Source organism: Anopheles cruzii, chromosome 2 (genome assembly GCF_943734635.1).
Source record: "Anopheles cruzii chromosome 2, idAnoCruzAS_RS32_06, whole genome shotgun sequence".
Lineage (NCBI taxonomy): Eukaryota > Metazoa > Arthropoda > Insecta > Diptera > Culicidae > Anopheles > Anopheles cruzii.
Genome location: NC_069144.1, coordinates 8,235,964 through 8,306,220, shown reverse-complemented (window position 1 = coordinate 8,306,220; position 70,257 = coordinate 8,235,964). Strand labels below are relative to the sequence as shown.

General features: G+C 49.6%; 5 protein-coding genes across 5 annotated transcripts; 2 read left to right on the top strand and 3 right to left on the bottom strand.

Moving 5' to 3' along the window:
• Positions 1 to 31,758: 31,758 nt before the first annotated feature.
• Positions 31,759 to 35,076, bottom strand: LOC128268317 (inosine-5'-monophosphate dehydrogenase). The gene is made up of 4 exons (XM_053005373.1): positions 34,677 to 35,076; positions 34,346 to 34,496; positions 32,916 to 34,114; positions 31,759 to 32,846 (listed from the first exon to the last, which is right to left on the bottom strand). Exons 1-4 carry the CDS (start codon positions 34,766 to 34,768, stop codon positions 32,741 to 32,743), a joined length of 1,548 nt encoding a protein of 515 aa, XP_052861333.1. The 5' UTR covers positions 34,769 to 35,076; the 3' UTR covers positions 31,759 to 32,740.
• A 327-nt stretch (positions 35,077 to 35,403) lies between these two features.
• LOC128268318 (DNA replication complex GINS protein PSF3) lies at positions 35,404 to 36,154 on the top strand. Its single transcript, XM_053005374.1, has 3 exons — positions 35,404 to 35,521; positions 35,590 to 35,695; positions 35,752 to 36,154. Exons 1-3 carry the CDS (start codon positions 35,419 to 35,421, stop codon positions 36,152 to 36,154), a joined length of 612 nt encoding a protein of 203 aa, XP_052861334.1. The 5' UTR covers positions 35,404 to 35,418.
• A 59-nt stretch (positions 36,155 to 36,213) lies between these two features.
• LOC128268319 (ATP synthase subunit d, mitochondrial) lies at positions 36,214 to 37,118 on the bottom strand. Its single transcript, XM_053005375.1, has 3 exons — positions 36,911 to 37,118; positions 36,487 to 36,790; positions 36,214 to 36,415 (listed from the first exon to the last, which is right to left on the bottom strand). Exons 1-3 carry the CDS (start codon positions 37,030 to 37,032, stop codon positions 36,323 to 36,325), a joined length of 519 nt encoding a protein of 172 aa, XP_052861335.1. The 5' UTR covers positions 37,033 to 37,118; the 3' UTR covers positions 36,214 to 36,322.
• Positions 37,119 to 37,437: 319 nt separating this feature from the next.
• Positions 37,438 to 39,722, top strand: LOC128268826 (nuclear speckle splicing regulatory protein 1). Its single transcript, XM_053006080.1, has 2 exons — positions 37,438 to 37,467; positions 37,529 to 39,722. Exons 1-2 carry the CDS (start codon positions 37,457 to 37,459, stop codon positions 38,607 to 38,609), a joined length of 1,092 nt encoding a protein of 363 aa, XP_052862040.1. The 5' UTR covers positions 37,438 to 37,456; the 3' UTR covers positions 38,610 to 39,722.
• LOC128268825 (NADH dehydrogenase [ubiquinone] 1 alpha subcomplex subunit 10, mitochondrial) lies at positions 38,658 to 40,348 on the bottom strand. Its single transcript, XM_053006079.1, has 3 exons — positions 40,231 to 40,348; positions 39,783 to 40,043; positions 38,658 to 39,723 (listed from the first exon to the last, which is right to left on the bottom strand). The coding sequence occupies exons 2-3, from the start codon at positions 40,014 to 40,016 to the stop codon at positions 38,758 to 38,760; spliced, it is 1,200 nt and encodes a 399-aa protein (XP_052862039.1). The 5' UTR covers positions 40,017 to 40,043; positions 40,231 to 40,348; the 3' UTR covers positions 38,658 to 38,757.
• Positions 40,349 to 70,257: the final 29,909 nt, after the last annotated feature.

Sequence of the window (70,257 nt, the reverse complement as noted above, 5' to 3'; positions counted from 1 at the left end):
AATCCGTTCCGATCGACACTTTCCCTGGGCGGCGAGAGATGTTGTTTACAGAGGTGTTAAAGGACACGGCCAGTAGCCGTTCGGCGCGCCGTGAAGGGCCCCGCCGGGTTTGGGCCGGGCCGGGAGCGGCCGGGAAAAGTCAATTCCTGTGGGATGTGATCGGTAATCATAATTGCTAATACTCTTATAACCAAACCCATGCCGTTTATGGGACTGTCACCCGCCGGGGGTGGGGTTGGGAGGAAGAGTGACATGTTTTGTTCATATTGCCCAAGGGGGCACCGGCTAACCGTCGGTGGGAGACACCCCACCGTCGTCGTGCGTCCTTTCGACAGGGTCCTGCTGCGACGTTCGCGCTCCCATCGCACGCGCACGCCACTCGAGCAAGGACACTCCGCGAGCGAGCCCCGGGAAAACAGGACCGCGTCGCTACCGTTTGTGCGCTACCGGAGGGACCGTCCGTCCGTCCGTAAACTGCCCGATGAATAATCGTAAAGTAATGACAGTATAAAATCGAATGTCCTACGCCGGAGGATGGCACCGGGACTCAGTGGCACACCGGGGATCATCGTTCTTGGTCACAGTGAGTGTCCGTTTTTGCAAGGATGTGAGCAAGGATGCGAAGAAAGGTGCGATAAAAGGTGCGAGGACCATCGTGCTGTAAGATGATCATTTAGAGTTCCTATGAATAAACTCTTTCCGTTTTATGGCAATTATTATGGATCATGAAAGAGGTCCTTGAATTTTAATATTATTTGACCATTTTTACTGCATACTTTTGGAAGTATTTTACTTCATATAAGTGTTTTTAATTCGTGCATTCTGCGTGCAAGATATTCAAAAAGATATTTCATATGTTCACCTATTACAATTGCCGTATTTATTCTTTAAAGTTTTTATCACTATATTTTTAATGTTCTTTTCCATCAATTGTATTTCAAAGGTGAGAAAAGTTCTTTTTAGACACAATTTTCCCGTTCAAAATTGCGCCAGCAAGGACCTTCCTGCGTTGCTCACTGTCCGCTCAAATGGCGCCGAAATAGGGGTATATCTGGCACTGTAACCGTATCCCAACAATAGCACACCGGGACAAGTGGCTGCCAAGCTGCCGGGGGGTGGGTACGCCGGACATATGTAGGCCCCGGTGCCGGCCCGGGCCGCGGTGCGAAAGTATGTCGGCGAGAACATTGCCGGCGATGTTTGTCGAATCCGTTTACAACCCGCTTTTCCTTTCCCTTTCGTGCGCCCATGCCAGCAGGACCACAGCGGGAGGTTCGAAGACCGGCAGACCAGAGCAAGCACACCGCAGGGCGGCACTCGAGGATCAACCCTGCGAAAAGGGGTTTTTGCACCACGGGGTTAGGGGCCTAGGGCCCTCGGCACAACAGACACACGGGGCATCGGGAGGGCAAAGAAAGAGATTAACGGACAATGGAGAGCAAACTTGTAACAGTTTTATAATTTCCCTCGGTTATCGAGAGGCCCACCCGCGGGAACGGTGCTCGCGTGGGACCACCACGAGCCCCGTGCACCAACACGACGACGACGACGACGACGACGGTGACGACAGATGGTGTGCAAATTAAGAGGGAAAATTTCCGGCCCTCTCCAGCGTCGGCCAAATGGTGTGGCCCCTGACGTGGCCGCGTTTCGGGGGTGGACGCCCTCGAGGCGTCACGCTTGCCGTTCTTGTTGTTGCTGCAGCGGTGCGCCGCAGGAGCCCCTGGACGAAAATTGGGACATTCTGGGCCATCTTTTTTCCGTCCCCGCCGAGCAATCCTTCACAGGACCAGCCGATGGCAGAATCTTGAAGAAGTGTGCGACAATTTGATTTTTGCTAGTTCGTATGAATATGGAAACAGCCCATGTGGCCGCTGGTGGGTTGGAAAAACAGTGGTGGAAAACAATGATATTTATGATAATGTTATCATCGTTCGCCGATGCGGTGAGTGACTTTTTGACAGAGCCGGGCGAAGGAAATATGACACTTTGCGATTGGCGTGATTTAAAATCCAACCGGTTTCGGTGGCGCAAGAGGGTCCCGGAACACTGAACTGCCTGCGGCGATGTTTGCTTCAACGACCACAACAATGGCCCGGAGGCTGAAGGCGAAAGTGGTGTTGAATTTTGATGACGGCACAGGCACAGGATCGAACTGTTTTGATGGAAGTCACAATAATGTAAAACTAATTTTGAGAAGATATCGACAACAGATGAACTGTTCGTATTTGGTTCGTGGTGCTTTTCGATATTTATCCACTGAAATTATTTATTTATTTTAGAAACAGGGTCTATGGGCAACTGATAGACTGATAGAATAGACTGATTACCAACGTACAGGACTAACTTAAAGCATATATATAGTTGACCAGTGTAGGAACCGATACATGAATAAAACAGTTACCTTTATAATGGTATTATAAAGGCATGGTAGCAAAAAGATTATGAGATTGATTAAGAGAAATATTAAAGTCGATGAAGGACAAAAAAATGTATACCTCCAACCAAGATTAATTAACAGGCCATTATGTCTTCTCTAACATCGGGAAGGAGCTAAAAAGTTAAAATAAACAAGGACTGTCGGTGAGAAAATACGGGAAGCGAAGAATTTTTAAAGCCTTGTAAAGAGCTTCGATCGAGTAAACAAGTCCGAAAAAGGATACAGGGTCCGTGCTATTTTTATAAAATTCACAATATTCTTCGAAAGTGGCAACCCTTAAATGACGTGCTATTTCGTTACACGGAAAAGAAAGACCAAATTGGCGTTGTGTCACTCTTGAAGGAGGTTGTCTCGATAAACAAGGCGGTTCAAAACGAGGTATTTAAGCAAAACGTTCCTTGGGGAAAATTCAGGAAGCACATTACACCACATTATTGTCCACCAATTTCGGCAAAACTAAGCATAAGCGGCATCTTTTGAAGCGGCGCCTCCCTCGAACGCTTCCGCGGCTAATGATTCGATAACTCAATTTATCCCACCACCACCACCGAGCGGCGGAACTCCTCGGTACACCGGGTCTAATGTGTTAAACCATCGCCAATTGGGTGACGTTGGGCAACCCGAAGGAAGAAAAAACGCACCAAACAGGAACCGGAATCGGCGGCCCATCGGCAAGTGTCCTCTATTCATTAGAACCACTATCTCTCTTCCCTTTTCGACGGCCGCGCCGACCTAACAAGGACGGCCAGCCTGCAAGGATACCGGGTGGTGGTGGCTGGTAAGTGGAACATGATATGATAACAATGGGAAACACGCAGTCACGTGCAGCGCTCAAACTCAGACCCGGTGGCCGGAGGTCGGGGGAACGCGCGGCCCGAGTGTGTCGCGCGGGTCGCGTGTCAGCGTGGCCACGTGCAGGAATTATCAAACACAAACGCCCCGAGATTGGGCGCATAAATATAGTGATTTGCACGGGCCAATCGGGCCGGCAGCCAATGACACGGCAACACGGCAGCAGTCACTCAGAACCAGAAGCCCGGAATATTATCTTCAGCCGGCCAGCCGTGGGCCGTCGGATTTCTTCGCGCCGGAAGTCTGGCTTGGCGACCGGAAGATCAAAGTGCTGGCGACACAGGAGATCGAGCGAGTCATTCGTTTCGGTTGGGCTTCATTTTTGCTGGCTCAGACGACATGAATGTGGTTCGGAAGCATTTGTGGCTTCAGTTCAATCTTCGACCTTCATTTGGGGTCGTTCCCAAAAGACTGACTATGCTCGAAAATTCATCAAGCATTGTCTTTAAATTCTGTATCAGGTTAATGGTAAAGATTTGGACCAAAAATGTGTCAACGAGCTGAGCGTCAGTGAGTTTTATAAATGAAGCAGCGCAGCTTTTGACAATGCAAAGATACACATAGACCTTCAGATTGGGCTGAAGGCAGTTGCCAAGGGTGCGGCGTAGAGGATTAGGCCTCTTCACCTAAGCAAATTACAAATACTGCCACTACTAGTTGCCGGAATGTCGTATTCGACGCCCTTACGACGACGCAATCGGTGCTGAAAAGCGAACTCAAAACAATCGGACGCCGGACGCGAAACCGGCGAAAATTAATTCCATTGCCCGGCGATGATTTACGATGGCCGAGCTTTCCGACACATCCGACATCGAAACGTTCTTCAGGCATTTAAAACAATATCTTGCTTTTCGCTAATAAATCATGATGGAATGCAGATTTGGGCCGGGCTCGATGCCGGCTCATTTCCACGCTGCTCGACCTCGTCCTTGATCGTGCTTTTGGGGGGATTTTGATTAACTTTCGCCCCGCCGGTCACCGGGATTGTGCATCGACCGTCGTCGTCCTCGAATGGCCACGCTATCTCCTGCTGGGCCCGTCGGTCGTCCGCCACGCCACGTCGGCGTACCGGAGCCATTTTCCTAATGAATGAAAACGGAACGGGCATGAATGGCCACCGCCGTGGTTCGAAGTCACGAGTTGGCAGCCGGGTAGAAGGAGCAACCTTGTACGTTTCAGTTGCCTCGGTGCCGAAAGTAAGACAGTTTCATTGGTGGAAGCATAAATGGGAACGCAGTGCAAGCATAATGCAACCGCGAAACGAACGATGCGATGCGATGGGAGCCAAGTGTGGCAGCTCCAAATCGAAAATTAGTCCAGCGCAAACGGGCGCTGAATGGAGGAAAAAAAAATCCGATTTTATCGTTGCCCAACCCACTTCCGTCTATTGCAGTGCAGTTCGGTGCCGTCCGCGCTTCGGAGTTGCCGCTCGGTTGCCTTGTAAGACGAGAAGGCCCACGGAAGACAAATCGTTGAAAAATGGAAAATGGAAGTAAATCAAAAACCGGGCAAGAGATTTAAAGGGAAAAGGGAGAGAACGAGAAAGAGAGAGAGAGAGCGAACCAATCTTTCACACGGCAGAGTGATACGGAGCAGAAGAAAACTTAAAGAGGTAAAAAGAGTCGGTAAGTTCACGACGACGAAACAGGGATCTGCAGCAGCCCCCCGATTTGGGGCGTCCACGGCATAGGTCACGGAGTGCGAAGCGGGGCACCCTTTGCCCCCTTCGCAGACAGGCCGTGTGAGATAATCTTCATAAATTCGAGACCCCAGTCTGCCCGGGCAGGATGCGCGAAGGAGGTCCTCTGCTCGTTTTATTTTCCCCTTTTTTGCCGCAGTCGCCGCTGCTTCACATTCGTGATTTCTGAGCTGTCATTCTTTATCCGTGATCATGTCACGTTAAAGGATTTAGATAGTTCCGCTCCGCTCGGTGTTTGGCGGGATGGCGGAACCCGGTTCGCGGTGCGACGCAGCGCAGGGCGTACTAATCCTTCGACGGAGAGCGAGAAGAAAATCTGATTTACGGCACCAACGGTCGGCCAAAAAAAAAAAACGACGGAAACCGGGGGAGTCACGTGTCGGCGGGTGTGTGCGCGCTGTCGACCGGAAGAGGGAAGGTGCGATAAGGACCCATCCGGCGGGCATCGGGCGGGCGTAAGGAGACGTTCCGGTGGTTCCGGTAAAAATACGGCCACGGCCGACCGGATTTTGGCTGGGCGAAATGATAGGGTCAGACGTTCGGGTAAGGGACCGGGCAAGATATTCCGAGGATAGTGTCAACCGGGAGAGTGTCGGCCTAGGAGACGGTGCGAGATATGAGTGATTACCGGCTGCAGCGTGCTGCATGTAAAAATTATGATCGAGTATGGCGTACTTTTGGCTCACGTTTCATTGGCCTTGGTTCAGGTTGGATGTTTGTTATTTGTTATTATTTGTTATTTATTAGAATCATCCTACGGGCCAGCAGGCTTAATAGGAGAATATATAAAATAAGATACAAATTTCGCTTAAAGCTAAACATACTTGGACGTCACAGATTGTAGAATCACAAATCAGACGCAAACGCAACCGAACGAATATGCTGACGAAACACGCTTACAGATTGGTCAAAGTCGTAACAATGGTACACCTGATTGAACCTGGTTGACATGAAGTTTAAAGGGCTAAACTGCCCGAATCTGGTCGCCTGCGTTGGCACAGTCAGAAACGAGTAATTCCTTAGAACTCTCGACGGCGCAGAAATGTTGAGTAATGAGAGAAGCACCGGAGAGTCAATGTTGTGACTGATGAGGCTAGCCACAAAACAACATTGAGCGATGGCCCGCCTATCATCGAGCCTCTCAAGGCCAAGGAGGAGGCAACGCGTACGATATGGTGGGAGTTGCCCTGACGCGCACCAATTAACTTTCCTTAAGGCAAATCTGGTAAACTTTTTCTGAATACGCTCGATTCGCTCACTCCAGCAGGCAGAGAACGGACACCAGACAACACTTGAATATTCGACAGTAGACCTAACTATACTGCAGTACAGTGCCTTAATACATTGGATATCGTGGAAATCGTTAGCGATTTTGAATAGCAGTCCTAGCTGCCTATTGGCCTGCGCAATGACGTGCTCGTAGTGTTCTATGAAGCTAAGTTTGTCGTCGAGTAGGATTCCCAGATCCCGAACACAGCTAGTGCGCTCAATTAATGCCCCACGGATGCTGTATGCGTGCAGTAGAGGTTGGCGGGAGCGACTGAAGCTGATCGCATTGCACTTGGCGATGTTCAACTCCAGATGATTTAGTGCGCACCAGCTGGTGAACGAATCGAGATCAGCCTGGAGATCAGTGCAATCAGCGGGGTTTCTGATAATGGCGTAGAGTTTCACGTCGTCAGCGTACATAATAAATCTTGACTCGTGCAGCACGTATTGTAGGTCGTTGACAAACACAATGAATAGAAGAGGTCCAAGGTTACTCCCTTGCGGTACGCCGGAAGTGCCAGGAAAACATTTAGAGAAGCAGGATGATACCTTGACTTTGTATGTACGACCGGTTAGGAAGGAGCGTATCCACTGACTTAGAGCCGGGGAAAGTCCCAGTTTTGTAAGCTTCGCGATTAGGATGTCATGTGAGACACGATCAAAGGCCGCTTTCAAATCAGTATATACCGCGTCAATTTGCAGTCCCACGTCCATTGCGGTCTTGCATTTCGTCACAAATTCGGTGAGAGCGGATGTGGTGGATCTCTTGGGAAGAAACCCATGTTGGTTAGGACTTAAGACCGATCGCAGCCTCAGAAGCATTTCCTCATGCACTAGCATTTCAAATATTTTGGAGCAGGCGCAGAGTGACGTAATACCGCGATAGTTTGCCGCGTTCTGTTTGTTGCCCTTCTTAAAAATTGGTACCATGTGGGCTAATTTCCATGCAGCCGGGAAGGCATGAGATCGTATAGATGCATTGAAAATCGCCGACAAGACTGGAGCGACGGATTCGCGGCATTGTTTCAAGATGATGGGAGGGATGCCATCTGGTCCTGGGGAATACGACGGCTTCAGTCTGTCTAATGCCTTAACCACAGAGGGGACGCTAAAGGCGTGGATGGTGTCGAATTGTAGTTGTCCATGAGGAACATTTTTGACTGAACGGGCAATTGCAGCCGGATCGGTTACCGTTGGCCCGAATGCACTACAGAAACGAGTCGCAAATAGATCAGCCACCTCTTGGTGACCGTGTACAGTGACGTCGTTGAAGGACATCGTCGTTGGCGTTGGGGAGGATTTCCTCAAGTTGTTCACGTGTCTCCAGAATGTCTTTGGCTTCCTTCTCAAGTTGTACTGCACACCCCGGAGGTGCTTGTGGTACAGAAAGCGGTTGTACGATTGATACAAACCGCTAATATAGCGTAGCAATTGGTGATTCGTTGTGGAACGTTGTTGCTTGAAGTGTCGTAGCGCGAGTCTCTTTAGTCGCTTCAGGAGCTTCAGATGCGTGTTTGACCACGGAGGGGTGCTCGGTGGCCGTGCCAAAGGGGTGCAGGTTCTAATGGCTGATGTCAGGTGGTCGGTAAAACAGCGGACTGCATCGTCGAGTGAGATGTTTCCCACTAATAAAGTGGTAATGTCAAAGTTGTTGATCATGGTTCGCAGTTGCTCGAAATCGGTACGTTTGAAGTTGAGTCCAAGAGTAGAGTTAAGCCGACCAGTCCTGTTTGGCACACGGGTTGAAGCCAGCGATGGGACCTGCGCTGGGCTGTTCAGGTTCGGGTGGATGTTGACTAGCAGTGCCGGGTGATGAACGTCGCATGGGAGAAGCGCTGTTGGGGACTCATCAACCTGCGTTTCGTTATCAAGTTCTTCGTTGACCAGGACCAAATCCAGCATGCGTGAGCGAGCATTCAGTGTCGTGTTTTTCTGCACCAGTCCATGTAGACTCAGAAGGTCGCGAAATTGGTGGTTGCAGAAGCCCTGCGGACCTACCGGCTGATTGAAATCGCCAACTAGTAGCAGACGATCACCCAGCTTCGACTGCTCCAGAAAGTCGCCAATAGTCGCACTCAAAGCATCTAGCACCGTGGGCGATGTGCAAAATACAGGTGGTAGATAGACAGCTCCAAAGATGCATTTCATACCGGCGTGCTGAATCTGGAGCCAGAGCTGTTCCAGTGACGTTGCGCGGGAGCGTAATTCACGAGCGATGATCGATGAGGCGACGGCAACAAGAACGCCGCCGCCACGACGCTTATCACTGGTCAGGGAATTGCGATCGCAACGGAAAACAGTATAGTCAGTAGAGGCGAAGAGAGACGAAGGGATTGCCGGATCCAGCCAGGTCTCAGTGAGGGCAATAATGTCGTACTCGTTCTCCGTGATCGATAACCGGAGAGCGTCGAGCTTGGTACGCACACCACGGACATTTTGATAATATATATTAAGTTGCGGGCGCTCACGAGAGTCATCACAAGTCTGGCGGCGTGGTGCATTGCATTCGCTGGTCAGTCAGACATTTATATCGTCGTTACTATTCGAGGCGCTGTCCGGACGGGGCCTTTTGCACCGATTGGTGGGCGAGCCGAACGATCGGTTGCCAAAACGTAGTGCCATTGCAGAGAAACGGGGCGGCGTCAGCGATTTTGCCATGGAACTCAGGTTGGTGAAACACATCTGATCCGGGACGGGAGATGACGTCAACCCGGACGCAGGTATGTTTGTTTGCTCTTTCATTTTGTCAGGGGTTTTGGGGCGTGAAACGAATTTGATATTCCTGGCAGCCAAGCGAAACATATTGGGAATTTGTAGGCTTTGGTTCCTTGCCTCCTAGCTTGAGGACCACTCCATTCATCTGGGACATACAGTTTTATGCAAATTCCTACTGGCAATGCTCAACCATTACAAAAAACCCAGGGACACCACAAAATGGGAAACAGAAGACGTTTACTAAAGCGAACTACCAAGCTTAGCCTCATGGCTTCTTACACTGTTGCCGATTAGTACTAATATGTAGAAGTACCAGACAAATACATAACAGTTTTCGTTGTGTAACAATCAACAAAATTTTGTATAACAATCGTTTAAGTGAGTTGATGTCAGTGTTTTGGGAAAATAGACAAAATTGAGTACAGGTCTGTCATTCAATATTTGTTTTTGAGAGGCAATGAGCCTACGCAATTAAAAAATGAGAAAGGTTCTGTGTATGGGGACTCTGTACCATCATTTACTACTGTGAAATTGTGAGCAGCTAAATTTAAACGTGTCCGTAAGACTTTGGGAAACGATGGACGAAGAACGGGATGTCCAAAAACTACAACAAGTTCAAAAAATGGTGCTAGAAAACTACAGAATTAACGGTGGAAGATACCACAGGTTATAAATATGTAAAAAAACGTGTTTGTTACAACTTAAATCATGATTTAGACATGGGACAGCTGTCCGGGGGTTGGTTGCCACTTTTGACGGTTGAACTGCTTGACCATCAACCTTACTCACTAGATCTAGCCTCGTCTATTGTAGAACAGGGTTCCCTGGGATTCACCCTTAGGGATTGTAGCTGAGGAAAAAGATGGCCCCGAGCATTGCTGGGAGCATTGCTGAAAGAAGCGCTTAGAATTACATGATTGAAGTTACATGTTGAAAAATATAAAAAATCAGAAAAAATGCCATTTCAGACTATACTTCAAAGCCTTACTCGCTCTTCTTCGGACTAGTTTGAGTCTTAAAACTGTTCGCCATCGAGCAGCATCTCCAGCTTGTTCGAAGAGCTGCATTTCTTGGGCCCGCACTAACTAATCCCCTCAAGGACGCTGCTGTCCCATCCCGAACTAATATCCGTCGGTTCGGCGCGCTCGGCGGCTGGCGGCCTCCGCAGTGAAGGCACTCAGGCTTTTTCAATATCCAAACATCATTAATTAAAGAAAGTTGTGGCAACCGAGGAAGCGCCTCGGCGGATCGGTTCGGTCGAGCGGAAAAACTAATCGAATCTTCGTTCGCGTTCGCGCAGGTGAAACTTTGATGTGTGGCCGCCGCGCCATCGCGCCACGGTGGCGTAACGAAGGGCCCCCCGGCCACACCCAACCACCGACCGTCTGTCCGTTCCGTTGTGTTACACCTCCTCGAGAGGCCGTTTGTTTTTCGTGTTTTCATCGCGTCATCGTGCACTCATTTGCTCGCCCAACCCACCCCGGTCACCCTTTCGCGGGGCCGGTGGAAAACTCAAGAAGCAGACCGCCGGACGCGAACGGGGCCACCGAAAGGGTGACTCGCGTGTGGAAGATGCACCAGCAAAAACAATGGGGCCCCTTAGTGACCCATCGAAGGGCCCAACCGACGGAAGGCCACAAAAAAATACGGAAAATTAATAATTAATCTTCCTCGCTCCGACAAAGGCTGCGGTCCGGAGTTCCCATCGGGAAGCGGCCCGTTGGCCCGTCGCCCGGGCGACTTTATTTTCCTCGCCCAAAAGAAAACCCCGCAGTTGGTTACCGGCGGCCGATCGACGCCATCATCGATCGGATATCGGACGCCGCGGAACCCGCGAGGCCCGCCGACGGTGCCCGTGTAGTTCCAGTTCGTCTCGCCCGGGGACTTTGAACGACTTTCGACTTTTGCCGCCGCACGGCCCGACTTTTGGCCCTCTCCGTTCGCGGGTCGGCCATGGCGTGCGATGTTGCACCGTCATCTAGTCATAATTTACAACGTAATTTCAGCGGCAGCGCTCTCGGGCTCGGCTTGGCCCCTTTACTCCTAGGCGACCTAATAGAGACCAGCCGACCGACTGGCCGCGGGCCCACCCCCGTGTGCCGGTGTTTGTTGTGGGCCCCGCAACAAACACCGACCGGGGGCTGCCCGCGGCCATTTTGTTGTTTGTTGGCCGCCGAACTCACCGATTTTCGCCACGTCACCATCGAACGGAGAAGCTGAAAAATGGCCTCAATAGAAGGCGCGGACTTGAAGTCGACCGACCAGCAGAACCAGCAGAAGAAGCAGACGAGAAGAAGAAGAAGGCAAAAAACGGCCAAATCAGGTCGGCAAATACAAGGGGCCTTTTCGGTGGCTTTTTCGGTGTTGTAACCTCTCTCCTGCTGTTGCTGCCGCTGCTGCTGACATGCCAGAAAAAGGCTCCCGAAGTCCGACAACAGTCCGCCAGCTCCCCGTGGAGCGGCAGTGACAGGACGAATTTCGGATTTCACAGTGTAAGGCCCAACCCGGGCTAGGCGAGGCTGAGAAGCGAAGCCGATTTCTAGCAGCCCCGACAACCCGCAAGGAACCACCGAAACACGGGGACGCTCTCCTTCGAGATTCGATTCGATTCGAGATTCGGCTGTCGAGTTCGATTTCGTCGTCGGGCGGTGAACGATTTATTCCGACTCCGGGACTGACCTGACCTCTGATGCATCGGCATCGGCTGGTGCTGACAGGGACGTGGAAGATAGAAATAGGGCCCAAACCCGTGGAACATGGTATCGCTTTGAAGAAGGACCACAAATTGAGACAAAAGTGCCGAACCCGAGGCTTGTTGTGGTTAGTGCACAGTTCTATTGTGTTCCCGTGCGCCATGGTGTCAACACACAGAGTTTGACGATCATTGTGTTGCATTTGGTCGGGTGTCACTATGGACGGATCAGCGGCCTTCCCGAACTGAGCTAATCCTTGAGCTCAGTGATCGATTATTTTTGAAGTTCATAAATATGCCCTGGAAAAGTGACCATCAACATCTCCAATAGAAATCAAGATACAAAAAATGCTTCTCAAATCCTTAAAACTTCAACAAATAAGCTTTAAGACTAAAACATAAATAAATAATAAGAACTATGTCTCATCGCTGTCCAAACGGCTGTCCATCATCTGTCATCCTGCCCATCCTGGTCCAGTGGACAATCTGTTGCAACTGCAGACCGATTCTTGCCGATGCTCCAGCAACCATCTGGTATCATCTCAGGTCCCTGGACTGCGCCCGTGTTCCCATTCCGGACGACTCTATTCCTTCGGCCACTAATCGGCGCTTCGTTCGGGATCGTTCGATCGAACGGCGCCCGCTTTCCGGAAGGATCGATCGAAATGATGACCGGTGGTACCCGCAGGAATGGATCGATTGATGGATGGATGGATGGATGATCGGCCGGCGATCGAGCGTGGAGCATCGAACCCGCCGATTAGCGCCAATTTCGTTTCCGCGTATAATCATTACCGCGGCGACGGCGACGGCCCCGATTATGTTGGAGTGAAATAATAATAATCGTTTCAGGAAAATAAACATAATATCCTGTGGCCGTCACGGCCGTCCGCCATCCGCATGGTCAGACTTTCCGTTGCGTTCCGGGGCCACGGTTTCGGGGGCTTCCGTCGGTGGTTTTCGGTGGTTTCTCGGAATGGGACCGCACCGCGAAGAACCGAACAGTCTCGTCGGACATCAGCAATCTAAATTTTATTTCTCTTCTTTTCCGGCGGGACCGGTGTGCCTTGCAAAACGTGTCCCCGGCGATCCGGGTGCGGTGTAATAACCTTGCCCAAACAATGTGCGGGGTCCAACTTTTTTTCTGAGAACATAAAAACAGGAAATAAAAAAGAAAAGTTACCAACAGAAACTTCACAAGGTTCTAGTTCAAAGCCTTAAATGAATGTGACAAAAAAGAAATCAAACAATAGTAAATGGAGACATGTAAAAAGATAAAAGGAAATGTATAAACGCCAAAAGATTGGTTAACGTACCATTGATGGCTTATTTATCAGAATTTAGTCAAAACACAAGCAAAACATGTAAATAATTAATAAAAGGTAATCACAATAAATCACGAATACTTGGTGTAAAGGTGTAAAGTGATGGAAAAAACCAAGTTTACGACTACAAACCAACTACGACCCAAATCGCACATGAATCCCAATTCCCAACCCTCCCATTAGGAACAGGGCCTCCCTTTTTGCAATTTGCAACTGCACTTGGAGCGCAATCATCTTTGGCCTTTTTGGCGTGCATCGGAGATTAAAGCCGGAGATCCGAAGGCCCCCCTGCACCCGAGGCAGAGTTCGGAAATCCGAGTTTCCCGATCGACAAACCCGGTGCGGCTGGCCGGATGCACGGTGAAACGCGTACGTGCCACCGGATCCCGGACACAGGCCACCAGGCCTTGTGGGGCCGTGGAGGTGATTAGAGACACGACACGGCGGTGCTGATCGCTGGTCCAACCGACCCGTAATACTGCGCGGTCGCGAAGGGTCCCCATTACGAGATAATTAGCTTTTTACGGTTCATGTTCCAATCATAAGTGACCGAACGGGCGGGCGGGCGGTCGATCGAATCCCCCGGTCCTCGTGTGGTGGATTTTCTCCGATCGATCCGTTACTGATCCCACACCCAGCGCTCCGTGAGGCTAGTTAGGGCGGCCCGGCCCGATGTGTGTGTGCTCAGCCGAGCTGTCTCTTTTCGATAATTCACGAAATTATTTGTAATTATGGTCATTATAAGCATAATATCCGTTTTTCTGCCCTCAAATTGTAATCCCTCTATCCGTGCGCGCGGTCTTCGCCCTTCCGCGCCGTGCCGGCGCGGTGCAGAAGCGCTGCAGGTTTCCCGCGATCCATGGGTGCTGTTGTTGTTACAATTCTCTAAACGAAACGGGGCGCGCTTAGCGTGAGCCCGCGGTGTCGGGCGGACGGTGATCGGGCTACGGGCGCGTTTAGGAGTGATCATAAAAATTATATGGTAGAGGACGAAACGCCGTGCCCAGCCCACGACCCACGGGGAGCGCGACGGGTTTTCCGACGCCGTGGAAAAAGGGCAGCGCCACGGCAGAGCGGAAGCCGTGCGAAGATGGATCGAGCTCGGAGCTGGCCCTCGGTGGTCTCGGTTGGAGACGAGTCGCGCAAACGTCGCGCAAAGTGCCACGGAAAGCTTATTACCCTGACGGGTTGGGGAGCCTGCCTTGTAATTACGATGTGACGTTGATTTGGAGGAGTTGTTCCGTGGTTCCCCGGCGTACACCGGCGCTCGAGATTGTGGCCGTTTTTGAGGCTGAAGTGGATGCTTTGCGGAAACAATGGAAATGGGGCATAATATTTTCACTGTCATCTTCTCAGATGAGGACTGACCAAATTCCCCAACATTCCCCAAAAGAGAACTTACTCCACAAGGCAGAAGAAATGTAAATCGAAACATGTTGAAATTGGTCCCGACACCAGAGTTCATGCGGAAATCGAAGTCTTCATAAAAATCCATCAGCATATCAAGAAGAAGAGCGGTTCGCCCGTCGGCACCTTTTCTGACGAGGGATGTGACGGCCTCAAGACGGACCCGACGACAAGATGTGTCGAATAACTCAGGTTCCTCCGGCAGTGATCGACAACACGTCTGCGCCGGCTGCCGGCAAACGCGGCCAGAACCGCGGCGCATCGAAACGGACCGAAACCATATCGGAAGTATCAAAACTATCCCAATTTTACGATTTTGCTTTCGTTGGCAAGTTCTGTGTGCTGTTCTGTTCTTTTTTGTCTTCTCCTTGGGTGTGCTTCTTTTCGGTCCGGACCCGGCGGGAGGCATCCGTCGTCGTGGACGGTGAGGCCTGTAATTTTGCGTCACGGTCGTGTCTTGGCCACGACCACGAGAATTTCCTCCGCCAAGGCGAAGGCGCGTAACTGCTCCATTCATTCGGCTGATCGGCGCACCGGAGAAAATCGGGGCCGCCGCGATCCGGGCCCGACCGGCTGCTGCTGCTGCTGCTCCCGGATCCCGGAGTGCGGTGGCCGGATGTTGGAACGGTTTTTTAACGGCTGTTAAGAATGGAGAACCTGAACGCCCATGGAAGAAGGTGCCCCATCGGGAAGAAGGTGGGAAGACGGATCCGACATCACCGCCATCCACGGCGGGCACTCGCGCGGATCGTTCGATCCGCGATCGACTATGGGAAGGCCAAGCGAAATTATGTTCTCAGCTGCACCGGGCGGGAATAAAAGTGCATTTCGGGATCGGTGGGGGGCGTGTTTTGCGGATCGAAAGATTGATCTTGCAACCGGCGTTCCCGGCGCATATGACGTGCGCGCGCAATGGAAAGCTAAACGGGGCCCACTACGAAATTGCTCGTAAAATATTAAAAGTTGGAAAATGCCGCCCGTAACTACCGCGTCGGTTGGGTTCTCTCGGGCTCTTTTATACGATCTCGATCACTCGCTGGGCCGGTAATAAACCCTTCCCCCACAAAGGCTCTGTCGTGGAGCGCGGAGTCAATATTGGGGCCGCGGTTACGGGAGTTCTACGGGTGGATTTGATAAAACCCGACGCCTGACCGATGAATGAATGGTCTTTTTGGAGGAACATAAAATGTATTTCGATGGCAATAAAGAGAGGATCTTCCTTTGGCAGTGGAGTGTTGCTTGTTGATACTCTCTTTTTTGGATAAGTTTGACCTGTTGCGCTTACTTCAGAGTGCTGCCATAAATCAGTAAAAGGTAAAAGGCTCTTGGAAGAGTGTTCGTTTCAACTTTAACAGTATTAGCGTCGTCAATGAGGCATGTCACTTTTTTGTGCGTAAAACCAAAATAATTTATTCACAAGCGTTCTCGAAAGTCAATATTATGTTTCCCGAAGAGCAAGGCTGAAGCAGCAATCATTCCAACCCAATCTAAAGATACAATTTCATTGCATTGTTCTTGGTTTGTTTTAAATTAGATAAACAGTATAACCTTCTGTTTTGTTAAATTGAACTTAAGCTAAAGTTAAAGTAACGATCTAATATTCACAAACAAAGACGTCATTGTTAACACACATTATTTTCTAAATCTTCTCTTCTAAAAATCAAATTCTTTTTCTGTGATCTAATGGGTTAACATTAATATAATCTAATGGGCACATATCAACTGATTGACAAAAAATAACGAAATAAATGCTATCAATTGCATCATTCAAGACGGAATACCCGAAGAATGTATGACTTTCAATCGATGCTGTGGTAAATTAAGACGTAGCAGTAGATGATCCAACAGAACTTATTAACTAAGATCAAAACAGATTTAACACTCAAAACGACATTTAACGGATCATTCAAAACGAAGCACAATCTTCCTGTGTGGATCAACAGCTGCGGAGCAATACGACTGTCACTCGATACGGAAAAAGCGCGCTCACCAGACTTGTTTACGTTTACGTTCGACTAAGTGCTAAAGTACCGACCGATCCGATAATTCGTGGGATAATCATGGAACATCCGACGATTAATGACCTACCAAACGAAGTGAGTAATTCTTATTTGTGGTTTGTAGGGTAAAGTTGCTCAAAACGTATTTGTTTTTTGTAGGTGTTGGAGATGATATTCGACCACCTTGACGTGGACAACTTGAAGCAGGTATCCTTGGTCTGCAAACGATGGTCGGATGTGGCCTTTTCGGGGCAGCGAATAGATCGTGTGACGCTAGCGTTAACGAATCCGTGGACGAAGAATTCATTGACGAAGAGTTACCGAAAATATCGCCGCATTGAACTCCATCACGACACTGTAGAGAACTTTGCGTATGCGACGGAATTATTCCAAACTAGCAATATTTCGTCATTAGATATAATGGACGTTTGTTTATCACACTCTTTGTTACGGTTGATCTTGCTGGAGGTACCTAATCTTCAGCAACTGTCGATTGTTCGCGAACCCGATCAAATGAACGAAATGATTGAGCCACTCCCGGTTATGCGAAAGTTGGCACGTTTGGAGATCCTGTATAGTAATCCGGAAAGTGCAATCCACTGGCATACGATCGCCCCTTCTTTGCAAGGTCTGAAAATGTTTTGTATTTCTGAGCACCAATTGGAGCAGTGGAGACTTTTCAGTGGCCAGTTAAAGCAAGTTTATGTTATTTGCGACGAAGGCAATTTAATGAATCATTTGTGCGAATTGACATTTCCTCTTCTAGAGGAGTTGTCAATAAACATGATACCTGGTTTTTCTTCGTATGTAGCACAAGACAATTTCTTTCAACGCCACGAGTTTCTTCGAAGACCCGCTTCTTTGCGGCGCCTTCGCCTCGATGGCTTCTTTCTTTCTGAAAGGTTACTTAAAGACATCACAAACCACAATAAAAAGTGAATGTGTTTAGCAATCAGAGGGAGTCGTAAAATACTGAGACGTAACCAAGAATCGCTGGAATCCTTGTCGCAACTGACTGAACTAAAAGTAAGCAAGTAATGTATAACCCTCTGTTCCAACGTAACCATATTCAATGTGGTGTTTTTTTGCAGCATCTAAGATTGGAAAATCTCGACACATACATTTTTCACGGATGTAAAGTGCTCACCTCGCTCCAATCTGTGAATATTAATGATATAACCTTTGGTCGCAAAGGAATGCCCGGTTTCCTCGAGAATCTTTTCAAGAATGCTCCGCAATTGAGATGTTTGCAATTAGGGTCCGTCGAGATGACAGAAAGCATCGTTCAGTACATTTAGTAGTTTACAAGTTTACAAAACTCACTCGTCTGCAGCTGACATATTCGGAAGTAAGGTAACTCATCGATTGCCATGCCAGTGGCATGTAATCTCGGTTTGATTTTCTTTCTCAGGCAACGCGTGATGGTCTCTCAGAAATCGACCGGTTACCGCATCTTTGGCATTTGGAATTAAACTTAACTGTTGCAAACAGATTCTTTGCCAGCATCATTCCTCAAAACAAAGCTCGCTACCTTACTCTGCACCTCCCTAATAAAGTAAGTAAATGTTGCATCGGACGCATGATGCGGTCATTATGAATTAGACATTCAATTATGATCTTCTTATTAAATTATTTTTCCCTGACTTTTACAGTACGATGAAGAATAAAAAAAGACCTTCTTCGGCTGCCGGAAATTTTTCCTCAGATAGAACGATTGAACTTGATCACCTGAGAGCAGGGTCTTCGTCAATCTATTGTCGATAGGTTACGTCAATTACTTCCGACGTGCGCATTAAAAACATGTGGAAAATTTATCACCAACGCAGGTATTATGGAGTATGTTTGGAACTTGACCAGTAATGAAATGATCCCGGTGTTCGAGCAAGAATGGATATTTAAACATTGCATTTAGAGAGACGATACAGCTCAGAAAAGCAACAACATATTCTCAGAAAAACCACATCGGAAAAATGTTTAGATAGTACACAAGTCTAATACAGTAAACTGTAACAGAAATGCAGAAACTCCGAATTAAATTATGGGGCTTTCAAACGACCGACAGAATTTGGAAACTCGCTTGATCTACCTTTATTGGTTGGAACTTATATTTTTGAAAAATGTCAATCCGCCGATACTTTGTAATAATACTCGGTTCTGATACGTTTTAACGAATCTCTCAAAACGAAAATAAAATTTAAAATACCTTGAATAGTAACGGGTGTTAAGGACTGCTTCTAGGCACCAAACCAACCGTACATCTAGCATTTGAATAAAATCAACTGCCACGGTTTACACGGTCAGCTGTGGTAATGTGTGATGGTAACTGTGGCATTTTAGTTGGTTAGCTGTGGTAAGTAGGCGCGGGACTTGGGCTGTCAAACAGCCAAACAATGACACTCGATTTCCGGATTTCACTTTCCGTCCGTTCCGTTTCGATTCTTAGAAAGTGCACACACTCGACAAATTGCCCACGAAACTAAAACGGTGCCGTGAACTGGTCGCCATTGCGACCCAGTCGAAGCAGTGACAAGTGATAAGTTTTATCGCGGAGTAAAAGTTAAAAGCACGACGCTACCGATAATTTCTGCGATAACCATGGAGTACTTACCGATCAATGACCTACCAAACGAAGTGAGTGATTCTAATTTGCGGCTTGTAGGGTAAAGTTGCTCGAAACGTATTTGTTTTTTTGTAGCTGTTGGAGATGATATTTGACCACCTCAACGAGGAGGAACTGAAGGACGCGTCCCTGGTGTGCCGACGATGGTCGGATTTAACATTTTTGGGACGTCGAATGGATCGTGTGATGCTAGTGCCGGATTTTCCGTGGGATAACGATTTGTTCCAAAGTAAACGAAAATATCGGCACCTTCAACTCGGAAATACTGAAAAGTGCTCTGCGCATGTGAAGGAATTATTCCAAGCGTTCAATTTTTCCTCATTGCGTATCGAAGACAAGTATAAGTGTACATCACACTCATCGTTACGGTCGATTTTGCTTGAAGTACCTAATCTTAAGCAACTGTCGATTGTTCGCGAACCCGACCAAAAAAACGAAATGATTGAACCACTCCCGGTTATGAGAAAGTTAGAACGCTTGGAGATCAAGTATAATCCTCCGCAAAGGGCACTCCCTTGGCATACGATCGCCCCTTCTTTGCAAGGTCTGAAAATGAGTTGTAATACTTCTGAGCAGTTGAAGCAGTGGGAGCTTTTCAGTGGTCAGTTAAAGCAAGTTTACGTTACTTGCAACCAAGTCCATTTTGAACATGTATATACTTACTTTTGCGAAATGACATTCCCTCTTCTAGAGGAGTTGTCAATAATATCTTTCAATGATAGGGGTAGATATGAACATGAAGCATTCATTCAACCACACTTTTTGCTTATGCGCCACAAGTTTTTTCGAAGAAACGCCTCATTACGGCGTCTTTGTCTCGCCAACATTTACCTATCTAAAACGTTAGTTCAGGACATCACCAATCACAACAAAACGTTGACGTCTTTCGAAATCATAGGTATTAACCGTGTTGATATTCACGGTAACGGTGAACAAGGATCGTTGGAATCTCTGGCGCAACTGACCGAACTAAAGGTAAGCATGCAATGTATGACACTCTCTTCGAACGTAATAATATTCAATTTGGTTTTTTCTTGCAGCATCTAAGACTAACAAATTTGAACACATATATTTTTCGCGGAAGTGAAGCGCTTACTTCGCTCCAATCTTTGTATATTGATAAAACAAAATTTGGTAACGAAGGACCGCTCGGTTTCCTCGAGGATCTTTTGAAGATTGCGCCACAATTGATGTGTTTGGAATTAGGGTCTGTCGTGATGCCAGCAAGGGCCGTTCATTTAATTTGCAACAAGTTCATCAAACTTACTCGTTTGCAGATGACATATTCAGAAGTGGTAAGAAAACTAACCGATGCCAGTGCCATGTAATATTGGTTCGATTTCCTTTCTCAGGTATCGCGTGAGGGTCTTTCCGGAATCGACAGGTTACTGCATCTTTGTTACTTAGAATTGAACTTAATTGATACTAAGCATATTTTTATCAGAATGATCCCTAAAAACAAAGTTCGTTACCTTACACTGCATCTTGATTATAAAGTAAGTGAACAACGCATCTGACGTATGTTGCGCTCATTGTCACCTATTGAATTACATTATCACCAATTAAATTATGGTTATTTTTCCCTGACTTTCATAGTACGAAGAAGATGACCTTCTTCGGCTGCCGGAAATTTTTCCTCAACTCGACCGATTGAACTTGATCAACCGGGAAGAGTGTTTTCGTGAGTCTACTGTCGTTAGGTTACGCCAATTACTTCCGACGTGCGCAATCAAAATATATGGCCAGCTTATCACCAACGCAGGGATGAAAAGATTTGTTCGTAAGTGGACCGGAAGTGAAATGATGCCGGTGTGGGAGAAAGAATGGGTATGGTAAAATTCGGACATTTAGACGGACCACACAGCCCAGAAAAGCGGAAACATATTCTCAGAAAAGTCGCATCGAAAAAACGATCAACGCACGTCCAAAACTGTTATTTCCAGGAATGCAAAAACTCCGAATAAAATTATGGGACTTTCAAACGACTGACAGAATTTGGTAACTCGCTTATTTTATCAGGACTGTGTTCACATATTTTAAAGTTGAAGGTTGGAGCTTTTGAAAGACCTTGAATAATAATGGGAGCTCGGGGCGGGTACAACTACCGAGTTCAGGAGTTCATTAGAATAAGCATTGGCTAAGTCCGGACGGGCGGTGCGGAAAGAAGAGTAATATACGATAGGCCGGACGGCCGGGTTCGTTTCAAGGATGCAGCTCGCAGGTGGCAAGACCCGAGTGTGACTCTTCACAGCCCCTCGGCTTGGCTTTATCATTGTAGTGCAATTATACTGCAAAGGCGCAACAAAGAAACGGCACAATCGCCGAGTGTGGCGCGAAAGGGCAAAGTTCGCGTCGCGGCCAGATCAGTTTTCCGTCGTCGCAGGGAATGGAGTGTCCTGCACACCGCTGACCAACAGTGCATCAATGTATCGGCGGACAGTGCCGGCGGACTAAAACAGTAAGCACGCCCCATCAACAGGCGCCGCTGCCAAGGCCAATGTTTTGATTGCCTTCTCCGTTGTTCCCTCCGGGTCCCCGGACGAATGGCACAAAATCAATCTTCTGCATTGGGTGCCTATCTCGGGCAACGCCGACCCCAGTCCACCGGCATGATCATGATTTACACAGCGAAAGACCAACGGCATTACCAACAACAAAACAAAATGTCCCGCAAATGTCCGGGTGTCCGCGCAACCAAACATGGCAGAAGCTGCTGCTGTCGTTGCTGGAAATTGGCCGCCTGATGGATGGAAAGGCTCGGACCGCTAACCGAAGACGACTAATGAGAGACGAGCCCGCTCGGCCAAGGGAAAACTCGTCGGCGTCGTCGTCGTCGCGGGTTGAGACTCAATCCTTCTCCGGCAGCGGCCGCGCCAGCGAGACCCAACCAAATGGCTCGGCCGCCGACCACGGACGGGGTGGTAAGGTGAAGCGCAAACGGGACTGAAAAAGAGCGGCAATGGAAACAACAAGAGGAAATCGTGCCTGCAATTGCACCGGGCGACGGTGATTACTGGGCGACGGTAGCTTACGATTCCGAATCGAAAAATGCTGCCCTTTTTCTTGCCCGGCCCTTGTGTCAAGCCCCACGGTGTGCGGGGTGGTAATGAGCGTGGTCAAAGGGGGGCGAAGAAGAAGATGGGAGCCACACCGCACCTCGTGTGATGCTCCAAGAAGAAGCGAAGAAGATGGAAGCCAAGTCAGGAAATAAGTCATCCGGCGGAGTACCGGAGGGCGTTACCACGCCTTCCACCGCCACCGAATGCATGGGAAGATAAATGTGGCCCGCGAGGTGTTCCGGGGGCTTCGGGTGGGAAAATCATATCACCGTGGAGGGGGCCGAGGTGGAACCGAGCGGCGGGGCGAAACGGATTATTATCTGGGAGTCCGCGCCCGAGTCCGCTGCATCGGCGACGACTCCGCCGACGACGACGACGGTTGGGGATTTAATTCGGGCTTTGTGCATTGTTTCATCGTTTCATTGGTGAAATTGGAGCTTTATTGTGCAGCACAGCGCAGCGAGGAGATCCCGCAGTTTCTGCAGTTTCTGCTGCACTCGCTTCGACTGTCACAATAGTTGGACACACCAAGGCCGGGCAAGGGGTGCTGGCTGCCGTGAAATTGAGTTCTGAAACATACCACCCCGGGACGGCCGGCCTTTTGATGAAAGTTTGGTCCGGACCGGACTCGAGTTTCGAAGTTTTCTTCAGCGCGACCAAAATGGAGGCCGGGTTCGTTTCATCGCAGGCGGCCCGCAGATTTTATGCTGTGAGGAGGGTTTCTTTAAAGAAAAACAAATAAAAAAAAGGATTTACTATGTCCGTTACAACCTGGCGAAAAGAGCGACAAGGTGTTGGTGTTGATGGAGAATTCAGAGAGGCTGGCAGAACGTAACTAGTTTCGGAAATGAAATACTTTTATACATTTTATTCTTCAATATGACCGATGTTAAGCAATTTTTATCAATCGGTCAGGAAGCTAAGCTTCCATGCTTTGGGCAAAATCAATTTCAATGTCCAATCGTTGGAAAAAAACACTTGCTTTAGTAAATAATTCTCGCTGTACAGTTGTTACTATCGGATCATAGCGTAAAGCTTTCAATTTCGGACCCAGACTCCACCAAAATCAATGCGGTACACTGGCTTCAAGGATGATTGTTTCAGGTTCAGACTTTAGGGGATGCCGTCGAGTTTGTGGACTTCGCTGAAAATTTCAATTTCAACTCTTCTAAGATCAGTGTCACAAGCCATCAGGATGTTCATTAACTAAAGCCAAAACTAAAGTTAGTGAGCAGATGTGTGTATTTGAAATAATCCCAGAAAGTCGGTTCCCATTAGGATCGAAAAAATAGTCTTAATTAAAAAAGTCTTTTAAGCGAGTAAGTCACAAGTAAAATGAACAAAACATGTACGTCGCAATGTAGAATCAGTAAATGGTGGCATTTTCCGAATGATTTGAAGAGGATTCGATCCTGCACATTAGGCATAGGCAACGGTTAAGTTCTGGGACCAGAGAGCTTTTGGATGTTGAGTACGATGTTAGTAACGTACCACCTAGCGCTCAGTGATAACACTGGTCAACGAAATTAATCATTGTTATTTGCTAATTAATATAAAGCAATCGGGAACACTTCACAGCCCACCATAAACCCCTGGCTCACCACAACGCAAGGAATAAGCTCACGTGCTGTGGCAACTAATCCTCGCTACTTACGCCGCGCGTCGGTTGGTCTATGATCAGGTCCGGTCCCCGTTCATAGAGCTCATTCACGCAAATTGATTTCGCATGGAATTATTGGGACCCATTGTTCACCGCACGACAACGACGACGAGGACGACGAGGACGACGACGGCCAGCATTAGCATAGCAATCGCTGATGCACGCTGATTGTTCAATCGAAATTTTCAAACGATCCCTTCGGCGTTTGCGTGTGCGCGATCCGAGTGCACACCACAATCTGATTGCCCGAAAGGGTCCCGCGATTGCACCTAATTTGAATTCCGGGACCTTCGCCGGGAGCTGGGATGATGGGGCCCCGTTGATAGCGGCTTCGACTCGCCCCGTGCACTAAATAATCTCAAAGTCCCAGATACTACTAGCGCCGGAGCTGGAGCCGGAGCCAAGTCGGTGCCCTAAACCCACAACGACGACGACGGCGACCGGTTAAAGCCGTTTGGTGCGGTACTTTAGTGCAAAACATTAACTGTGCCGTGTAACTCTCGGGTGCTTTAATTTATCTCCTCCCGCCCCGGATAGGACGCTGGCTGGCTGGCTGACTGGCGGGTGAGGGGCCGTCGATGCCGTCGTGTCGGGTCGGTAAATTATGGCACGGGGCCACCGGCCGGGCACCAGGATCTTAAGATCAAGGATAAGTGTGCGCCCGAAAACAGCAACCAGCAACCCCCGACCCGGCCATTTTCTCCGTGTGCTCCGTGGTTTCGATTTCGGAAATCTCGCCGCGCCGAGGGCCACGTAAATCCACACTCGTTGAAAGGGAAGTCGTCGGCGGGGCCAGAAAGGGCGAAAAGACAAAAAGAGATGCTGAAGTGACTTGCAAAACTAGAAAGACGAAAAGAAAAGGCGATGGAAAAGGAAAAACAACGAACAAGAGAAGACAATAAAGAACTTCGAAGGAGCAAACGGCAACCGGAGCGAGCGAAGGAGAAGAAAAGTCAGTTAGAGAGTGTAAGACGGAAAGTAGCATAAGAAAGAAGAGCAGCACGAGCATAGAAAGAAGAAGGCAAAGCATTGGCAAACGCAAGAGGCAACAATGGGGCGAGAGGCGAGAGAAAGGTTAGACATAATTTATGTAAAACAGCATAAAACAGCAACAGCGCGGACCGGGCGCGGATGTGCGCTTCTGCGTAAAGAGGAAAGCTTTCTCTCTCTCTCTGTGTCTCTGTCGAGCGAACGAGTGAGAGAGAGAGAGTGTGCCACTGTCTTCGTATTCCAACTTTCAATCCGCGCGGACCTGGAACTGCCGACCCCGGCGGATAAGCGGTACGGATACGGATTGAAGTACCCTAAGATTAAGATGGCGTCCAAAAGCAAGAACTGCGCACCGAGAGCCAGTGAGTGAGGCAGCGAAAGAGAGAGAGTTTGATAGAGAGACAAATTCGAGCATAAAGTGTACGATGAAATTCTCCTGGTCCCCAAGAAGTCCCCGCTACGGAACACGTTCGCTTCGGTCGCTTGATGCGGCGGAGGGTTTGTAGGTGGCGCCGGTGGCGGTGCCCTATTACCTAACTCAACATTATCCTCGATCCACCCTGCGCCCAGCGCGCTCCACGAAAACATAATGCCACTGGTTTATGTACCGGCCCCCCTCCGCCAGCAGCCCGTTACGGGCCGTCTCGTTGCCCCAACTTCAGGTTTGGCGCATACAACATTATGCTGCTGTCGCCGGGTCACGCGGGTTCCATTGGTCGTTGAGCGATTTTCTTTGTCTCTTTTTTCTGACACTGACTCCGGGACGAAAAATGGAAAATCATCATCTTCTGCGCGGACGTGCGAAAGGCACCTAGCCATTTCTAGGACCCCATTCCGCACGGTTTAAAGCTGCTGCCAACGCCGATAGGACTCGCCGACGACGACGACGACGACGGTGGCAATTGTAAATTGATGCTTCTTTTCCTTTTGTTTTTGCTGTCGTGGTCGTCGTGGACCGTGGAAAGTCGTTTGGGGAAAAGAAGTGCCCCCAAATGTTGATAACGCGCTAGCTTTAATGTGGTGCCACCGACTGATGATGTGCCATCTGCTCCCGCTCTCTCTCTCTCTCTTTCTTTCGTTCTCTCTGCCCGCGTCCTGGTGGAGAGTAACATATTAATCTCAGATGTACTTTCGGAGGGGGCCTAAAGAAGGGCCTAGTTGTAGGGCCAGGCAGTTAACCACACTCGACGACACTTTGCCAATTCGGTTTCGGTAGGATTTGGAGAATCGGTCACGTTGTTTGTGAACGAACGAAGGTTGGCTTTAGTTTCATAAAACGGTTGATGAAGAAGCGAAAACATATTTGTTGTCCAATCGAGATTTCAAACCGATGTTGAGCTGCCTTCATGATGTTAATACAAGTTTTTAAAACTAAATTTCATATGTTATGTTAAAAGTATTGCCGATAACCCAGAATGAATCATTCATTGTGGCTATGTAACTGCATTAAATATAAAGCCTCAGCTAAAGACTCTAGCTTCAGTTCAGGAATGTTCACAAATTAAAGGAGAACATCTCATATCTAAAGATAACATATTGTGAAATGTGTCTTGCATACTTTTAGGCGTAGTTGATACGAAACGGCTGCGACACGGTTGCGCATTGCTGATTGCCAATATGTAAGTTTGGAATTTGAAAAGTTTCAACAAATCAAAACTACCACAAGAATTGTAAATTTTATACGTCGTACTTTTGTGCAAACTGTCGTAATATATTTTTACAAATATGGGCAATATTCAGCTAAACATTTGGACTAGACTCGAACCTTCCCACAGCGCTCTAAGAGGGTTTCTTCATAAACTTATAAATGTTTGAAAATTCTGCTTTTCTTCAGGTATTTGGGCAGCAAACCAGTTACAGCCAGTGTCCCCGCGAACCACTAGGTGGATCGGAACACGGGCACACGGTTTTCGGTTTCGGTTGCCGGGTCTTTGGTTCGCCCGGTCGCCGCCAGGTGGCCACGGAGATGAAATTTTATTCCATCACAAAATAGAATGTACGCTCATCGCCCACCGCCGTCCCGGTGGCCTCCCGCCCTTGGTTGCCCGCCCCGCCCGAATCAGATTGCGACGTCCCCTGCAGCCAGCCGTTCCCCGGGCCACCTACCCCGGCAGCCGCCCCCTTTCCTTCGGTCTCTTTCTCTCTTCGGCGCCACCACAGAAATAGCATTCTGGAGCACTGCGCCCGCTGCTGCTGCTGCTGCTGCTCCTACGACTCATTCATCCGTTACCATCCTGTCCCCGTTCGGTTCCACCCTGTGTCGCACACGTCTCCACCCACCGACAACCGCCGGTAGATCCTGCCATAATCCCTGCCTGCCCTGCTCACTGAGTCAGTTCCAGGGCTTGGAACCGACACGACACCCAGGACGGCCTTCTCGCTCACTCGTTTGGTCTTTTTTCGTCCAAACACACACACAAACAGGGACGGGCGGGCACACGCACAATGGCACACATTTTCCACGATTTCCCCACGGGGGACGAACACTCGATCCTTGCGACGACGGTGACGGACGGTGAGGACGGGCTGAGGCGGTCTCATCTCCACTCGGGAAGGCAGGCCTCGGGCGCATCCCCCTCGTGCCGCGCCACACAACCCACATCCGAGGCACACATACACAGCCGAACACGAAACGGCCGAGACACCTCGGCGAGCCTTGGTCCTCCCGGGCTGGCTGGGGGTCCTTCCGTCGAGTCTGTCGAGCTGGCCGAGGGCTGGTGGAAAAATCTATGCATATAGATTGGTTATTACCACCACCAACACCGCACACACACACACACCCAAGCCGGTCCCGTGCCACCCACCGGCTCGGCTTACTATCTCTTTCACTCCCCGCCGAACGCAGCCGAGGGTTTTTATTCGCCAGCGCCCGCTTTTCTCTCACGCACGCCCACACCAACCGTGTCCGTGGGCCGTGGCACACATACACGCGGTACCGGGGCGGGCGGTGGCGCATTTCCCATATTTCCCACCATCCGAGCCGGGGCCGAGCCGAGGGAGTTCAACGCCAAAGGACCTTCTCTCGGCTCGCCCGACCGAGCGACCTTTTCGGTGTGGTTCCCTGTTTTTTTCTGTTGGCCCTTTGCTTGTTGGGTCGTCCTTTCTCGTCCAGTGGGCCCCCGTGTGAGGCCACCCGGCACGATAAACGGTGGGGTGTTGAGTTTTCAACAAGGATAATGCTCCAGCACGTTTAAGGACCTCCCACACATACGCATCCCGGTGTCGACAACAATGATGAGCCCCGCCGTTGCTGGGTGTGTGTGTGTGTGTGGTGTTGTTCGACATGCGATCCGGGTTCGGCCGCCGGCAGCAACAGCATCAAATGGGAGGAAAAATTGGATCCTGATCCTGCGAATCGGTCCGCGGCGTGAGACCCGCGGGAAAGTAAGGCTTAGACCCCACCACGGAGCATGGCCACCGAGAAACACTTTTGGAGACACTTTGCTCTTTCTCTCGCTCGGTCGCGCGGCCCAATGATTCCCTGGCGGATAATTTTCTTCGACATCGCCAGACCCGACCACTGTTAAGGTAAGGATCGGGTCGGGCCGGGATGATGATGTTGCTTACCCATTTTCGGTTTACGGCACCGACCGGTACCCGATATGGTTACGTTGTGTACGCGGTGTTTGCCATTCTGGCCAGTGTGCTGGAGTCGCTACAGTGCACCACGAAATTTGTCAGCATTCGGCCGGTTCGATGCGGAACCAATTGTGATTACTCAAGTTTATATGAGCTTGTAAGTCTAATAAACTAAAGAATTTGGCCCAAAAAGCACTGATAAGCAAACATGTAATAATGTAGAGCATAAGGATGTGTTAGAAAAGCGCCAGAAATTATGCAATAGTATTTTCCTGTTGTGTGACTTATGATCTCCTATTAAACAGATACTTCGAGGACACATGGAGAGAGATGAATCGAAGAGGAGGTGAATCCGATAATCGTTCCCCGATTCGTGTTTTCATTTAACCGTCGTTTTATGTTTTCTGTTCAAACAATTGGTTCCTTCCGCAGAATTTGGGTAGCGCACTGTAGCGTAGCACCACCTTCATTATCGGTACGGTTCCGGCAACCGTCCCGGCGAATAACGAATGAGGTCATCTCGTTCCCCAGGCGATGATGCCCTGCCGCTACTACCAGGAACCAGGAAAGCATCGATAGGATCGGTGACCGCACCGAAAAAATCATAAATAAAACAAACGAAACCAACCACCGGGAAGCACGGGAAAACAGTCGGTACAATATTCAGGTGTCGCCATCGCATTCCGTGGATTTCGTGTCGTATTTTGTCCCCAAAACGCGCAATAGCTTCCGGGGGCTCCGAGGGACAACATTTTACATTCGCGGAACGGCAGCATCCTCTGGCGGGTGGAAGACACGTCCGGGGCGTACGAGTGAATAATAACGAGAGGCTGATTTATTTCATTTGATGTTCATCAAAATGTTGCCGTTTCTCGTTGCGCATTCGGCGATTCGGTGGCCGGATACCGATGGGCTCTCTGGACCGTGTTTCGACTACGGTCTTTTGGGTTGCGAACATTATTGGGAATTGATTTATCTCCGTCCACGGTGTCCTGTTTTACATTTAAAACTTGAACCGTACAGCACACACGATAAGCATACGGGCGGGCGGGCGCAAAAGGATATGCAGGACATGGCCATAATTCGTGGCTACCATATGGCGGCACTTTTGACGTGCCTCTGACGTGTGACGTGGTCTTTGATGTGGTCAATGCTATGAATATCTGAAAAGCTATGAATATTTAATTAATTGGAAGCAACGGAGAATAGAAGGAGCAAAAGTGATCTTCCCGTAGAGGGAATATTCAAATAGGCCCAACGGGGCTCGAAGAAACTTGAAGGACGTCGACACAACGTCTTACGCCCGGAAGAAATGTTTGCAAAGGCTGGAAAATGGGGCATTCATTCGTTTTAGTAAACCTGTACTAGTGAGTGATCAAAGCTCCTTTTATGGCACATTTCTTAAATCTACAAATTTAAAACGAATCATAAAATGTTTTACGTTTTGTATGTTCAGTCAATCCGCTTCCTAGTGAAGTCGAAAGTTTTATAATATTAGCTCGTGAAATTTTGTTTCGGAACGAATAAATTACACGAGTTACTTGATGTTTCGTTGTTCCGAGGCTCCTTCGAACGAAAGAGGATGGCAAGCTAAGGTCCCAGAAGTACTTACACATAAATTAATTTTGAAACAACAGACCATTTGATGATCGCAAAGTACGCTGTTGATGCCAAAAAAAAATGGATAACGCACGGTGAACTGATCATTAATTAAGAGTTGGCGCAAAAACCTTACCAGCACAAAAGGATCAAAATTAATGTTTTAGTGTGGCAATGTCTGATCGCGCGAAGGTTCGCGGCAACTGCCAACAAAAGGTGTTCGACATAATAAGTTTCGTTTTTGCCTACGTCAACCGGTTAATCCAAGCTTCTCTTAATTAATGTTTATCCTTTATTGTTACTTTCATCTTTTAATCATTATAATGTATTGTGAACACACGCAATGTCATTTTTTCATAGTGAATTGGCATTAATTACCATGCAACTGTTCTCAAGCCTAGGTCAGTACTTTTGTTAAAAAAATCCCATTCATTTTTATGTGTTTTAACGGATGTATCGAATAACGAAATTGGATTAAAAATTAGAATATCGAAAAAAACGCCTTGTCGAAACTTGAAATAGGACTACTCGAGATCATTACAGCGTCGATCGCTTCGACACCTATCGAGCCGGGATCAATTAGTTTTCCGTGTTTCGCACAGGATTTGTCACTATCCGTCGGCTCTCGTCGGAATTGATTGGATGGCGAATAATTCATGGCTTTTCACACGCCACACAAGTAATCCGTTCTGCTTCCAGGACGTCGAAAGTCGAGAGAGCACACCAAAGAGCCGTCGCGGGAGCCCTATCCTGGCCCAATAATCAACCTGGCTGCCAATAGATGATGGCCGTTGGGGAATGTGTATATTTTTGGAAATGAGCTTTGATGGAAGCGAAGGATCGGAAGAAAAAAGTGGGAAAAGCGTGTTCCACATCGTGCTTCGCAGGATAGTGTAATGGTGCCGGTTCTGATGAGTTCGCCAAGAGGGACCCCATTATGGCTTTCGCGCTGGGGCTTCGTAGCTTGGCTCTCGGCGACGTCAATGGTGTCACCACAGAGCACAAATCAGCACATGATCTCGAATCCAGCTCGCCCCGGTTCGCCATCGCAGCGAAGACGGAGTTAGCGGTGGGCGTGGGTTTGGCTTCGAACAACTCAATCAACTTTTATCGATCAACGAGAAACGTGAAGCCCGCGTTGTCCTTTCGTGAAATTACAAGCCACGCTTGACGGCACATCTAGACACAGTCAACCACGCGGGACACGCAGGAGATTACGGGTTTTCGTTTGTTCGGCGGTGACTGTGGTGTGTTCGTTGGCGTTCCGAGGACATTTCACTCTCTTTCTCCTACACAAACACACACACACACTGCGTCTATTGTTTATGCCCGCGAAGCGCGGTGAGTGAAAGCGGCGGGCAACAGGGCACGGTTGCGGTTATTTTTTTTCTCCGGCACAACAACAACGTGAGCCAGCCAGCAACAATTGAGAAGAAAATTGATTGCTGGATTGTGAACAGATTCACTTTTTGCTCAAAATCCATCTATTGGAATTGGAAACGGCAGCACCGGCATTTTTTTTTCTCCTTTTTTAATGTAAAATAAATTACACGATCTCATGGCGGCAAATCGGCACTTGTCGAGCTGCAAATATTGCGAGTAAATGGCGTTGTTCTAACAAAACAACAATGGATCATTTAAATGCAAATTGAACGTCATTGTTGTATTTGCAACGAATTTTCATTTCTTTGTTCAATAATTGTTAATATCCGAGATGAATTATATTACTTTTTAACTTTTTATATCCCCATGTTGGGCATTAAGTCACTCAAACGTTGAATACAAACGAAAACCATCAGCTTCGATTTCACATACTTTATTAGTTTCTTTTCTTTCACAGATTTTACTCAACATTGCTACCTGTTTAACAATCATTGCGTTATGTGGGACACAAGCACTTTCCATTTACTTTAAAATACCTGTTTAAATCATTTTTTTGTTGCCAAATTGTGACGTATTTTTATGCCATGTGTGTTTTATGTCTATTTCGATAGAGCACCTGGACCGGCCAATTAAGTTAAGCGCACAACATTAAGGTTAGTTAAGTCGGACACCAGGACGAACCAACTACTTAGCGTACGAGAAGAAAAAAAAACATCAAGCAGTACTGACTCCTTCCTTTTTGGGATCGGTTCGGTTTTACTGATTTTGCGTTGTTGTTCTGGAGTAGCATAATGGACAATACAACACTTTCTAGTGGAGAGGAATGTAGCCACCAACATTCAAACGTCGGAGGGTTCGGAGGGGCTCCTTATCTTAAAGTCTGACTTTGCGCAAAAATTAACTTTCGAAGCGTTGGGTACGCCACAACAGATAGCACAAGTGGCCCGTTTTACGCACTTAGCCTAAGGCCATGATTTTGTAACTTGTTCGCAGGAACAACGAAGTGGAGCACAAGGGGAACACATAATCTTACGGGCTGCACATAATTTTGACTCCTATTGGTACACTTCCAATAAATATAGCTCTAAAACGGTTTGATTGTTTCTCCTAACGTAGGTACAAAAATGTTTTCCTTGATCTTTACTTTACATCGAGGCTTACGACACTAGTAAGTAATTTTCCTGTCACACAAGGCCATTCCATTTCGATTTAAGTGGCCCAAGATGTTATACACAGTCGCCGCCAAAAAACCTAAGGTGCTTAATGCTAGTTTGAAAATCGGGTTTTCCATTGTAACAATTAAGTGCCAATGTGCCAGTTCGTGCCCTGGTGTTCGGGGCGCACAAGATGCCCTGGTCCACACCACAAAAGGAACAGAATTTCGACGGGTTATGATGGTGCAATCAACAGCAGCTTCCAGCTCACGAATGCTCCTGGCCGTTCGGTTGATCTCAGAAGAGGCGTTTCTCGTACGAGAACAGTCCATGGACGTTGCCCTCGAGCTGGGCCGAATGGGTACGCTTCATGAACCGCAGCTCTCCGCTGTAGATCATTTTCCTGAAAGTAAAAAAGAACCGATTGGTGTTACCCCGTTTAACTAGCGAGACACCTGGTGTCTAAGCGAACCTCAGATTGGAGATCGACCGTGTGCCAATGTCCTGGCAGCTGTGTTGCAGTCCGCACTGCAGATACGGTACGAAGCGCAGTATCGAACCCTTGTCGACGATGCTGCCACTGACGCCCTGCGCTACGCGGAGCTTCTCGATCTCGGTGTGAAAGTAGCGCGAGCTGGCCGCTCCCTTGCCATCCTTCCGCTCCATCGCCTCCAGACTGCCCATACCGCGGTACTTCTTCAGGCGGACACCATCACTAAAGTAATACTCGCCCGGCGCTTCCGAAGTGCCCGCCAGCAGTGAACCCATCATCACGGCCGACGCACCCAACGCGAGCGCTTTCATGATGTGTCCGATCGACTGCACGCCACCGTCCGCAATCACCGGCACGCCGTACTGGCGAGCCAGCTTGCTGACCTGGTAGACGGCCGTTGCCTGAGGGCAACCGCACGCCATCACCTCCTGCGTGATGCAGATCGAACCCGAACCCATGCCCACGCGCAGTGCATCGCAACCGGCCTGGATAAGGTTGAAGGCCTGCGATCGTGTCACCACATTCCCGGCAATCACCTGCAGCGTCGGGTAGGTTTGCTTGATGAACTTGATCATTTCGATCTGATACGAGGAGTTGCCCTGCGACGAATCGAGCACGATCACGTCCACGCCATTGTGAACCAGCAGCTCGAGTCGCGACTTGTCTTCGTCGCGCGTCCCCATCGCCGCTCCGACCAGCAACTGTTTGTTGCTGTCCTTCGACGCGTTCGGGTAGCTGCGTGCCTTCTTCAGATCGGTCCGGGCGATCAGTGCCACCAGTTCGCCGTTCGTGTTCACGATGGGCAGTTTTCCCTTCTTGCTCTTCTCGAGGATGTGGTTCGCTTCCTGCAGCGTCACCCCGTTCGGGGCCGTAATCATGTCGTCCAGTTTGGTCATAATGTCCTTCAGCTTCAGCTCGACGTCATGCTCACGGAAGTCGATATCGCGCGATGTCACAATGCCTACGAGACGCGTTCCGAGCTTTCCGTTCTCGGTGATCGGGTAGCCGGTGAATCCGTTCATACGCTTCGCCTCCAGCACGTCCGCCACCGTGTTTTCCGGTCCCATTACGAGCGGGTCACGGATGAAGCCATGCTTGTACTTCTTCACCTTGTGCACCTCGTTTGCCTGATACTCGGGCGAGCAGTTATGATGGATAATGCCGATACCGCCGCAAAGCTAAGGAAGGCAGCAGAAAAAAGGTGTTTCATGAGACACTTTGCAAGGCTCATTCCTTGTGCGGCTTCCTGCCGATTGGCGGAAACCTTAACGGTGCTCCGCGCAACAAGTACAGGCGATGATGCGAAAATAGCGATGCTAATGGCATTATTGATTTGCGTGGTAGCGATGGGTGCCATATGGCTACGAGCTGCAAGCGGGAAGGCAATAGCTGAGCTAAATGATGCTTACCGCCATCGAGATGGCCATGTCGGCTTCGGTGACCGTATCCATGGGAGACGAAACGAGCGGCGCTTTGAGCATAATTTTCTTCGTCAACGGTGAAGCCAGATCCACCTCGTCGGCAGTAAAATCAATATACCCGGGCAGGATGATGAAGTCACTGGGGGGGGGGGCGACACAAAGTAGCAGGCGGCCACCAAGACGATTGCCAAGTGCAATAAAAATAAAGCATTTAGTCAAAACATATGGTTCGCTTGTGGGCTACGGCGGCGAAGACGGGGACCATGACGACTCCAAACCTCTTCGTCGTCCACCGCGCTGCTAGGCAACACACACTTACTTGTACGTCAGACCGTCGCTTTTTAGGAACAGTTCTTCACACGAATATCCGTCCATCAGGGTGGCCGGCATTCCGTTGGTACCGTTCTCCATTGTTTGTTTACCGGCGTTTGGCTGTGTTGCGTTACGATGCCCACTTCCTTAACCCCCTTTTTGCTTCGGAAAAGGTGCTTCACAAACACGTGGTGGGTGGCGCAGTGTGTAATATAATTTGCCCTTGCTTCGCCACGCGTGGCCAAAGGTATGAGATCGGGGATCAGTCGTGGAAATGCTGTTTCAAATGTCTATGGAAATGCCGTTCGTGCAACAGTTCGGTGCACAGTGGAATTAGCGGGCGGAAGGTGGCACCGATTTTTTCTATCTCTTGGGGTTCTGTAGATTGGCACACGCAAAACTCGTCTTTCCACCACGCCACGACTGGTCGAGTTCTGGTAACACACAAAATGCGCTGCTCGTCCCGTTCTCGCGAGCACACCGTTGTCGAGCGCTGTCAAAACAGCCCGTCATCCTGTTCGTGTCGTGCCTTGTATCCCGTAGTTACCCTTTCATAGTAGTCTGTGTTATGGTCTAGCCGACGTGCATGCGCTCAACAACACAGAAAAGATAGCCTGAATGGTTCACGTGAAGTGCACAAGCGAACAGCTGAGTGGTAAACGGCACCGTAAAGGCGCAAAGTGAAGATAAAACAACTCGCAATTTGGACGTTTGCCGGGATCTGACGCAACGTTTGCCGGGATCTGACGATGAACGGCCCAAGTTACACACCGAATTACTACAGTTTGGATGATATTACGGTCACCCAGGAACGCGTACCATGCCGCACGCTACAGGATCTGTATATGATGGGTAAGAGCAAAGCATGTTTTGCTTCGAATGGCACGAATTCACGTCCACACCATTCGCACACGTTACAGGCTTTTTGGATCCTTCGGAGAAGACCTCCAACCTGTCGAGCGATCACACGATAGAACTTCCGCTGTGGGTGGTTTTGCAGCAAGACGAGAGGAACCCCCATTTTGAGTAGGTCCACCCATGCCACGCTTTACAAAACAACTAATCGATTGCCTCCTTCACAGGACTCAAACACCGGACATTTATAGTGCGGCGTACAAAGAAATCTACAAGGCCGATGCGAACTACGTTGAGCTGGGAGCATTGAATAAATTCTACTACGAGCTGGGTATGTATTTGACGCGCTTCGACACCGCCAACAGTGTGTCGGAAATGCTTCTCAGCACGGCCCAGGAGCGACTGAAAGGACTGAAAGATCTGTGCCAGAATGTGGGCAACGAAAGCTTGAACGTTAACAGCAAGTTCGAGTTCATGGAGCGGCTGCTGTTCAGTGAGGGCTGTAAGACGAACAAACTGTTCGACGATTGGATGCAGGAGAAACAGGTCCACATTCGGTCGACCGAAATAGCGGTAAACCTTCGGAAAAGGAAGCGAAGCCCCGAGGGCGATCCAGAGGAAGAGCAATAAATGCGCTCCAATATTTTCTTTCGAGTTCTCCGCGTAGTTTCCATTATCCACTCGTTGCGTGGGGAGTTAGTAAACTTCAGACTGCTTTATTTCTAATCCGGATACGCGCGCCGGTAGCAGCGATACCTTGTGTCACTAACGACCGTGCTACTGTACACTCGGACAATTTTAGTGGTGAGGCTCAGCATTCGGTGCACCAGGCTCCTGTTCCTCCGGAGTGTGGGGCCAGAACGTTGGACGGTTGACGGAATCCACAGCTTGCTGTAAAGTACCGAAACAAAAGTATTTAAATACCGATGATTGATGCCGGACCCCACCAGCCGCCGCCTTACATCGGGGAACGAGTCTTTGAAGTCTTCCATGGTCATTTGTTCGAACGGCAGCAGCGACTGCAGGGTAGCGATCTGGGCTTGATGATCGGCAATGCGAGCTTCCGATGCCTTGACGAACTTGGCAATCTCTTGCTGCACTTCTTTCTCCTGCGCCTCCACCAGTTTGCTTACGTTGTCGGCCGGATACGGGATCTGCAGCGCTTCGTAGGCCTTCTGGAACTTGTCCACCATGCCGGCGACGGGGACATTCTTCTTGTAGAACGCCCAATCAATCTTCGGCGCCGTTTCTGGGTTGGCCGTGACACTGGAAGTGGTGCGGCGAAATCAAAGTCGATTACGAAACACTGCACAGTTCCACGGTCAGGTCACTCCGACCGAACCGACCCGATGACAGGTTTACGCAAACCCGCAAAGCTTCACCTACCTGCGCAAATACTTGTCGCTCTTCGTCTTGAAGGCGGCAAGGCTGGCCTTCTGGTTCGCCGGCACACGCTCGGCCAGTGCGGCCCAGTTAACGCTCGATTGGGCGATACGACGGGAAGCCATCGTGAGTGTTCCAAACGACGATAATACACCGGACAAAATACCTTTCTACGATCCTCCGTCCAATGGCGAGAATGAGAAAATCACCTTATGTAATTTGACAGTTCCGCTGTGAAGGGATGTCGTTCGAGCAGCTGGAATCAGCTGTCGAGCAGAGTGGTGAAAAGGGGGTTTGATTTTATCTTACAGATTGTATGGAGAGCGAGTTTAGTCATTTAAAGTTATCTGATTCGTTCAGTGATTCACTTTACAAAGTGTTCGCTTTACAACCTCAAACAGCAAAGAATTGTTTTTATTGCTGTTGAATATCGAGCACGGGAGCAATCGTGTTATCTGCTCGAAAAACAGTGCGCCGACGTCAAAGTTTGTGGTGAGTTTTGGCCTGTGCGGGTTTGTTTACAAGCGACCGAAAGAGGATTGCCTGAAAATGTCCAAGAAGTATTGTGTTTTATCGTTAGTTTTCGGCTTTACCCATTGAGAAATATCTGTTTTCTTTTAGGTACGGTTTGATAGAGCGTGGCTCTGAGTCGGGGCAGACCAAAAAGCATGCAGCGTTCGCGAGCGATTCCGATTCCGATGGTGATGGGACGGGCAAGGTGAAGATAGAGCTCGGCGCTAACCAGAAGCGCCAGGCGGAAGCAATGCAGAAGAAAGCCATAGCGGAGGATCCCACCATCTTCCAGTACGACGAGGTGTACGACGAGATTGTGGAGCAGCGAGACAAAACCTCCGGTCAAGGGAAGGAAAAAGCGAAAGAACGGAAACCAAAGTACATCGAGAAGCTTCTAGAGACAGCGGAACGGCGAAAGAAGGAGCAGGAACGTCGTGTTGAGCGGCAGGTCCAGAAAGAGCGCGAGGCAGAGGGTGAGCAGTTTAAGGATAAGGAGTCGTTCGTGACGTCAGCCTATAAGGCCAAGCTGGAGGAGATGAAAAAGCTGGAAGAACGCGAACAGCGCGAAGAGTACCTGGAAGCGATCGGCGACGTTACCAAGCAGTCCGATTTGGATGGCTTCTATCGTCACATTTACGAGCAAAAGACGAAAACTTCCGACGAGAAAGACGCCCAGGGAGAGAAAGATGTCGTTCCGGAACCGGAAAAACCCGTGGAGAAGGAAGAGAAAACTGTTCCCTCAAAAGGCTCCCAACGTGGCCGGAAGTACCGAAAACGTAAATCGGACGATGAGAATGAGGATCAATCGGAAAATACGGCACCGAAGGAGCGGACACATTTACAGTCCAACTTGGATGCCGACTCGGACTTTAGCATCGATTCAGACAGCAGTGACGAATCTTCCGATGTCAAAGAAGATAATGGCAAGGGTGAGGATCGCAACAAGGAGGAGGGAGATGTGAAGAAAGAAGAATCCAATGGACATTCGAAAGAATCACCCACCAACGATGGCAAAACCGGCGAATCAAAGGATGGGTCGGAGAACGAACAACCGGTGGCTGAAGAACCGGCCGCCAAAAAGCCGAAACCACCGCCCGTTGATATCTGGAAAAAGCGGACCGTTGGAGAGGTGTTTGAAGCCGCACGGGAACGCTACCTCCAGCGGCGCCAAACGCAGGAAGCTTGCTAAGCGATGAGCTTTGCGTCAATAAACCATTTACAAACGTAAGGGTTGTTGTAATTTACAATTTAATTTATTAGACTGCACCTTCGATAATGGATTGGGGTTTGTTTCCCGCTTGACTCAAGGAACGGGGTCGAAACGGGGTGTTTGTTTTCTACAGCGTGTTGCGCAAGTCCACCTTCGTCTTGGTAAGGATGCCGGTGTCGCCACAATCTGCGTTGTAACCCTTCCGGTACTGCATACCCGGGGCCGAGAACCACACATCGTACCACGCCTTGAAATCATCCGGAGCCACCGTCAGCTCGGGAACGTCGAAGCGCGGCACATTGAACGAGTTCATCAGATTCGGCTTGTTCATATACCGGCAGCGGGCTTCGGTCCAATCTTCCTCGTTCTCCATGACCCAATCACGCATCTTCGGGTCGTCGTTATCGAACCGATCGAAATCGATTCGTTCGATATCTTCGACGACGACCTCGGTTTCACCGTGATCCGACCAATCGTAAATGAGCAGCTCGGCGTGGGTTCCGATATCTTTCAGATACTGCTGCTTGTAGATGGACTCCATATCCTTCAGATACTGATCGGTGAGCGCCTTCGACCCGACCTCATTCGGATGCGCCCGCTTCTTGATGCGATCCTTCACCACGTTCACTGGCACGTCCAGATAGATCACAAGATGCGGCTTCATGAGGTCGCAGAACGTGTTCTTCACCACGTCGTAATACACGGAGCGTGCCCCCTTGGAGAGGTATCCGTTGCGGAACATTGCCTCGGCGAACACGAAGTCGGAGTAAACAGACCGATCGAGCACGACTCCCTCGCCGGTGCTGAAAAGATGTGCCAGCGCGTCAATGTACTGCGAAAAACGTTCCACCAGCATGCGCATCTGAAAAGTGGCCACATTGAAATGGGTTGGGTCCTGGAGGAACTTTGCCGTATCGAAGCTCTGCATTGCCAGAGGAAGCTTCGGGTCGAGCTGCCGCATGTCGTATCCGTACGGGTTGATGTAATAGTTGTCCAACGTTGGCTCCGGGAAGTATTTCATCTCCAGCTCTGCGGCCAACTCCTTGGCGAAGGCCGATTTCCCGGAAGCGATGGGACCTTCAACGACGACAACCTAGGACGGAAACATGATGTTCTTTTGCTCGCTGGTCACAGATTAAGCTTCGTACGAACCTTGGTGTTCTCATCGAACCGGCTGGTCGTGTTCTTCATCAGCACATCCCAACACGCGTTCCAGGACGTGTATTCCTTTTCCATGTACGGGAAGGGCTTTGGTTTGCTCAGCTTGGAACCACGCAATGTTTTGCCGGAAATGTTGCGCACGGCAGTCAGGAACGGCTTGGGAGGTGCTCCCAGGGCTGACGTTCCCTGCACCAGCCGCACCCCGATACGGAACACGCCGGACATGATGGCAGTGTGCGGATTCACCCGGAGCTGGAGATAAATGAACCAAAATACCAATCAAAACAATGGTCCGTGGCAGTGAGCAATCCCGGCGGAGGAGAAATTACGTAAGAAAACTACGACAAACCGAACGCCACGAAACGTTACAAGGACACGAAAACAGTGGAAATGCGAAGTAGCAACCGTGAGTGACCAAAAACGAGAGAAACTGACTTACACTTTACGTTGCGCGGTACGGAAAATGCGATATAAAGTGAGTACGGGACCACTTCACTTCGGTCGGATATTTTTCTTGTACGACGAAAAGCAGCTTAGAGCAGCAGTTGACGTTTCGGTGTTGTGATGTTTTGGTGACGTTCGGATCTGTTATACTCATGGCGACTTTATATTCACCACTTCTGATAAACTGTTATACATCTCTTCGCAGGTGGTGAAATACAGGAAAGTTTGAAATAGAATCGTGCAAAAGTGTTACTTTTTGAGTTTTTGATGTACTGACGACGATATAAGTACTTATTGTTAAGTTGTATGATCGTGACAATCAAGGTGACATTGCGTGTGATTGGCGAATTGTGATTGCAATTCAAAGCGGTATAGCAAATCATGCCATTCCGTGTTTCGTTTTTAAGCCGATCTTAGTGGTTATAGTGGTTGGATAGTAGTCGTTTGAAGTGGAAACAAAGAAAAAACTGTTAAATAGACTTCTGCTGTTTAGCTAAGGATCTGCAGCATGGAACAATAACTTACCACAGACAGGAAGCAATCGTGTTGAGGTTTGGTAACGTTTGTGGGGCTCGCTGATGAAGTGGTAAGGCTTCTTCGACAGATTCCTCAAAAACGGCTTCCGACTGTGTTTTCCATACACACCTGAAAGTTATTAATTGTATCGTTTATCGACAGGGCCGTATTATCGCCAACTTAAAGCTTTTCATTCAAGTTGATGCACTGTCGAACGCACACCTTTTGCATAGGAACCAATAAATTGGTCACGCTTAGCGTAGGATAATCTACGCACTACACCTGAAGGTGTGGCATTAAAATTGAAAATGGACTCTTCTCGGATGAAATTAAAATAACTCTGCTTCTGGACAATTTTAAATCATCCAACAAATCATATTTTCTAATTGAAGTCACAATGATAAGAAATACAATTTCTTCCCGTCGAAATCACCGAGAGGTTTTCCTTGCAATCTAACTTATTGACAGTGCCACTGAAACACATTAATCTCCGAGGAACGTACTTAGGGAAGTTCTTCGTAAAAATATCATTTTCCATAAATCATCACACAGATCGCGGTAGTAGCTTAGCTGTGATGTACTCTGCCGACCACAGATCGATCAATTTCAATCAAGAAGGATCTTTGAACCCCTCCCCCTGAAGCCAGACACCGACTCCGAATGGACTGGCCTTCTGCATCGGCCGCGACGGGCACGGGAAAAGTACATGTGCAGCACATGGGACCACCAACTAGAGCGCTGGGAAAGTTTTCTTCGTAAGCTCTTCCGGTTGGCTTACCCAAAAAAAAAAATCAGGATCCCGATACCGCCCCACGATCAGTCGCTCGATCAAACGCTAGATTAAAGGGAAACCCCGAAAGCAGCTTGTCCTAAGCACCGGCACCACCCAAAGTCGGAAAATTCCGCAGCAAAGGCGAGTGGGAAAAAGTAAGCAGAAAACTACTTACGAGTGAAACATCAATACTAATGCCCGGCATCAATTGCGGCCCCCGGACGTCGGACCATCGGAGCATAGTAGGGGCAGCGCGCGGGCGCGCTGATAGCGAGAACTTTATCCACCAACTCCGATCAGCACTTTATCCATCGGGATGTGAAAATGGTTCGGTTGGGAAAAAACGAAGCTTGAAACTTGTACCGGGGGCCGAGGCGAAAGTTGGGCCGCACGAGGTGCCTGAGCGGCTGCGGACCACCACAACAGCGGAGCGTAACAAAGTTGTGACCGACCGTTTAGGTAAATGTTACCATAAATAGTGCAAGGTGGAAGGTTAAAAGCGGTGCTAGAAAAAAAAAACCCAACACCACGCGAACGTTACGACGCGCCATGATCCGGATCGAATTTCGCGGAGCTGGCCCCGGACGTGCATGGGCGTCCTGCGCGGTGCCTCGGTGCCAACGACGACGACGTCGACGACGCATTGTGCCAGGGATGGCTCTTTCTTTCTTCGACAACTTTTGCCCCGGGTGTGTGTCTTCCCGGGGCCGGGGGCCGTCTAGGGACTCTGTTTATCTTACCGGTGACGCCTGCCGTGACGCGGGGGTCCTGCCGTGAGTTGAGAATTGAACTTTGTCCGGATTCTGGTAGCAGCGAGCGTTAAGCAAACGCGGGTTTACTGCATAGCAGATAAGGTACCTTGTGGACCCTGGAATGGAGAGAGCAATAACTTCACCGTTGTGTGCGCCACCGTTTGGCCACTTATTGGCGACGAGACGAGCTAGAAGCAGCCTTTGACACAATGTCGATTTCTCTCGGGGACGACAAGGGCGCGCGCAGTAGTTCAATCGTTCCCGGTTCCTGCCAGCCTGCCTGCACCGGAATGGCTTCCTTGCCGTGTGGTGAAGGTGAAATGAATGAAGCGTCCAATCGTTTATCACCGGCCGCCACTGTTTCGAAGTCCACAGTGGCCATACCTACAAGCATCACACCTTCGTCTTCGGTGACAACGGTAATCCTTCTTCAGCAAAACGCATCCGCCAGATCCCGGAAACTCCGGGATGAAGACATTCACAACGATCCCATTGCAAACGAATGCAAGCGTCGTGTTGCATGCTAGCAGACGTTCGGTTCGGTGGAGAGAATTTAATAATTGTAATTAAACCCTGGCGTCATTCCGGACCCTCGGTTACACTCGGCAGCTGACGGTGCGGTCGCACGAACAGATTGTGCTAAAAGGCGGCCAAGGCGAAGCCGCCTTGCCGGTCCCACGTAGGACACCGGTGCTGCTGGTACGTGATTTTTGTGGAAGAAATTGCTTCTGGGCCCCGGACACTTGTCCGGGTCCGAGAGAATGCTGACTGGTAGCCACCGCACAGTGGGGCCGTTTGACTGCCACAATGGCGTTGTTTGGAGAAAATTGTTCCCGAACAGCGTGTCCCTTGCTAAGACGTTCGCATCGTGCAAGTTCGAGGAAAATAATCTGCAAAAACTTTCTAACAACGAAAAGTAATGAATTAAAATCGCTTCAACGCGATCGCTTCATTATATCACCGCAACGATCCGCCGATTAAACGGTCCATCACATTTCAATCATCCGTTTGCAAAATTAAATCGGGCCCACGGCTCCCAGAACCCTGCAGGGTGCTCCTTGGACAAAGTTCGCTAAATAATGTATGCGCGCTTGATGCGGTCGTTCGGTTCGGATGGCGTCAATCCCGCAACTTTGGTTGAGTTTTTAGACTCATGAAATTTTATGACTTTCCAAGGCTCTCGCCGAAGAAGTTATGGGCCCGCGGTTTATGGCTAATGGTCGGCCATTTTTGATTCCCTCACCGCCGCGCCATGCGGAGCCACGTGGCGTGAGTTATTATTATTGCTGAACTCGAGCCGTTTATCATGCGTTTGCCATTACTACCGTTTGGCAGAGGAGTAGACGGAACCCGTGTCCTGTCAGCGCGAGCGCCTCTCAATTGACGGGGATTTTAAGGCTGTAAAACTGGAGAAAATCTGTTCCCAAGAGTCTGGCGAACTTTTTCCCGGAAATAATCACGACCCACGCATCATCATCGCAGGATCGTAGCGTTTGCCACCCGTAACACCCGTTGACCGCGCGATTCTTTAATCAAGCGCGAAAAAGTCTGCCTTCTCGCTCGTCGTCGTAATGAATGCCAAGCAGATTGACAGCAACTTACGCGCAAAGAACGGCGTCCGTACCAATTATGACACCCCGGCGATGGAATGGCCAAATATCCAAAAAGCTCGTCCGAAACGGGTGCCTTGCTGCGAAGGCCACCGCACCGAAACCGCAGTATCCCGCAAACGGTTTGGGGCACGGTTTTTGGTCGCCTCCTCCTGGTCGTCGATTCCACGCGGCACGTACCGTGGCGCAAGCCGTTTCTGGCTGCAATCACCATTCGCCGCCGCCACCAACCGGGGCTTCGAACACCACCCGATGTCGTCGTCGTCCTCGGCGTGGTCCTCGTCGTTGTCGCGTTGGCCGCGCACTGAAACTCTTTTCTGCAGACTCGGCGAATATCCCCACGTGAGTGATAAGTTTAAATTAAACTTTGTCTCGAGACGAGTTTTATGTTTCGTGTGGCACTTTTTCCTATGCTCGCTCTCTCTCTCTCTCGCTTTCTCTTCGGTCGGTTTCGTCCTATATTTGCTTTCACGTTATGGTGGCGGGTTTGTTTGTTAGCTTGGCCAGCACGTGCCCCCTCCAGGCGACCCCCAGCGAGCCGTCGAGTATTTGTGTATTTGGCTGTGCGGCGGTGGTCGCCAAAAGCCAGCACAATTGCAGAGGCAACAGGGCGTGTGTGGAGAGTTTTTGGTTCCTTTACTTCGCAGGCTACTGGGACAGTGTCACTCTGTGGACGAGGGAGCGAGGGAGATAGAGGGAGGCAGGGGCCAAAACACACATCGAGTGCGCGCTGTTCGTTGAATGTAATTATTGAAATGCGAATCCTTGGCAAACGAGATGTCAGCTTCAGTCCGGCGTGTTTCGGTCGAGTTGCCGGAATTAGAGAAGCTGAGTTTCGGTGTGTCTGTGTGTGTGTGGTCGTCACACTTACATTTCCCGGGTTCCGGGCGGGCATCGTGCCGGCTTCTGGGAAAAGCGCGCTGGAAAAGCGCACTCGAACGGAGCGAGCGAAGTGTTCCGAGCGGTTCCAAGCTGCCACCGCAACAACAATGTGACCATTGCGAAACGACGGTTGACGGGCTGTCCTTCTGTCCCTGTTGTCCAGTGGCTGAGCCCGAAAGCTTAATATTTTATTATTTGGAGAGTCGGTCAAACTTGGATAGTCGAAAATCGAACGACAATGGTCATTTGCTAGTCTCTTTCTCTATCTGTTAGTGACTTAGTGACCTGATTGCCATTACAAAGGATGTTAAATCCGCTACTAAGAATCTAATTCAGTCCCGCCAAAACACATGGGTCACTTCGAACAGTTTTCTTCGGGTTCCAGGTACTCCAGATGGCGTTCGGTTTGTTGTTAATCGACTGTGACCACACGCTGTACTCATTTTCTAAATTACTTCCCCATGGAAAAATCTAGTAGATAGCCAATTCTGCAGCGAAGGCAGTAAGTGATGAGGCCACTATTTTTAAATAGTACACCATCTGCCCGACCTACCCGAACGTAGTTCTAGGCGACAGGACTTGAATGTTGGCTTTATTTTTTGCGCCTCTTAGTAAATAAATCGCTTTTCCCAGGTCCCCGGATTCACACGCCCCTCATCTCATGCAGCTCGCCATCGTCCTCGGTTATGATTTAATTTCCGAAATGCACTTCCGGTTCCAGCCGGCACTTTGCCGGTCCCGAGTCGCAGATGTCTCCGGTCGAGCATCTCATTTACTGGCGTCTGGCGTAAACGAATGCAACGGGCCGGAAATGTTTAATGTTAAATCGACAGAGTGCGGGAGAGAGAAAGAGAGAGAGAGAGGGGCTGCGACCACCAGTGCCGGGGTCCATCTTAATTTGTTGTTCACATCTTCTACGGTGTCCGTCCGGTAGAAGCGGTAGCCGCCATCATAACGATTGCGCCACTCTCGACGAGGTCCGGTTTCCGGTAGCAAACTCAGGAGGCGCGAAAGTCACAACACTCACAGAACCCGAATCCTTTCCGAAAAGGGGGTTGTGGAGTGTGGCCAGCTGGCCGTTTTATCGTCCGTTTTGCCCCGGGATTCTCCGGGGTTCCGGATTTCGGTTAAGAAAACGCGCGAGGCCCAAATTTAGAACAAATTACCACTTCCTTCCTACCTACCGACCTGCCTACCGGGCTGTGGCTGTGGCCGGATGGCCCGCCTTCCTTTCGCTACCCCTTGCTTTCCCCGCCGCAGGAGATAAGGTTTTCGGTTTTGCAAGTTTAATGACACCATCTGTGGTGTCGGCGGGCCCGGAGACAGAACGGGCGTCGAAAACCGGGGGGAACCGGAATTGTTGGCCAAATTTCTTGCCCCACTCGAGAGTGTGGCGCTCGCGTGTGTGTGCACTACAGGCTGGCCACTACAAGGACGAGGCAGCTGGGGGGAGGGACTGTGGCGTTGGTGGTTGTGTGCAGAATATTTATGGAGCGGAGCATTTTTATTTCGTCCTCCTTCGGCGTGTGCGGAGCGTGTGTGTGTGTGTGTGCGGGAGTCCAACGCCATTTTGCTCCGGCACTACACTAATATGCGTTGCCTTCGCGGCCACTCTCTCCTTCTCCCTCTCTCTGCCGATCTCTCACGGAAGCCGCGGAAAATGGTCGCCAGGAAAAGTGCCGTGGTTCGTTCGTGCCAAACGTAGATTATTAATATGCTAAATGGAGCGTACCGAATAATTGCACCATTTTCTGCCTGCGGGTGGGTGGGTCCGGCACCAGGGTCCCCAAAGCCGGCCCCTTGGTGCCCCGCGCCGCGCCGCGCTTTAGTTTTTGGTTCTCACGCTTCCACAGAGTCTGCAGCCACCCGAAAAAGCCACTGAAGAACCGATAGAATCAAGTGTCCTCGTGATTTGCCATTACCGGCCCTGCCCGGCCATACACCCACACACACAGAGCGAGACACTTTTTTCGCCCGGGGCGTGGAAAAACGTGGAGCAAACAGGCAAAAAAAAAACCGGGACCGGAGCGCTCAAATGATATGCTTCCCATTTGTGGCACACAATTTGAGTTTAGCATATGTTTTCGTTTCGCTTGTGCCCGTGGCCCCGCCGAGGCGGGTTTTTCCGTTCCTTTCGAGCAGCTGCTGCAACGGCAACATTTGCGCAACATCACGCTTAAAGCAATGAAGCGATCACCCCGGGCCCCGGGCTCCCGCGGGTTGTTGCCGGGAAGTGTTTATGTTTTTGTTCCACTTCTTAGCCTTAGCCGAGGCGAATTTTCCTCACGTAGCATTATCTGCGGCTGTTGTTGTTCTCTTTCAGGCCACGTTTACATATTTTGTTTCAAATAACTTCCAGCGCGCTGCACACACACGCGCGCTCACGGATCCGGCTCCGAAAAGGTGGATCATTAAACGGTTTTCGGATCCTCTGTTCGTTTGCTCTTTCGAGCGAGCGAGCGAGCGAGCGGAGTTGGAAATTATGTACACCCCGCCGCAGTCCCTAATTCGTTTGGTTTCAGCGATATCAGAAAGTTGCATTGCCGCGCCCAAAGTTGGACGCGCTGCTTTTTCCGACCGAATGGACCGAAAAACATTGGAAGGAATAAAACGTTCAATAAAACCCCCGATATGGACACCTTCCTTCGGGAGTGTTGGTACGCAACCATTAGTTAGAATGCGATGCGCTAATGGGTGGAACTCACTTTGTGGTACCACAATTCGAACAAAGAAGGTGTTTTATAAATTTTATCTCTTATGCACGTGTAGCACGTGGCACAGACACGTCCGGCCGTCACCCCCTGGATGCTTTAGCAGGCAGTTTGAAACTCTACAAGATACACAAACGAACAGACAGACAGACGCTGCTGCTTGGTCAACTGAGGTTATCGTTAAAGAAGTTTTCCCGACGCAGCTTTTAATAGTTTTTCGCTTTCGCATTCATTCCGCCGCCATGTTTTGGACCGTTTTTGGTAGCCCAGATGAGAAGTCGTTGGTCGGAAGACCGATTGGAAGCTACACAATACAGATATTTCCGACTCAGACACGGCATAGTCTTGACCTGTCTTGAGGATAAAAAACCGCCACTTGTGAGCTTTACGAGACTTTTGGGGACAAACAACTCGTTCTCGAATATGTGACCCGCGCCGTCTGGCTTTGCTTAATAAATCTGATACGCAAAAAGTCATTTAAATGTTCTAATCAGCTTATCGCTCGCACTAATCCCACGGAGGGGTGGTTTTACCACTCTCCCCACCCGGATTGATAATCTTCCACGATTGGTGTTACTGCCAGAACCGTCGACGGTGGTGTAGCAGGAATATGTGCGGAACTTTGCGCGGTTGGGCCAACTCACGGTTGGGTTCGCGGGCCTTACAGTCGTAATCCGACCCGAGACCAAGCAGCGAGCCAGACACATACTGGGTGGAACCGGGGATTCCTGGAAGAACCACCCAGCCGTCGCCCGGAAAGGTTTGCCCGCACGGGCCACCACCGTTAAGTAGCCCCAACACACGGTGCCGCGGCCCACGGGTGGTATCGGGTGCTTTGTTTTAGAACTAACCCCAAAAAAAAAGGGCAAAAACAAAAAAAAACAACTCGCGAACGCGACAACCGAAAACAATTTTCCACGCAACCACCTTAATGCGGGGCATCAAACGGTGACGGAGACGAGGGGGGGGGGGCAGGTATTCGATAAGTGAGATGGAAAGGGGGTCCCGGTGGCCACCCACCCACCGGGAAATTTGGGAAAAGTCCAAAAGTCAAACAAACAAACGCAATTAACCCGCAACACAGTAGCGAGCCTCCCGGAGGCTGCCCCTTTTCGGGGGAGGGCGCGGGGGGTTCTAGGTGCGGCCGAGCGGGGGACCAAAAGTCAAAATTTGCGCACCGAACCCGAAAATCCGGTGGCGGCGGCGGCGGAGGCCTAGTGAAAATACAAAGCACCGGGTTCCGGTGTTTCGTGGTGAACGAGAAACTTTTGAGCAGGAAGGAATGCCGGGCGGCTGGCCGTGGACGGAAAGGTGTTAAAAGTTGCCGGGGCTGGTTGTTGTGCTTTCGATTACCGTGTGCAACCCTCTCGCGGTCGTTTGATCCTCGATCCTCTAATCTCGCGCGTGACGGCCCTCTAACTGACAGCCTGACAGTTAGCGTTCGCGTCGCGCGGGGCTGTCAGTTTGCTGTGAGTTATGGTTGCGATGGAAACGCATCGGCTAACGCGGGGGCTTATCGGGTGCTGAAGGGTGCTTTAGTCGGTCGGCTCTCGGAGCTTAATTTCTTTTTTCTACGCTTTTTCCCACAGCCGAGCGGAAATTATTCTTTTACCCTGCTGTGGGGATGCTGTAAGTCGACACGGCCGCTCGGGACCCTACTCGACTCGATTTTTAATAAACGATGCATAATTAATCATGTCCGGAATGGGTGGGGTCGGATGGCACAAGTTGTCACGACATGCTGTCTTTGCCCCGACCTTTTAAAGGCTGGGGGGGGTTATTAATTTTAACGTATTATCTTATTAAATTTGGAATTAAAATGAACCACTCTGTGGCGGTGGCGGCGGCGGCGGCGAAGAAGCGGACGGCTCTGCAACCTGCGGATCCGAAGGAAGGAACACACACTGCTGCTGCTCCTGGTTCCGGTGCGTGCTCGAAAAGTTATGAATTACACTTTTCTGACTTTCGGAGCCCGACGGTTGCGCGGCCGCGGCAGTTCTCCGGGATTCGGAAATAATTTCGCATTCTCAGCCCACCAGGTGGGCCGGGCCGGGTGGAAAATTTGTATCGCAGATGTTACTCAATATTTCAGTGAGAGTGTGCAGAAGAGTGTGTGTGTGTGCCGCGAGCCCGAAGTCCGCCCCAAAGGTTTGCCTGACTTGCCGGAGGTACGTGAGCTAGGTCTGGTCCGTAGTTACACAGCCAGCCAGCAGGGCGTTCCCGGCGAAAGGTGGGATTTTAATTAAACCATAGTTTGTAGCCATTTGATGGAATAATTATTTCACCCAAGTGTCGGGGCCACGCGAAAGGTGTACGGGTCGCCTGCCCAAGACTTTGGCCGGCATCGTGCGAGGGACGTATCCCAGGTGGCTCCGGGAGGGGAATCAAAAGTCCGTTCCGAAGTCAATCGAAAGACTGCACTCCCGGCGCACGGGAGCCGACGATTTGTCTTCTGGTCGGGAGATGTCCAGAACTCCACCCGCCCCGGGGCGCGGTGTGCCGGGGAGTGTTGTTCTTTGGGGAATGGAGAGAAAATCAATAAAACATCAGCTATTCAAATATACACTCCGAGGATGAGAGGACCTCGGTATCGGCAGTCGCTATAGTGTCGCCTTTGCGGTGATGGGCAAGAAGGTGTCCATCGGTGGACCGGTCCTTTTGGCCGGGGGGATGCGCCTTTTGGGGAGCATATTTTTGTAGGATAAAGTTTTTCCGGAAACGACCGGAAGTGAGTGCCGGGTCAGGGCACCGGGAGCAGCATCGTGCCATTCTGGTTTCTTCCGACTTCCGGACGTTAGTCGCTTCCAATTCGTTGGTAATTGCGTACGAGTGTCCCGGTCTGTGTGTGTGTGTTTGTGTTATTGAGCACGTTAGGGCAAACAGCATACTGTAAACAGAGCGGGAAGATCCCCGGCACCGCCCCCTACCCCGGCGTGCGTCCGTAGGTCAGCCATTTCTCCATTCGGGAGCTCCAACTTTTCGAGGGAAATCTAATAAAAATGGGAATGTAATTTTTACGCACGCTTTCATATGCAGGCTCTGACCGCGATTTGGAAAATGGTCCGTGTTCCGTGTCCGTGCGTCTGCGTTCATTTTGAGAGGCCAACATTGATAGGCATTCCGATCACAACCATTTCCGGCCTTAAACAGTGCCGACGGAACGGACAGTAGAGTCCAATTCGATTGCTAGGTCTGTTGAGGGGTCTCTGGGTTTCCTAAGGTTTTTTTACTTAAACATTTGTACAGTTCAGCGAAGTTATATTTCAAATACGTTCCTTAATTACAGCATCTATTGAGAAGACGGACATTTTGAACATATTGGTTTTATGCTAGACTTTCATGCGATCTCTCTCAAGTTAATCGAAAACAACCGATGAGTTGTTTGCTAATAAAACTGGTCCCTTTGCATGATTTCTGTTATCCACGTTTTGCTCCTAGGGCCATCGATGATCCTCACTTGCTCGGGGCGTAATTGGTTGATGTGTGATTCTCAGACAACACCATTTAGTCTCTATGGTTGTGCAATTGATCGATATTTTCTTCCGAATTTTGTTATAGCCTTGCTCGATTCTTTATTTGCTGTTTTCTATCAAGGTTCACTGTACCATTACCCTCGTTATCAATCGAACAATCCTTGTGATTATCGAGTCACGTGACGATATACGTCGAGACATGAGTCTAGGCAATGTTTGATGCGAGTGACAATGCTCAACGATTTAACTACAGTTCCGCTCACGAATGTTGGTCTTCTGGGGACGATATCTTACTTCTTACTTGCTACATGCTTCCAGCCTTAAATTGCCTTGCGGAAAATCGAATCTTCCAGCCCAAAACATCTACAACTGGAGCCAAAAAGGTATGATGTTCCTTCGGCAGTTTAAAAATCCATCAAATGAATCACTCTTGTCAACATTTTTGCCAAACTAAATGATGGAACTTTATATTGAGCGCTGTAGAAACCTACGAACCAACTTCTGATTAACGACGGACAAAGTGCTATTATCCAACAACTACACTACTTTAAAGTATGAAGTTCCTTCTCGCTGAACACTCATCGTCGCCGTTCCAATGATGAAGTCCATCAAATCGTAATCGAAAGCAATGTGTGCAGTAGTTTGTTTGGTAGTATTTCTTCCACAAACTAACCCCGGTCGGTGCTCGTCGTAAGCAGTTTATCAAACTACGTACCCTGTTTGTTCCGCAAACACATTGTTGTTAGCGTTTGTTTGTTCCGAAGCTGTTTGTGAACACAAGTTTCTCGGAACAACACTTTCACACTGGCACACGGCAGCCCACAGAAGTTGTGCGTTACAAATCGGAAGTCCTTCGATCGTATGTGTGAGCCTGCCGGGTACTGCGAGCAACTCCAGTCTGGCGGCGCACCGGAGAGCGGCATGGATGAATGGATATAATGTTCGGTAAATGCGAAGTAATTTCCCGATTTCATACATCAATTTAGCACCCCCTGGCCTGGCCTGGCCGGCCCGGCCCCCGGCCACCGTGGTCCGGTAAACCGCACACAAGTATAATATATTTGTGTTTGAAAGAAAATTGCGCTCCTTTCTCGCGCTTTCGGGCGAAAACCTTCCTCTTTTGGGGCTGCGCTGCTGCTGCAGAATGGTTTGGCTTGTCAGCGGAAAATGAAAAATGCATACTTCGAGCCCGGGGAAAACTATTGAGCGCGTGGACTATGGAAAACACACACACAGCGGGCGGGAAAAGGTGGGATAAAATGGAACGGAACAATATGCTTCGAGATGCAAAATGGTGTGTGTTGTGTTGATTGCGATGGGCGGCTTCGTTGGGCGCGGTGGGCCATTATCGTGAAGGTGTTTTGGTTTTATTTTCTAACTTTTCCACTCTCGCTCTCCCTGTCTGGGGTGTTAACCACCCAATCTCGCGTCGTCTCGCCTCGCGTATGGCCCCCGAGGCCCTCGTGGGGAAAGTTTTTGTTTCGAATATGAGCGCAACAACATTGTGTGTTCCGCGTGATAGCATGAAGCAATATTAATGTTACAAGTTCATGAAGGTTCCGAGCCGCGCCGGCCGGTTCTCGCGTTCGATTCGCCGACGGTGGCAGTAATATTGGATGGAATGGGCGATAATTTTGCTCGTATTCCCCAGTGGCACCCGGAGTATGCGGTTGTTGCCGCTACGCTCACCTTAAGAAGCTCGGCCGGCGAAGGAAAAAGTTTTATCTCTGGCCAAACACAGTCACCAAACGGTGGTTGTCGTTGAAACTTTTCCACCTTCGCAACCTCCGGAAGTGGCGCGCCCGGAGCGGTGGCAGAAGGACATCTCGAATGGCGTGCGTGGCCGGTACCTTCCGGTAGTTGCAAGTGTGATGACTAATTTAACTTATGTGCCACTTATGGTAACGGTCGATCGGTGTTCACGGGCGATAAAATAAACAAACTCGGCCGCCGGGGCTCCCGAGTTGTCACGTTAGTTAGTTACCGGATGGCCGAACGGGACCTCGCGGAAGTTCATATTTCTTGCAATTTGTCACTCACTGTTTTTTGTGTCACCGCCACACGGTTTTATTTCCCACGGGTTGAACCCAGAGGCCCCATTCTGGGTTTGGGTGTAGATCAAATTATGGAGATGTGCGCGCATCGAGTGCATGATTGAATAACCTCTGTCAGAGAGCGAGTGCGAAATTAAATTAATGCTGCGTGTGTGTAGTTGATATGTGATATACGCGAAGGCATTAATGAAATGGATCATTTTCACTCGCTTTCCCGCGCACTCGCTTAATTGGAAAGTATGTGCGGCGAAGAGTTGACCGTGCCGAAAAGCAACTAAAGAGATCCTGGCGGCCATATTTGCAGTACGGCGTGTAGTGTTTACAGAGCGTTGCGGACGAAGACCTTTTCCAAAGGTTCATTAGCTGGCCAATGTTTGAACTTTTTCTCATTATGCCCGCGAATGGTTTGCTTTCGATAATTTGAATATTTTCCAATAAATTCCCGGTCCATATTCATTCATCCGGGTCCCGAGGTGGTCCGTCCCAATGAATCACACATTGGGTGTGATTTGTTTGGCGAGTTTCATAATCTTCATTCACGTTTGGAATCCGGCAAAGGAGTTGGAAATGTTTTCTGTCGAGAAATTAACGTGCGAATTAACTGTGACGATGGCAAATCGCTGAAATGCTCTCATAAAATGTCAAAAAATTGGAGATAAGAGCTTGATAAATGTTGGATTTTAATTAAAAAACTAAAGTCAGAAACTGATACGGCGGCGGGATAAGGCCTTTACATGTCCGGGACATTCCGCTATGCTTTCACCAGATTTGGCCAATTTGTACTGTCAAACCGGCTGCACACGAAGCAGCATGCAATCGCGCATCGAGCATATCGAGCATAAAAGCACCGTCGCAACACAACACGGTCCTATTTATCTCTCCCGACTCGAAGCACGCTCGAATTATTGTTCGAAAACATTCCACGCACAACGCGTTCGGAGTGAACAAACATTTTCCGGGAACATTATTCGCCATTCGCCGGGCGGACACGCAAAATGGCGCCGTGCAGATAAAATTTTTGACGTAAGAATTTTCCACACGTCGAGCCGGACTGATCGATCGATCGCTTTCTGGAGTGCGCAGCAAAAAAAAAGAAAAAAAGGAACATACAAACAGAAATGCAGTCAAAAGGTGGCGCCCGAAGTGGATCGCAAGCAGTGGCAGTGGCGTGCCTCGACTCTTAAAATCCTGTCGCTGGAAAAATAGTTTTATCGAAATAACTCCCTTTGTCGTCGGTCGTGTTCACGGGGAGCCGCCTGACCGGGCCGCGCCGGAGTATCGCTCGATTAGCTCCGGCGGAGGGACGGGGGTTCCAATCGAAATCGGATTGGAGTTGGAACAACACTTCCGGTCCGTTTCGCACGACATCGCGTGTGTGCATCGTTCCGCTGTGGTTCCGGTGCTAGGGTTTTTTTCCCGCCCCGTTTGAAGTTTTGCGCCCCTTGATGGATTGGAGTCCGGCCGGCTGGCCGGACGGCGGGGACGCACAAACAAGCAGACAAACAAACTGTACAACCCTCACGACAGCGGGGTGCCCACCTGATAGCGAACCGCGGACCGGTTCCGGTGCGGCCTGATGGGCTATTGATTGATATTACGCCAAATCAGCGCACCCGCAGCCAATCGAAAGAACTAGTTACTCTACGCCACATTCGGTTCCTTTTTTTGTGGTCAAATTATGCTCAACAAAGTCGCTGATGAACTCTAAAAAAACGAAGAATTAGAGACAAAAAGGGATTCAGAAATTGAAGAAATAACAAAGGACCACAGCTCATGCGTTTCCTCGGAAAATCGTGAGCACGAACTCTATTGGCGTCGTGACTCCATCAAGTGCAGCCACCCAAATGTAGTTCACATTCGCACCACGCTGAAGCCGACAAAAAAAGGAGGCGACACGCACACTGCCCGATTGTATTCAATTTAAAGCCCACTTCACCGACCCGGCACTGGCATTGGAGCAAAATAGAGGAAACTACTCCGGAAAAGGGCTCCATCGAAAAAAAAAAAACAATCAAAATAGAAATCATTTCCCAGTCGTCGCCCGGAACACAAAGCGAAAACGCGGAAAAAGGCGCAAAGAATTGCGAAGGAGCGTTGTGTGTAACAATATCGGCTCGAACAAAGGCTCGAAACGGGGGGGTGTGGTGATGTCAGGTAACGGAAAGCGTCCCTTTTTTTCTGCTGCTACTGTGAAGGCACGGACGAAACACGGACGACCCACGGATACTCCCAGAAACGTCAAGTGCCACGTCCGGATTTATTTGATTTCCATTCGTGTAAACCAATACTGACGCTAATGGCGAGCGGAGCATAGAAATTTTCACGCCTCGTGCGGAGTGGTGCGACCGGGAAAAGTGGAGGACCGGAAACGGGGCCGATTGACTGGCGGGCGACCTGAGCTTGGTCCAGAAATTGAGGTTGCATGTTGTGCCCGACCCGCGCGACTGGTCGCTGAACCTCCCCGGGGGAGTGGGGAGGCTGACTTTTGGGCCTGGCCCCAACACACACACACACAGGCACACAGGCGAACGGTGATTGTCAGCCATCGACACACACACACACACGCGCGTCCACCAAACGCCAAATAACACGATACCTGTCGTGTACTTGTTCCCAACTAAATTTGTTCCCTGCCAGAGGCCGGCTCTTTTCTGAAAGGTGGGTTTTTAGACGCAAAATCACGGCGCAAATTGTGGTGTGGTCTTGGTGTGGGGGAGGTGGGTTGTAGTTTTCCCCCGTCCTGAACCCACGCTGCATAGGAATGAATATTCAATACGGGGTTTTAGGTGTGCTCCACCCCAACTAGTGGCGTCCCGGCCACACGGATGGCATCGGATGTTATTGGATTCCAATTTTCCTCCACCGTGCGGCGAACTCGATGACGCCTGGGTCGCAGGGACCGATATTTTTACTGGATCTCATCCGCCATTTTTGAGCACACCCGGGGATTACTTCATATAAATATCGATGCGATGCGATGCGGTGATGGGCGACGCGGGCAGGTTTAATGGCATGCACGTTGGGAGATCTCCAGGGCCCCAACGTCCTAACAAAAGCTGGAGGCACTTTCGGGGTCACCGGCCCGAACCATCCATTTTCCCGCGGCCCGGCGAAGGGATGAATCTTTAAACTTTCATTACAAAGACTTTTTCGCCGGAATCTCGGTTCGTTGCCCGGATTCAATTTCGCTTCCACTTCCCTCGTGTGCGCCGGGGATTTGTGGTCTTTGTTGGTGCTGTGGGCTGCTGGGCAAACAATCGGAGGGCTGAACACGGGGGACACTAGCTCGCTCAAATATGTGGTCGTATTTTTATGTGCCTTTCAGGATGGCTAAACATTGATTCGCCGGCTTAGGGGGATCAGTTCTTTAGTTGGCCAATGCATAAACGGAGGAATGATCCATCGTTAGAGTGGTGGTTAGTTGTAGCGTCGCCATCGCCACTATTAGAGCATGAGCAGTTTTGTGTTACAGACGTTTCACTCATTAAACGATCGTGGAGAGAGCTTACGTCAATTAGGATTTTGAACGACACTTCGCGCAGAAAGTTGATTTGGCCACGTACCTTCCGCGAAGATTAAATTACGTCCCAAGCCCCAACGGGAGAAGGTTCCGGGGCAACGAAACATGACGATGACGATGAACTAAAATTGAAACTTAAACGTACCCAGAAGTCGGATTCATGTCAGCTTTACATAAACCAATGTGTGACCATCATTTAGTAAGAAGTTTAGAGTGATTTATTAATTCTTTTGCCGTGACGTATCGTTGTAACTTTGTTGAAAAGATTGTTTCTTGCGGGTGTGACCCTACCAGAATGTGTCAGGTCATTTCTCCCCTCTCGTTGCTAAATCCTGGTTTCCACGCAGAAAGAATCGTCTTTTGAAGTAAACCAGTTAGTCATTCAATTTTCGACTTCCTCGTAGGAATCGAAGTGCAGCTCAGCCAATACGTGTCCCATCGATGAAAATGAATGATATTAGGAAGGGGCCAAGTCTGGTGAATACATCGGGGGTGAAAGCAGCTCCCAGCCAAGTGCATTGATTGTATCGTTAACCAGTTTTGCTTTGTGTCCAGGCGCATTGTCAAGGAGCCAACTCATCGCACCGTGTTTTCTGGCCCATTCTGATCCTTTTTTCGATCAATACATGATTCAAATTGACCATTTGTTGTCAGTATCGATCTGATTTAACAGTTTCAGCCGGTTTTAGGAGCATGTGATACACCACACCTTTCTGGCCCCTTCAGAAATTTCTTTTTTGGAGTCCTCCAATGTTCTTTTCTTGGTAGGATAAAATCGCCTTTTTTTATTTTTTAAACCGATTAAAGCACTGCGATATTCTAAAAACAAGCTTCAACAAGCATTTGATGCAATTCTGAAGCAGTTTTCTTTAACAAATAGAAGAAAAGCGATGATGACCGCAAAACGTTATTTTCAGGCACAAAAGTCGACATGTTCTAACATCTTCAACGGTAGATTCCAAACTAAATTATTTTTCATTCATCATTTACCGTTTGTTAAAACAAGACAGTGTTGCTGAAAAAACCTAATGATGACGACCAAATTGATAGCCATTTGTTTTGAAGTGTCCTTTCATAGGGTTAGACCTGATACATTCGATGGTAAAGTGAGCGACAATTATGCCGCAAGGACGATTACTGAAGCAAGAGTCTGTATTTAGACACTGAGTGGCATGTCTGGAGGGTTGTTAAGTCACCTTCTGTCGAGTGTAGTGTAATTGTCTCTATGGCTGGAGCCTCACGTTCTATTCACGTTCGGCCTGTTGTTTCTTAGTATTTTAGATTGTTAAACTGAGGCTCACTGATTTGTTAGGTTACATTGTTGCACCGAGGCACAGAACTGAGCCTGGGACATCTTTGTTTTGATGATACGTTGTGTTTGTAATTTAATAATGGTGAGGGACTCGAACAGCTCACAACTGGGCTCTTCCGAGACGGTAATAAAGATTTTCTCATCTGGAAAAATGGAACACAAAAACTTGCAGTCAATTAAGCCATAGTAAATTGGCCTGCCCAATCGACTGAGTCCGGGTCGTCCGCTTGACGGAGATTGAGCTGCCGCTTTAATAGTTTTCCAATGACACGCGCGTGCCATTTCACGGCCCCAATTCGTCCATCAGCAGGGTCAACCATCCCGTCTCCGCTGTATGTGAGTTTTATTTCTATTTTCCGGCTTTACGGAAAACTAAACGATCCCAATCGAATGGACCGAAAAGACCCCCGGACAGGACTCGGTAGTGAGTTGTTTCACCATCGTCCAGTTCTCCATCACGCGCTCTCTTTCTCTCTCTTTCGGTTCTGGGTTTTATTACACATCGTTCGTGTGTGTTTGTGCCCGTGGTGATTTGGGGACAATTTCATCGAACCCATCCAAGTCCGATCCGTATTGCCAAGTGATTAAAGTAACGATCACGGCTGAAAACCGATCCCCCCCAATAACCATTCGCAGGCCATCTCATTAGTTTTATGCTGTCGCCAAAGGTTGGAAGGGCCACTCCACACGGCCTGTGCCCGGCTTTGTCGCCATCATTTTGATATTATGAGAGGCCGAACCAGTCAAGAAGGGGTTAAGGGGGCGCCCGTTGAGCGTTCGAGAGCGTTCTGCTCGAAATGTCCTGCTACCACCGGCAGTCGAATCAATATCAATTAGGGACGAAGCCCTTTTTCCAACTGCTGCCGGCGGCTGTTGGCGGCCCGATGGCGACCCCACCGTCACCGGCTGCCGTTCGCCCCCGGGGGTTAAATGGAAAGAATTAATTAGATTTAAATAAATTTAGCAGCTCAAATTGGCTTAAAGGATTGCCGCGCGCGCGCGCCCGCGTGCTCCTTTGGCCAAGTCGCGGAGAGAGAGAGAGCTGGAAAACCAAAGAACACATAGGGCCGTCAGGAACACAGGAACAGGAACCGAGGGAAGCCAAAGCAAAAAAAGGCACGCAACATAAAACAATATCAATCCGCTTTTTGTCATTCCTGCGACTGTTGCCGGGTTTTTGCCCGCCGTGCGGGCCGGGGCAAGACGTACATTGTGGTGCGGCCAAGGTAACAGCTGAACGGTATTTAACGCGCATTAATTATGCTTCCCACCCACTCGCCGCCGGGTGTCGGAAACAATGGCGGACGGTGTCGGCCACAGTAAACTGGCAAGCGCAAGGTGCGCCGCGTTGATCTGTGATTCCTGCAATTGGACGTTCCGAAATGAGAAAATAATATTATCCCACTCGCGGCTCTCTCTGTCTCTCGCGTTGTATCCCCGATTACAGCGCATCAATTTCCCGGGGCTGGCCGATTGACGGCGGCAAAGTTACGACGGCCACGTTACGACTCAAAGTGCTCCAAGGCTTCAAAAGCTTCGGAAAGGCCCGGTGCCTTCGCAAGGCTCAGCTTGGGCGATGTTCAGCCCTTGAAAGGCTTGGGAATTCCGGGAGGGAAAAGTTTTCGATAAGAAGGTAAAGTGATTTGGCAACAATTGAAACAGCGCGGCGTAAGAAGCGGGACTGAGGGCAGGGCACTTTAGGGGGCCCCGGTCGATGATACTTTCCGTGGGTTGCGTTCCGTGCTTTGTGGTTTGATAAACTGTATCTCTGTCTGCGTCTGAGCGCGCGCGAGAGAGAGAGCGAGTCTTTGATGGAAACTGAAAAGGACGAACCCGGGGGGTCGTCCTGGCGCGGGACGGAACCCATTGTTCTTTCATGGCTCGACCCCCCGACCCGGGCCGAGTAAGTGTCTTTTAATGGAAGTGCACTCCATTTCTGGCGAATGCGATTTTATGCTTTCTCAAGTGCGTTACCTCACCGAGGTCCTGGGCGCGACCGAGGGGCATGCAGTAGGTACACGGGATTTGGTGATTATGCGGCTGCACTCCACTGCACTATGCACCGACAGAGTAATGTATGCCGAGCGTTCGGTGTTTGGGTGGAATCTCTTTAAAATACAAAACTTGGTTCTGTTTTCCCTCTCGAGCGGGGAGGACGTGTGTTCATTTAACCTTCCGGCGCAGTAGCGTTGTGTTATGTTTCCGGTTTGTTAACATCAGGTGGCAATGGTTTGAATGCCGCAAGGGGTACAGAGCGTCAACACATTTCATTGCAATTGCAGTTCAATTGTGTCAGACTCTGGGTTATCTGGCAGACTGTTCACGTGGCATCAATATTGTCTTACTGTTTAAGTACAACGTATTTGTTTTGAATTATTTTTAGTTCCTTTTAGTGTTTTATTTAAGTTTTAACATTTTTTTAGTTTTTATTACAATTTTTCTGGAATAATAATGTATAACAAAGTGAATTAAAATAGTTAAATTAATATAAAATAGAGGAAATTAGCCATTTTTAATATACCACTTTCTAGAAATGATCAGAACTCCCCATCTGTAGTTGGTTGAGCTTTTCAGGTTATTGCCTTTGAGTGCATAATCCGGAATGAGGGCCCTTCGGCCCGTATCACCATCGACCGGTGTCGCTAATGGCGTGTGTCATGAAACATGACAATCGTTCTGTAGCCGACGGTTCCACCTGAACGGTCGGTCGGTCGGTCGGTCGGTGTACCGGTAGGAGGACCAAACCCTGGCCCCATCATCTAAAGCCAGCCCGAAAGGAGCCGGACCGGCCACTGCCACACACAAACACACACTCGGGTCTCGGACCCCGGGATTAGGTTGGCTCTCGACGTAAAGCGCAATAATTGTCGAAGGAACCTGGGGCCATGATTTTTATAGCATCTCCAGGTGTAAGAAAACGATTACACCCCGATCGGCGCCCCGGATATGGAATGGGAGCACGCCTTGGACAACAACAGCACACGGCCCTGTCGCTGCGCTGTCCTTGGACCAGCGAGCCAGCCAGTGGTCCCGGGTTACCGGAGCCACTTATCTCGAGTAGCTTTACTGGCCCGACGGGTCCCTCCATACATCATGTAAGACCGCTCATAAATACACCACGCTTAATCTTCATATTTTCTCTCTCGCCCGCCTGCGCTCGGATTACGGGTTCAGGGGGAGGCGATAGTTGTCCACCGAGCCGACGACCAGGACAGATGGTCGGTGATAACGTGCAGCTAGTGAGCTCATTCTCCCGGGATGGCGCAGAAAAATGAATAGAAAAATAAGATGGTGGCTTCTTTCGGCAGTTCGGGACCCACGGACAATCGATGCACGCTTCCGGCAGGGCATCCCTTCGGTTCGTTTCCACATCCCTCTCTTTCTGTGGCCCACCGTGAGCCTCGTTAGGTGGCCAATCAACGGTGGCTGGCGGCTGTGTTTTCGTATGAACCAATTTCCGGTAACACACTAAGCGGCCCGTGCTCCGTCGCAGCGGAGATGATGAATGGGGGCTCGCCGGCGCTCCGTCGTCCCGATGTGACGTGTGTGGGCAGCAAGAAGTGGAGAGCCAGGGGGTGCGGATAAACAACTACCGTCGGGGGCTAATGCGCCACTGTTTGGCCGGCAAATATGTATTATCTCCCGTTGCAATTGCTTTCCGATTACGTTTCGATTGCTGCGACGGTTGTTAACTGTGGCGCTGGCGGATGGATTTCTTACGACGACACGTTGCGCGGACGGTAAACATTTAAAGTCATAAATAAATAATCGCAAGAGACCGGGCGATCGGATCCTATTTATTTTAATGATTACCGGGAATGGCCCGGAATCGGTTTCGAGTAGTGAGCGGGAGCGCACGTTCCTTGCTTTTGAGATCCCTTGATTGTTTTATGAAAGAAGACAGTAATATTTACTGACAGCAAAGCTTCGCAAACTATTTTCTCCTTTCATGCTGTGAAACATTAACTCTGAGTTTGTGCTTGATTGGGCGTAAAACAATACTAGCCGTAAGGGGACGGTAGTTTTGACACCCCTTGGCCTGAAGCATTATCGGTCATCAACTAATGAGTGGAATAACATGTCAAAGTACTCCATGCATAATTCATAAGACTAGGGAAATGGAAGTTGTAATTTGAGGGCAAGGGGCAACAAACTCGAATCATTATTTCACCAAAACCAATTTGGTAATTATTTGTTTCAGATTAGGACCATTTATGAAGCAGCCTAACGGTCTAGACAATAGGATAAAACAAAAGACAAATTTAAAGCTCGATACAAAGAGTTCAGAATAAAGAAAGAGAGCCGAGCCTAAAATGATGGTAATAAAGCGGTCTGTTTAGGACCAACACTTTGGAAAGAGTCATCGACTCTTTCGGAGTTGACAAGCGCTTCTTCTTCGCAATCCTCCAATTTGGATTTAGAGTTTCGACGTGGGCGGAAGACAAGGTGGCTGTGGACGGCCGGAACGGGTTACAGAGGACGTCTTCTGCGGCGGCCCTTTTCAGGGTCATAAGGCTCTTTTAAGAGCCCACGTGGTCACACACTCTTCCCAGCATCTCCTTTCACTATTGCTATCTCTTGTCGACGACCCATAGTCGCCGACTCCCTCAGAGTAGGGGGTCTCTCACTTCATTTTTCTTTGCCAGTGGAAATCTTCGCGGGAACTAGGGCTTTAACACTCAGGGTTCTCGAAAGATAAATGGCATTAATAAATATCTCGAAAGATAAATGGTCTCGAAAGATAAATGGCAATTGAAAATTAATGTTAGAAAAAGATAGATTTAACTTAGTATGTAAAAAGAGACGAATGTAAGGCTATTGCAGGTCAAAGTCTTCAAAAATTAATAGAAAAAAAGACAGAAAAAAGTTAAAGAGAAAGATAACAAAAATGCACGTCAGAAAAAGAAGAATAGATAGCATTCTTTCACTGATTAATGAACATGTCGAAGTTCAATACAGACATGGCTCAACACTAGACGAAGATTGGCTAAAGTAGACAGAATCATTTACGCAGTTAGAACATTGAACATGAAAAGGGCCCTGGATACTAAGCGCTTAGGCTTTGTCCCTTAGGGGACAGTCAAGAATTGGACCGACCACAGCACAGTAGAGAGTTTTTAAACACAGTAAGTCAGTGAACTCCTTAACTATACGTAAAATAAACCCTAAAGTCCCAAGCGCTCTGCTGACTGTGTCCGCCTAATGATCCTTAAACGTGAGACTCACCGATCCTTTGGACTGTGGGACTGTGTAACAGCCAAAAAAGGGCTCGCTTAAATCATTAATCGGCACTTTCGTACGTTGTATCAAAAAAGTAACACACACACACACACCGGTCGGCCACAGGGACACCGATGGGCCGCCAGGTGCAGAAATCGCATCGATTAATGCGTTCGGATCCGAGGGCAAATCGCGAGTTGATTGCATTATCGGGCGCGGTTAAGCACAAGACGGTTGGCCGGGACTTTCGGACCCCGTCCCGGACACGGAACCTGTGAGGGTCACAGCTGGGTAGTGGTAGTGCCCGTGTTGCAGCGGTGGTAGTGGTCCATTTGCGAAATGCGTGCACCGTGTGGCCGCGGATATTTACATTTACCCACCTGGTCGTCGGACCAACGGTCGATTGGTAGGCCTGGCGGACCAAATTGGGATAATTGGAAATTTTCAATTACCAATCCATTCGTGCGTCGGACCTCCCCTCTCTATCCGCCCCCCCCGGGTGGCCAGGTGGCCTTCGGGTGCATGAGGAGTGTGCACTCGAGCGCGTTAAATTACTTAATTCCGCGAACCGGGCGAGAGTGGTGGGCCACCCCGTGCAAACACCGGGGTCCTGGCTGACCACTACCCGCCCCCCACGGTGGTTTCGATGAGTGCGCCAGGTACTGCAAATGGCATTTAATTGTGGCTTTTCGAAACGCAGCTCCCTCGCACGGGACCAAAATCGACACCCCTTCTTTTGACAGGCCCCTCAAAAAGTCCTGCTCGTTTGGGGGGAGCTTTTTTCGGCCTATCGGAACACTCGGCGGGGCGGGGTTCGATCTCCCGCCCCGCTCTTGTGGCAGGACTTCGGGGCAATCGAGGCAAAAAAGGGAAAGGCGGCACAAGAAATGATTAATGCTTTCACGATCGTCGTCGCGCCTCCTCCATCATTTCGGGCCACTTCCGGGTCCGGGCGACGGGGACGGGAATTTCCGGTTTAATGGCTCCTCATGGTGGTGGTGGTGGTCGTGGTGGCAGTGATGACTGTGCTTCCGGTTAAACGGCGGTGAAGGTGAAATCTTTTCCTCGTCGTCGTCGTCGTCGTCGTCGTCGCTGTCGGGTGTACGAGTCCGGTTGACATCTGGTTGTAATTTTTGTGTAATACTACACAGGCAGGCATCATAAAATGAAAATCCCGTTCCGTGTTCCGTGTGGTCCGGGCACACAAATACACACACACACTCGCGCCGATGCCACTCGCTCACCGGGAGCGATGATTGATGGATTGTAATGCTTTTTAATATTAAATTTTGCGCCCAGGACACGGCCACTCAACAACAGCAACGACGTCGCCACGCCACGCCACGTGGTTGGCTTGGCCCCCGTGACCGCCCGCCCGTCTAAGCATAACGGCCGACCGGCCCGGGGGGGAGGGGGGGGCCTGCGTGGGGTGCCAAATATTTATTCATTGCGGGGCAGCGCGTGTGCCGCGCACCGAAACTAGTAACGGCTTCGGATGAGATTGGCTTTTCAAAACGGCGTTGACGGCCTTGGGTCGGTTGGGGGTGGGGGTAGGACCCCCGCGGAGGGATGATTTATAGAGGCAATCATACTGTCAGTCCTAAGTCAGGCGGCGGCGGCGGCGGGATCCGCGTTCGCATATGTTGCACTTCGCGTTCAATCCTCGGCGCCGGAAGATCATCATACGGAAGAGTTGGGTCCCGTCGACCGTGCGCCCCTCGGATTAACGACACACGGCCAACCCGGCCACTCCGTTTGTGTGTGTGTGTGTGTGTGTGTGTGTGTGTGTGTCGGTGAGGACAAGATGGATCACACGGTCGGTTTCGAAAGATGATGGGATGGCAAAAAAATGGGTACCGGAAAAACAAAAGGCGAACAAACCGCGTCGGCGAAGTGGAAAACCGGATTCCGCACGCTTTCCTTCCACACACACACACACCGGCACACGCACATACGGCTGGCGGCCAAATTGGTTTCGCGATTCCTCGCGGCACGGGCACGGGTGGCAAATTAATTACGCGAACGGCAACTGGGGCAGTGTGGCCTTCGCTCGAGTCGGCCTGCCTTTTTCCGGGCTTTATTTATTTACTTCCGTTTATGGTGGTTTCCGTTGTCCTCTCCCGCCCTTCTCTCTGCATCATGGGCCTGCGGCATACATGTTGCCGGCCCACGTGTTGGCGGTCGGCACGCGTCGGCACCGCAGGCCGGGAGATGATGAAGTTTTGAAATTTCGGTTTTCGGAGTTGGTTACGGAAAATGAAATGCCATTTGCCACCGCCGGTCGTCGCCGTCGGGGAAAGCCGGCCGTAAATTCGTCTCGTTGGGCTTTCTCGCAGTCCGTCCGGGTCGGGTCGGGAGTTGCTTGATGGGGGATTAGGATCGGTCGCGTTCACGGCCTGATGTCTTGATAAGTGATGGTGGAGGGGGGCAGAGGCCACAGATAACGGGGGCCGGAACATTTTCACGACAATAATCCGACAACTTCGAAATGCTTACGCTGCGGGAGCCGCATTTATTCGGCCCCACACGATTCGGGCGTGATTCCTGGCCACCGAAATGCGGTTTCGACAACTTTGGGCCTGGAATGAAGTGCTACGTTGAAGATGAGCCAACAAAATAGTTCGATATACAGATTCGCAGAAGAGAACGTTTCAGTAGTAAAGCGAATATTGGAGTTGAATAATTTGTTGTAATAACTGGCAGTACCGAAAGGATAACATTGATATGAGTAGGTAGATTAAACTCGATGTAATTAAGTCATTATTGACTCGAATTATTCGATTTATTTACTATTGTTCCATTTACTAGTATTCTAATGAGCCATAGTTTATCCAGTTTCTCATTGCCAGAGACCACGAATAATGCTAATTATAATCAAATACTGCTAATGTTGTTCTCTAGTACACTGTTGTGAACTTCCCTTATCGGTAATGGACGGCATTAATACGTTTTGGTTCTCAGTGGCGCGAGACCTTTCGAGACCAGTCCATGTTTGGTGGAGGAGTCCGTTGGAACCTGAACTACCTTCTAATGTTCTCCTAGGTCGTTCGGTATGGTCATTCGCTCTACTCCGACTCACTTTTTTCAGTCATAGCATCACTTCTCTGCAAATCGAGCAATTTACTTCCAGAATAGAAGTCGCTCTGAACTATTAACTAACTCGGACCGCACAATATTCCGGACATACAATTAATAGAACAACTAACAAGAACAAGCAAAGCTCTATGTAATTACCCAGATAATATCGAGACCAAAATACAATATCGTAAAGAATCCAACTCTATAATAAAATAGAAATAAACAAATCAATAAATAAAAAAACCAACAAGTAATACGTAAACAATAAGCCAATAAGCTAAAAGAAATGAAAGAAGCTCCATGATCAAAATCCTTTACAGGATTATATCAGCAACAACTTTGTTCAGCCAGACAGAGCATAACTTCAGAATCACTTGAATGTTTCGATTCGATTTTACAAAATGGTTAGTCTTCTGAGCACAGTTTCTTTCGCTCTCTCTGCCTATCGTTAAAAATATTACGATCCGGTTTTGTGCCGTATTAATTTTCACGATCAATTGAACGTGAACCAGTTTGCCGTCGGGGTCGGTGTAGGGATGGAAATTGATGGAAATCTAAGAAGCGCCACACAACAACACCATATTCCTCAGACACTCTGTTGGTCGATCGATCCAGCATTTGATTGCTATTAATGGTGTCTGGGGCCACCGATTCCGACAGCCGATTATGATGAATGGTGCCCGGCTGTCCGGCTGGGCTGGCTGGCTGGCCTTTATCGTGCCACACGAAGAAGGATTCACCGTAAGTGCATTTTCTTTTAATTCCTTCCCGGCCGGCTGGCCGGCAGCTTAGAAACCCACCAAGAACAATGCATCGCTCAACCCTGATGGCAGGTTTCTTAAGACCAGCGTCATTGTTTCGCAACCAACACACACACACACACACACACACACACACACGTTGGAAGCGTAATAAATCGTCCGAATGCAATACGATTAGAGTCCGTCCGGAAGGGCGAACGAGCAGGAGCAGGAGCACATCAAAAACTCCTCACGAGCACAACTTTGGTACACACACACACCCAACAACCGGATGGAGGATGGTGGTTCCGGTGGCGCCCGGTCGGGCTCATCTAAACTTTTCCAACAATTAAAAACATTGTTCCGACGACGGCCGAGGGGCCTCGAAATGGTCTCAACAACCGAGGCCCGAGTTGTTGTTCCGTCGGAAGTTGAAGCTCCTCGCCCAAGGAAATTATTTAACAGTTGTCATTTTTATTCCTTCAAAAAGCGCCGACGACGGCCACGGCGATAAAGCCTCAGAAAGAGAGAGAGAGAGAGAAAGAGTGCCCATCCGTGCGATAGCGGGATGCAAAAAGGCGGCTGTCGGGTAAAACTTTTGCTTTGAGTTTTGGCTCGAAATCCGTCCTCTTCTTTAAGGGGTCCGTTTCATTTTCCGGGTTCCGTGTGTATGTGTATGTGTGTGTTAGGAAGCGGGGTCCAGTGGCACACACAAAACTAGACATAAATCCTACAGCAAACACAAGAAACAGACACTTTATCAACTTAACTCCTTGGTCTCGACCTTGCTCCCGGTCGTCCGTGCATTATGCTCCGTATGTGGCCACCATATGCCATGCCGATGTGTGTGTGTGTGTGGCGATGTGGTGTGAAACAGCGAGGCCGGGCTTCGGTTCCGCTGTTTAAGTTATTCATCCACAGCACACATTGATGAAGATAAATAAGATTACGGTGGCCGAACGGTCGGGGAAAAACGGGTCCTTAATATTCTATATACGGTTCTGCTTACGAGCGGAGAGCATTTCATAAAAGTTTTTACTTTTATTGAATTTCTGCATGACTTCGGTTAACGGGGCGACCAACGGGAGCCGGGGAGGGCCACCTCCCTCCCGGGGGCTTCCTGCTAAAAATGCTAAACGCTTAGCGTCGGACCACAATGCGTATCCTTTTTTGCTGCCGGCGCTGCAGCAGCAACGAGAGCTCCCGTTTTTTGCCTGCCGCGGTGGACTCGGCGGCGGCGGGGCGCGTGGCCGGAGGGGGCGATAAACTTCCGTATACATACATTGTTATGTCGTAACTCTGCAATGTTCTTCCCCACCAAACTTGTTCTGCTTCCTGCTCAACGCGTGTACGGTGGAGCGGGACGACTTTCAGAAGTCCTGAAGGCGGTCGCTGCTGGCGCTTTCCAGAAAGGAACCGCTCACAGGACAGTGCTAGGATGCGCCACTGGGACACCGGGACACAACACACAGCAACCAGGAGGATCTGCTGGCTCAAGAGTACCTCGCGCTATAAGGACCTCACTGGGACCTCCATTTCCTACGGGTTACGGCTCTTCAAGCTACGGGCGATGCCACGTCATGGCTACGGTAGCGGCAACCAAAAAAAAGGCAAACAAAATAATAAAAAAAATGGTTCCCCTCCCGAAAAACCATAAGTTTCCGGCCATAAGGCATAAGACATAAGGACGTGTAATGCCGCCGGTAGAAATAATAATAAAAATAAAGGCAAAAACGGAACCCGGGAGTCCCGCCGAAAGCCGAAAAACTTTTGTCGCGCGCGGCTCTCTGTGGCTTTCGGCTTCGGGCGGTCGGTTGCCGGGCGAGTTTAGAGGTCCTCATTTCTGTGGCCCTTCACACAGCTGGCTACCGTTCGCGTCACCGGCACGCCTCCCTCCAGAGTTCTCCGGGACCTCCGGACGGGGCTACGAGGCATAATCTCACGTCTTGATCTGGAAGCGAAGAAACCGTTTAAGTTTGATTTATTGCACTTCTTGGCTCGGGGCTCGGTGGCCACCACCAAGAAGGCACAGGAGCCCTGAAGAAGGTTCGGTGCAAGTGGCCCCGGAGGCGGTACCAGGGAACGCTGCAGAAACTGCAGTTCCTCGGCCGGCCGGTGGTGGTGTGGAAATCGATAATTGGAACGCATGCCGTTCGTTCCGTTTCGGTCAAGATAACGGACGGACTCTGCCACAGGAAGGCTGTAAACAATGTTGGCGTGCATTCCGTGGTGCCGGGTCACCACCCGGATGGGCCACCGTTCGGAGTTCGGAGTCGGTTTGCGCCGTCCGTCCGGCAGTTTGACGCACCAGCACCGGATGATAGTTTTTCGGATAAGCGAACGGATTGGGAAAAGTAATCAACTCTGTTCCTCCGTTCCCGGCGACGTGTCACGACGTGTTTGTGGCAGACAGAGAGAGAGAGAGAGAGAGCGGCCACCGTCGGTCCGGATGTCGAGTCGGTTTCCGGAACCACAAAACCCGCAGCCCCGATTGCATTTCCCAGCCCGCCCCGACACTGCCGGGCTTCTGCCGGAAAATACTTCAAACGAATGATCAATGTCGATATGATAATTTGTTTTTCTTGTTCCGGTTCTCCGGTCGCCGGTCCGATTCGGGAGGGCGGCCGGTGTGTGGCGAAAGTGTTTCGCACTTTGAAGTGCGCACTCCGGTTTGGGAGTTCCTTTTTTTGGTGTGCGACATCGGCGCCTTGGTTGTGGAATTGTGGATGGCTTGCGTTGGCGTTGGCCATTGGCAAAAGCAGAACGTGGTGATAGTGAAAACTGTCGTCAATTAGAGATGCGATATGGCCAACCTCTCGTTTTGTTCGCCGGCTCTCGGTGCTCCCGCTTTGTGGGAAATATAATTTGACGGACGACAAAAAGTCGACAGAAACGGCCACACGATTTTGTGTGGACAATCCGACGTCCTTTTTTGCCCTCCGGGGTCTCAAACACAAAGTCACAAAGCGTTTGTCGTTACACGGGCAACGGTCTGAAGAAAATGTTGCAACATATTTGTTGGTTTTTCCGTGCGTTTTTTTTCGTTAACTCGGACCGACGGATATATCCCCAGATTCGACAGATCCCGGTTTCGGTCCGGAAACGCACACCTATCCACAGTACGGGCTGTCAGTAATGGGTTTGCTATTGCGCACACACCGGAAGCATTAGTTTTTGATCTCCGGACGGGTCACGATGTCACACATCGTTTTGCGGTCAAAAGGTCACATGTTTTGTGTTGTTTCTGCGACTGAAAGCGAAATCCGCAAATTACTGCCGCTCGGCGGACTGCATACCTTTAGGGGCCGCACGTACGACAAGCCCGAAACGAACGCAGACAAACCCCCCCTATTATGAAACTCTAATCGAGAACTCAAACGTT

Coding starts and splice junctions, on each gene's coding strand:
- LOC128268318 (XM_053005374.1), top strand. CDS start 35,419: ATGAACGGCCCAAGTTACACACCGAATTACTACAGTTTGGATGATATT. Junction 35,522..35,589: donor ACAGGATCTGTATATGATGG/GTAAGAGCAAAG, acceptor CACACGTTACAG/GCTTTTTGGATCCTTCGGAG. Junction 35,696..35,751: donor GAGAGGAACCCCCATTTTGA/GTAGGTCCACCC, acceptor CCTCCTTCACAG/GACTCAAACACCGGACATTT.
- LOC128268319 (XM_053005375.1), bottom strand. CDS start 37,032: ATGGCTTCCCGTCGTATCGCCCAATCGAGCGTTAACTGGGCCGCACTG. Junction 36,791..36,910: donor AGCGACAAGTATTTGCGCAG/GTAGGTGAAGCT, acceptor CACCACTTCCAG/TGTCACGGCCAACCCAGAAA. Junction 36,416..36,486: donor TCAAAGACTCGTTCCCCGAT/GTAAGGCGGCGG, acceptor GGTACTTTACAG/CAAGCTGTGGATTCCGTCAA.
- LOC128268317 (XM_053005373.1), bottom strand. CDS start 34,768: ATGGAGAACGGTACCAACGGAATGCCGGCCACCCTGATGGACGGATAT. Junction 34,497..34,676: donor AGCGACGGTCTGACGTACAA/GTAAGTGTGTGT, acceptor CCCCCCCCCCAG/TGACTTCATCATCCTGCCCG. Junction 32,847..32,915: donor CGGTCGATCTCCAATCTGAG/GTTCGCTTAGAC, acceptor TTTTACTTTCAG/GAAAATGATCTACAGCGGAG.
- LOC128268825 (XM_053006079.1), bottom strand. CDS start 40,016: ATGTCCGGCGTGTTCCGTATCGGGGTGCGGCTGGTGCAGGGAACGTCA. Junction 39,724..39,782: donor GGTTCGATGAGAACACCAAG/GTTCGTACGAAG, acceptor TTTCCGTCCTAG/GTTGTCGTCGTTGAAGGTCC.